The following is a 72,089-nucleotide window of genomic DNA, read 5'->3' as shown; positions in this document are numbered from 1 at the left end:
TGATCACCCTCAACTGGACATATTGAGTTAAGTTTCAAGGCTGCATTTGTATATATTTTGTGTGTTTTTTACAAATGTCAGTGTGATTTTGGTGAGGTTTTGTTACTTCTGGAAGTTTACCTGAGCTCTCTTTCCCATATGTCCCCAAACTATTAAAGCACTGACTGTCTAATTGAGTGCAAACCTTATCTGACTACATTGAGAAGTTAAAAGTAGTACTATGATGCTAGTTCTGACCTCTACGTGCAGAGACAAGTCTGCACTAATTAAGTTAAGTACTGGACCATGAAGAACTCATATCACTGTTGGACAAGAGTTGAAATGTTTGACATTGCTGCAGTAAACCGTACTGAGTCAGTTTTCACTTAATGTGAGACAACTGATACACGGCATTCCAACCTCTGAAAATCTGCATTCTCCCTCCAATTTTTCTCTCATTTTGTTATTTCAGACTGCAGCTCAAGGCTGACAGAGCACATTTAGCTAGAGATCTGCCAGCAGAGGGATATTGTAGCTTTCTTCAGATTTGCCAGGCTCTTCTAACAGATTGGTTTTTCACGGGATCTCAAATTGAAATCGGGGGGAAAATGAATAGTGGCTTGTTTGCTGCGGTGATGAAATGCTAAACAAAGACGATTGATGTGCTATGATAGATAGGAAAGTGTTGAGAATGGTTCAACTTCAGTATCAGGAGAAACCAGCCCGGCTGCTCTGTGATGCCTATTTTTAAAGTCTTCCAAAGGGACATGAGAGGTCATGTGACTTTCGTTTGATGCTATAGGCTACCTCTGTGATGCATTCATTAGCTACACTTAAAATGTGCATGAATTCAGTGGCGCTGTGTGCCCCATATGAACTACACTCCCCTCAGTCTGTCCGTCAGTGATGCTTCCCATCTGTTATACTGTCTTTGCCTTTGGCCTCTATGTGTGCTGTGTGTTTGAGGTTGCCCCTGTCTGTCTGTCTGTCTGTCTGTCTGTCTGTCTGTGGTCTGTCTGTCAGCCCTGACTTTCACTGTCTGTCTCACAACAGTCATCCAAGCTATACAACCGCTCAGCCAGTGGAAGAACGCTGGGCATGGTGCCAGCCAGCCGGGGCGCCAGTTGGGCAGTCCATCAGTAGCATTAAAGACATGTTATCCACCCGAGTGTATCTGCCTGGCTTACAGCCCTGATCCCCTGTCCGAGCCCCCCCATGCTGCCCCTCGACTCTCTCAGAGGCCCTGGGTAAAGTGCACGGTCCCCTTCTTGCTTTATCAGCATGGCACCCAGGCATCCAGCCTGCTGCTTTAGGTCTCTTAAAACACGTACACAAATAAATGAGGAGGGTGCTGGAAATAACCACTTTCTCATCTCCAGCCAAGCTGCCCTGCTGGTCAGGTCATTGTCTTTAAAGGGACAGCGGACCAGAGAAAGCAGACTTCCACTTGTTTTTTTCTGAAAGAATACAAAGTCAGCAGAGTTCATTTAGGCCTCTTGCAATACAAAATAGATGAAAGGTTTCACAGAAGCTTAAAAGGACTGTTTGTTTCCTGTTATACTTAGCCAGATAATGGACTTGGTGCTTTTTTAAACACAGCTAAAAATACTGCTGTTGCTCTTTTGATTCTGAATATGCCGGATTCGCGCTGTGTCTTGTCCTCATTCTATCTGCTTTAATATAACGGTCACAGATTTTTGGAGCTACTGTCATTTATGCCGTTGAACTGTTTGAAGCTTCACTCAGAGGTCAGTGCTGAGGCACAGAGTAGCAGGCGGTAACATTGGGCACACACACACGTTTTTAGCCCTTTAGCAGTTCCACATTACAGCGATATTCACTCTAAATTGCCATTTTGTTCTCATTCCATTTTTCAGTGCGCCTTTGCCATTAGCCTTTGAATCGTTTTGTATGTCTGTGTGTGTGTGTGTGTGTGTGTCTCTCTCTCTCTGAGTCTTTAATTTTGCAGCCACTTGTGTCATTTTCAGCCGACACTGAGGCTATTTGATAGTAGAGTTAGTGTAACATATTACAAGGAATGACATTTGGAGTATGTGTTGCCTATGCAAAGGCCTTTGCCGATTAAGGTGTTCTGATATAGAGAAATAAATAAGGGAGAGTCAGAGACTCCCTGCTGATTTCACCACTGCCATGTGACACTGAGGAAAATGGGTGCATGGCTGGTTTTCAATTTCAATCAATGTGGGCATAATTTTCACAGTGTTGTCCTGAACCTGACCCAAAAGTCGTCTCCATATGGCAGAAATGACACCAAAAAAAGAGCTACGTTTAGGACACAGGCTTAGAGTCCAGAGCAGACAGGCGGGGTATCAGTAACATCTGACCAACCACTCAAAGTGACTGGTACACTAACATGCAAATGCAAGAAAGAGAGACAGACAGGCTGACCGCAGCTGTGGGAGCTCAGTGAGGACGTCTAGAGGACAGGTATGGATTTAGTGGGTCTGAAAGACACACACACACACACACACACACACACACACACACACACACACTCGAGGCTGAAGAGGTAGCGTAGAGGCAGAAGATGTGACAGGGTGGTGCTGCAGGTGTTGCCATGACACAACCTCAGGCCAGTGTTTGTAATGTTGGGTCGCTTACACAGCAACATGGTGGCAGCTTCTCACATATTATTCTTATTGCATCAAGATATTATTTCTTTGATTGGAATTTGAGAAACTACTGACACATGAATTGTAAAACCTATTGGAAACCATAAGGTAGTGCACTTATCATCGTATACTGTAAGATATGGAAAGGTTTTTTTTTGTCTTGGCAACAGACGTGTTTTGAATTATTTGAGCTAGTTTGAAAAGAATGACGATAAACTCACAGTTGTGTCTTTAACCTCTGGATGCTGTGTCGCACCAAAATGAAATTAGCTCTGATTTGCCGAAGAATACAGTGCAGAATACTGAAAAACTAAACGAGGGGCTATAATGGAAAACAATAGTTCTTTCTTAAGTTGAAGTTTGTCATCACAATTCAAACACCACACGTTTGCTTTTCTCATTTTTTTGCCGACTCTGTGAGCCTCGTGTATACAATCTACTTTGTAACCCTCTCCAGCTCCTTCCATAACGTACATGAACTGAATCCTTGATAATAGAGCTGACTGCCTGATCCTCAGCACCTGTAGAAAGAAGAGCTGACCCTGTTTTAAAGTGCTGAAGAGTATCTCTGGTGTCATTATGGGTGGAAGCTGAACAGGCTTTGATGAAAAAGTGGCTGAAGATCTTTTGAACCTGCTGAGAATGGATTGCGCCAAAAGCAGCAGGTGAATGGTGAGCTGGAGCTCTGTACAGCAGATCAAGTACTTCTATAGAGCTGAAAGGAGTTTTAATTCAAGAAGCCGTGGTCATCATTTCTGCCTGCCTAGAGGATCCAAAACCGCTCTCCCTTCCTCTCTAGGGTCTGCCCGTTCTTATCATATCTGTCCATTTTTTCTTTAGAAAAAATTTAAAATTTCCTTCCATACCACTTGAGTTGAGTGGCTGAGTTTGTGGATATTAAAAAATGGGTTGGGATACGTCAAAATTGTGGGTTTTATATGTGGTCTCTTCTTTGGGTGCTCTAACTGGAAATGTTTCTGTTCTCAGCAGCAATCGTGGAAAACTGCTGAAGACTGAGGGGATGCACAAAAGGTAAGGCATTTACCTTCACCATATTGAAAGGCTGTATTTCTCTCTGTTTGATTTTTTTAAAATCTCAATCTCTGTTGCCTTTTGATGTGGATGTGACACTTGAGTCCACTTTGACAGTTTGTACATGATCCGCCAACATGTAGGCGGTCAACCTTCGAAGTACAGTATTCATTGATTTTGAATACTGGCTCATACAGACATGTGAAAATCAATGGTTTTCTTACTTCAATTGAACCACCCACACACCTTTCCAATTAGAGGTTGGTTTCACCAAGATATGTAATAATGTTCGCTCTTCGACTGGTGTAATGTGAGGTAGTTTGAGCCTAGAACGTTAGCTCTTCTATAACAGCTTACATCTAAACCAAGAGAAACAGGCAAACCCGCTGACAACTGACATTCTGTAGCACCTGTCGACACGTGACAAAAAAGGGGAAAACAGCCCAAACTGTGGTTCAATCTGAATTTTTTAATATGTTATTACCACATTTACATAGTAAAATATTCTTGTAAACGTGAAATTCTTCCACAAGGCACACATTTTCAGATCTGGAGCTCATTCAGCAATGTTTTTAGTCATGATTGACCAAAACTTAGAAGGAGATTCATCCTAGTCCAAGATGTTCCAGAACTAGAAAGCTTGGCGCAGTAGGTGAACTTCTATCAGATCTTTGCCCAAGAGCTTTCGTTGCCGTTGGTGTGAAACGCCTAAGGCTAGAATTTCTCTGCTCTGAAGAGGTAGAAAATAATCGAGATACGAACAAAGTGCGCTGATGCCACATGACCTGGCTGGTGTGTGATTGTGTGTGTAAGTGCATGTGTGGCCCAAAGGTGATGTCCATTACAGTGATATCTCACCTCGTGCCAAAGGCAGTCCCTGAGAGAAAGCACTGAAGCAGTGTTCAGGCAGACATTAAGAGCCCATCGCCTCTCGGGGAACAATAAAGATCCAGCATTAGTCCCATTTAAAACATTAAACCCCCGTGCAGAGGTCAGATTGAGGCAAGAATTAGAGAACTGGGAGACAGAAGAGGGAAAGAAGATGAGCAAATTAAAAACGTAAGTACTTTACTGTAAAATACATTTGGAATGCAGTTCAAGTTTGTACGTTTCTACCTGAATACTTCCTGTTCACGTGTCAAGTTGCATTAGTAGCTTTTAAGCTGCGAGTCTTTGTAACTTCTGAAAGAGGAAATAATACATTCTCCCTCTTACAAGCCTTTGCTTAATTTAGTCTGCACTCATCGGTTTAGTTTTTTAGTCCAAGCGATCTAAATTAGCTTATTTTGACTCGTGTTGACCAGTGTTAGTGAACTTTAGGTGAACCTTACTGTATAATGGACATTCCTGAGTCATTCCAATGTCTTTATGACTCTTCTCCCCTTGAGCTACTTTTACAGTAGGTTTTAATATTTAGTACTGCCCCATGATTCCCACCTAATCAAATGTTACAGTTTCACTTTCCAGTTCCAAAAGGATTTCAGGCCAGTTGTGGAAAACACGCGATAAACTTTTATCGGTGCTCGAGCACAGGCTTTTTTAAATATATCTTCACTTTACTGTGTGTCTGTCAGTCCTGTGGTGGACAGGCGACCTGTGCAGGATGTACCCCACATCTCGTTAAGTGTCGGCTGGGATCAGCTCTAGCTGCCCGCAACCCTCTCAAGGATACACGGGTATAGCTAATGGATCGGTGGATAAGTATGCTATGTTATGCATCTGCAAAACACCCCAGTCTTTTTGTATATGTTCTTCAAATCCATGCATTTGGCAACAGAACTAACTTCTCAATCAAGCTTTTGGTGACTTGGAAATGATGAAAGAGGACTTCTGGACCACAGTGTCAAAGGCAACTATGCCAACACAACTTTATAGTGTCCTCTAAGACCATTACTGGACCTCCAGCATTGGTAGTGAATCATTGAAAGTAGTGACTATTTTACAAATTAGTTCAATATTATGGGCAAAGTATGTTCCTTCAAGATCACATCTGATAACTCGCAGAGGCAGATTGGGTCAGAGGGCGAATCCTGTGTTAAGGGTTTAGCTTGTTCCAGTTTTTGAGACATTCTGTGTAATCACTCTAAAAGTTTTCTTTTGTCACTTTCCACGTACCAAGAGAGCTTCAAGGCTGTCCTTACAAGAAAACGAAAGCATTTATCATTTGTTCAAAGGTCTGTGTTTACCAGACGAGGACCTACAGTGGCCATGTGGATTATGACTCCTGTCTGTCAGGAACAAAGGCGAAGCAGTGTGACATTGTTATTGTGCTACAAACACCCCTGAGGGAGGAGGTTGCTGTGGATGGATAGGTCAAGAAAATGTGTGACACAGAGCGCCACCGTTAATCTCCCAATTCCACAAACAATATTGGTTTCTTTTGGCCATTACCACGATCATTTTTAACCTTAGCTAAATTGGTTTCTGCGCCTAAATCTAATCACATGTTAACCATGATGGTGGCAAATGAGACAATAGTCCTGTAAATTGTTATCGACAATATGCATTCCTAAAGGCTCACTTTGACCTCCATTGTTGCCTTGCTCATTTATTCAGGTCACTTTCAATAGTCTCCTTCAACAAGCGTTTTCATTTAATCAATATAATTCACATGTACGCCTTATCAACATTGTGTTAACCTTTACCATTATTCCTTTGACAGCCAATGGCTCTTAAGTGCTGTGCATTGAGTGGATAACTGTTCTTTCCATGCAGCACCATAATGTGCTCAGTAAGGCATGCGGGTATTTCTTCCTCCATCTTTTTCTTGCCAAACACCTCTCAGTGGTATTGTCTGTGCTGGAGTGCTGCAGAAGATTCGGGGGAAGAAATCATTGTTCTTCCTGACGAGACTAAAAGAGCTGGAGGAAGTCATAGACAGCACTGTTTCCCCTCCTCCTTCCTGTCTCTGCCTCCCCCCCTCACCCGTTATCATCTGTCTGGGAAATAAAGTGCATCACAATGCTCCCATATGGCCAAGATGCACCAGAGAACTCAAGTACTGTGCATGATAAATGATTCGCAGTTGGAGAACAAGCACAGCTGTAGAATGCTCTCCAGTGATGAATTGGGTTTCTATTATAAAGGGCTGATATTGACCTTTTATGAAAAAGTGTGCATCATCCAGTCAGCATCATCCACTTTTGATATGATAGGTGATTTATTGGTTACATATTTATTGGAGAATTGATTACTGTATCAGAATGATGCCTTGCATCTGTTTGTCTGTTCGATTGAATTGATGCATGATTTGACTAGATTCCTCTGGCTTACACCTACACTGGAGATCAGCACTGAGAGCCCACTTTGCTGACAACTCTGGTCAGCCAGCTGTATGTAGATGTAATACTGAAGCCAAAGCAGCTTGTGTACACGGGTTGGCTGCCCAGAGCTCTCATTTTACAGCTTGTTTGCCCATGAAGAAAATGGCAGGGCACAGCTACGGAAGAACAAGGGGTTTGTTTCATTAAGTAAAAACTGTCTATCCAATACTAATAAATTCTGTGGGTTTGAAAAGCTTTCAAAGGAACCTCTGCAGTCGTGTCAGCTAAGTTAAAGCTACTTTGCATGAATATACTGAAGTAGCAGTGGCGGCAGCTAAAATGGAATGTATTTCTCAAGGGCTTTTAGTGAAGGCAAAAAGGCAAACTACAGTTAATCGCAATGTGGGTTTTATTTTTGTGGCTCTAGCCAAGGGGTCTGTTGGTTAACATTGTGCTCCTAATAATAGTCTTAAAATCATCCAACCCCTTCTTGACAAGTACTTAGAGCACCCTTTTGCTTTTATGGCCTGCTGCAAACATGATGCATAGCCAGACATGACAGCGTTCCTGAGGAATCTGAGCCCGTTCCTCATGAACAGCAGCCTCCAGCTCTCTAATGGTCTTGGTTTTGTGTGCTGCAACCATCTTCATCAAATCCCATCAGAGATTTTCTTAAGATTTAAGTCAGGTGACTGTGACGGCCACTTTAGCCTCGGTGCCTCGGTGGACTTTGAGGTTTCCTTGGGACCACTGTCCTGTTGAAGGTCCAATGATGCTGAAGCTTCAGCTTCCTCAGGTGGCATGACGTTTTCTCCTATGATTTCCTGATACTTGGTTGAATCCATGTTGCCCTCCAAACGCTGCAGGTTTCCAGTGTCAGAAGAAGCAAAGCAGCCCCAGAGCATCACTGAGCCACCGCCATGCTTCATTGTAGGCAGGCTGTTCTTTTCAGCGTCTGCCTCATTCTTCCTCCTCCAGACATACCGCTGATCCACAGGCCTGAAAAGTTCCAGTTTTGTTTCATCGCTCCACAGAACAAAACTTCTTTATATGGTTATTTATATGGTTTTGAGAATATTGGAGCCGACTTGTCTTGTGCTCTTGGTTCAGTAGTGGTTAAAGTCCTGGAGTTCAGGCATGGAGGCCTTCAGCGTTTAGTTTTCAAGGTTTTTGGCCTCCTGCCTCCTCAGAAATCTGGTGGCAGCCGTTGATAGCTTCCTCTTTCCGCCACGTCCAGGTAGTGCAGCCAGTGTTCCTGTAGCTGTGGACTTGTGAACTATGCTTCCAACAGTATCTCTGGGAACATTCAGTGTCTTTGCTCTCTTTTTCAATCCTTTTCCTTGTTTGTGCAAAGCAAAGATCTCCTCTCTCAAGTTTTTGGACGATTCTCTTGACTCTTGACCCATATTTCTAACATGCAGCCAAACATCACTGCGAACACACCAGCCAGTCCTGGTATTTGATGTGTTCTGTCTCAAGCGCAACTGATGCAACTAATGAGGCCCTTGATCAGTTGCAACAGTTGGGCTTGAGACATCACCTGATTTGTAAATGAGTGCTCGTATGAGGGATTTTATTCAGGAGGCGTATAACTTTGAGACTGCAGTGGTCATTAAAAGTGGCATTTTGTGTTGAATTTTGGTTGTGTTGAGCTATATGAATTGTTCTTGTTTGAGTCGTTCATTGAACGCAACTGAAATTGTGAATAATTTTGAGTGCAACTGTACTTGGCTGAGTAATTGCTGAGAATGCAGCGACGTTGCTAAAAATGCCTCCACTGTGGTGAGAAACCTGATCAGTCAGAAGATCAGACAGGTTGTAAACAAGTCGACAGATTTGTCAAATTATCTAAACCTCCACATTTGGAGGTAAACTCAAAGTTGGTGCACTCATGATATCACTAATAATCCCTCATGCACAGAAAAACATTTAGTACTTTTAGGTGTGAAAAAAGGATTCAAACAATAAACTTTTTTTTGTCTTCCCGATAAATTTGACTTTTATGGATGTTTGTTACAACCTGTATCATCATCTGACAGCTCATGTTACTTTCCCCACTCACCTATTTTTAGCTTGATCTCAGAATAAATCTGTATCAAACAAGGCATTTCCTGGAATTATTTGGCATAAAATTCAAAATCAAATATGCATGCACTATCCAAACTGTTGCTGTAAGCCTTCAAAAACTAGATTTCTCAGGGAGTCTCTCCATCTTTGCAGAAGTCCCTACCGACATTGCTCTTCCTATTCTCCTCTCCTCTCCTGCCTCCTCCCCTCCTCTGCAGCCCTGCTGTACCTCACTTATGCCCTCCTCTTTCTGTCTCCCTCTCTCTCCATTTCTGCCCTCTCTTTCATTCATACCAGAAGGCATCGCTATCTCCCTTCCTTTTAGCTCCCTATATTCCTTTTTTCCATAAGTAATTCAGCCTCCCGCTCTGCCTACATCTGGAGCTGCTGCTGAGCCATCTTCTAAAATTCCTGGCATGTTTCTTCTCTGGGCCAGGCATCCTCTGGCTGGCTGTCTCCACTCACGATCCAGCAGCATAAATTACACTGTGTCCTCACACAACCTATGCACATAGTTATATCCGAGGACACGCACACACCATACACTGTGAACAAAAAGAGCAGTTTTGTTTCATGGTATGCCAGCTTGTACATATTGTTATTAAGGGCATGTTTGAGTAATACCAGCATTAATTCACATATTCAAACATCATAGACCTGCACTGGGCAGTGATGCCATCTTGCAGACCCTTAGCGCCTCAGGGGTTTCTCTACTATTCCCATGTATGAGTTCAGGAAATTATAATACAAGAAAAATACAAGGGTTAAAGGTTTTGGCAGACAAACAATGTATTTGACCAACAATAACAAAATGCTTTTCTATTGACCATAACCCTCTGAATCCTTGTCAGTAATGATTTAAACTTTAAAACAGCCTCACTACAGCAACACTCTGCTCTTTCCTTAGCCGTGCAGATGTGTACCATCTTTGCTTGTGTTTCTGCACAGGCCCGCTGCATGCAAAGTTCATTAGTAAGTAAGTAGCCATCCATGTGTTATTTATTTATTTTTCCCTTGTTTTATTCAGTGAAGGCCACCCTCTCGCTGTACTGACCGCCTCCAAGCACATCTTGTGGCTTTATGCCATTCAGATATAGAGGGACGGCTTTCTGGAAGTCTTGATATGCTGGGATACAGACTCTGAGATGTATCGCAGTTTGATTAAAGCAGAACTCATTTGTGTACGCCAAGGAGGCCGCTCACAGAGACTGTGGACAATTAATAATGCACCAATAACAGTGAAATTGTGATTTAACAACTTCAGTGATACTATCTTCATCCAGAGAGGTGTTTGTTGTGTGGAAGAAACATTCACCAAAAACCACGTGGGGGAATAATGTAATAACAATGCATAATGCTGGCTGTGTAGACTGTAACGCTGGAACAAAGAGGGAGAACATGGTTTTATTCTCTGTCCTTTTGGGATTAAAGCTCATCAGGCACCACGCAGGCTTGTTGAGCAGTACATCCTTGTGACATCCCCGGACATCCCCGCCCCTCTGGGCCTTCTTCAGGCTTCTGTCGCTCTTCATAAGAGGTGCATCATGAAGGCAGGTTTTTAAAGATGCATCACTCAAGTGAAAGTTAAAATGGACATCCGTTTTTTTTTTGCCTAACTTGAAATGATACAAACTGTCAATGCAATAAATTTTCTTCATCGTGCATTTTGGGCTCTGACTCCCAGCAGGAACACTTTGGTTTCTGTGACTGAGTAACTTTCTTGATATTTTTAGGCAAGTAACCTGAGCCGTAATTTGAAACAAATACCACTGACACAGACATAAAAAATGGACAAAATCAGAATCTTTTTTTATGAACTGTGATCTGATATTTCACCTTTCTTGGGAATAGTGTTTTTGTTGTCACCTTTACAGACATGTATTTCTCTTTCCCTAACCAGTACTACAGTTGTTATGTGTAGATATTTTTGAAAGTGAGAATAAAAAAAAGAATCCTCCAATACCAATGTTCTTGTCCGGCCACGGGGTAGATGTCATCAGCAGCCCTGTGTCCTAGAAATTACGTTCATATGCAATTTATCATTTGCATTAATATAATGAGGAAATGTCTTAACTTGTTGAAAACATTTTGATACTGACCATGTCGGCAAAATGTTCACTGTTAACGTATTTCATTTGTTTTTTGTATTTCACTTCAAACACCTTTTTTTTTTGTTTGTTTTCCGTCAACACACAGTGATTCTGGTGTGACAGTCCAGCACTTGTTGTGTTTCATTCTCTCAAAAAACGCACAGGCAGCAACTACGATTGTCAGAAAAACATTTAATAATTTAGTCATATACAAACAAGACAATGTCGCCATCAGACGGTGTGCTGATCATCGTTTACCCCTCCCCTGACGATGACAGACAACCTCAGCTTGTTTCCATCAGCTTTGGCTAGCATCTACTTCATTTTAAAGTAAGAGCCCTGAGAAGCCACGGAAAGAGGCAGGAATTGCCTGAAACATCCAGAGTCGTACCCACAGAACAGGGGTCACCATCTTGTGCAGTGGAAAGAGCTTCGAGGCATTCATCTTGATCATTCTGTGGGATGATTGAATGCAAGGATTGCCTCCTGTTCTGAAAGGCTGCTGCATACTTTATCCTGGCCTTGAAATAATCCTGATCTCTCCTTTCTGACAGTCAGTCCTTCTCTTTCTGCTTCTCTCTCTCGGCCAATGAATCCCTTGCTGCCGGCTCTCTAGAATTGTTGCCAGTAGTGCAAATGTCACATTATACTCTGATGAATGCAACACCACTGATTGTTGGTTATATGTTTCTAATGTTACTAATGTGAGCTCCATTTAAACTGCTCTTATAATCTGGGTTTAACAGCAAATCAGCAGGTTTTCCGTCTCATTCTGGGCGCAGACTCTAACGCAATACACAAATCTCATCTTAAAACATAAGCTCGAACAAAGGCATTGATTTTCTCTCTTGTATTCGTCTCACAACTCTGCAGCAGCAACAGCAGCAGCACCCAGACAGTGTCTGACAAATGCATGATGGGTATTGGTATGGTGTGCGCGGAGTGGGGGGTGGGGAGTGGCAGGAAAATCGACTGACAGGGTAACGAATGGCAGGCAGCCAGGTTGTCAGCTCACAGCGGCTGTCCTTCATGGGGGACTGGTAAATGAAAAGGACGGGAGAGGGAAAGACAGAGCGAGCGAAGGAGGGAAAGAGGGCACGGTTACTGCAAGTCATTTCGAAACCTGCAAAAAGGAGATTTGCAAATGAAGCAGGTCAGATATCGAGCTTCAGTTATACCTGATGGCTTTTATCTTTTGGCCGGGTTTTCGTTTGAGGCTGCCAATGATAACCTCACTGCTGCTACAAAGAACCTTTCAACTAATAGCATTGAACAAACTTCTGACATTCAACAATGTTTACATTGTCAGTATAAGAGCTTTGTTAAAATATAGTGCAGCATAGAATGAACAAAATTTTGGTTTATAGCTTTCTTTTCCCAATCAGCTGCTTTCCACCAGAGGTGGGGTCCTACATGAAGACCCCCATTCCAGCATTTTCAGGATGTTTGGCATAAGAAGCGTATGGTTTTATTTTATTTTTCAAAGCCGCTGTCATTTAAATCTGATAAAGTCACGCCCACGTCGGCCTGATATAGTACGTTAGCAAGTTAAATAAAACGTTTAGTTGAATGAATAAAAACTGAATAATCTGAACTTTGATTGTTGCTCATTAAGTCACAAACGTGTCCGTTTATGGAGAAATGTTTTAACTGAGCAATATCTGATTACTGGACAAGACAATCAATCTTTTTTCTCCCAAATGTGCTTCATGTATTTTACACTTTCTGTTTGTCTTTTGACGGCACCTCATACTATTTCTGTTTGTTTGTGTTTCATTGAAACTTTTAATGGATTATATTATTTATTCTACAATGGTCTGGATGGATAGTTGATTCTGATTGGCTGGGCCAAAGGGATTTATGAGCTGAGCGGACTAGAAATATCTCCCGTTGCCAAGTTCTATCCGAGGTTCGTCCTGTTTACTGGAGGAGTGAACAGCGTTTTCATTGCATAAGAATCTTACAGGACTGTTCCAGGTATTAGTCAAACCCTCAGGTGTTACCAGAGAAACTGCCTTGTCATGGCTTGTGAAAAACTTAAGATTTTGGTTGCAAAACACATTAAAATATCAATCAACTGTCTTATGTTTCCCCAAGATAACGTCCTTCAAGGTGTCCATAATCAGGAAATGATGAACGATGTGGAGACAATTTTAAAAACATAATAAACATAATTTAAAACATTCATGCAGACATGCATGTCATCCGATCAACATGTTGTCCAAGTAAACTACGATAAGTCCTAAACCACCTGCTGTGGTCAAAACAGAAAGTCCCCGTCCGTCTGTGTCAAACCTGCTGGACAAATGGAAAAATAAGATCATTACGTCTTTATATTGTTAATTAATGGGGCCTAATAACATTCAGTTTACGGTCAGTTCCAAAAGGGGAACATGACTGCACTGATAGTGATTACTTTTACCTTCTGACCTTTTTAACTGCACTTTACAAAAGGATCCATTTACTTTCATGGTAGCATACAGTAACTGCTTTCCACTCCACTCAATTGGAGCTGTTCACCTACTGTAGCACAGCAAGGCCTTTTGCTGAATGAGCAATCAAGATGCTTCATAAAGTCTAATTAAAGAGTCTGTGTTGGCACACTGAGACCAAGTTAGTAACAACATGGTGATTGCCTCTGCTGTTAATGCGAGAACAATTAGCATACACTTGTGGCTCACTGTAAGAATACTGTACATGCAGGATATGAAGGACATTGGACACGGCTGAGCCAGGTAATTACCACTGTTATGTCATTGGCTTAAAAGCCTAACCACCAGCACTGTTTAGGAATTGTAACCATTATTGCAGCCAGGTATGTGTGTATGATATGTTAGTAGCCTGTATACGTGGATTGGTCAGTACCATGGGTGTGGTTACAGGTACATGTACATACGGTGAAGGTGGGTGTGGTCACAGATGAAAATGAATTGAAAGTTTGACCAGAAGAGGTCAGTGAATCAATGCTTTTAATTAAGGGCCCCATATTCTGAACCATTTAAGTCCATGCCTGTATGTAGAGCAGAGTTTACATGGGTTAATGTTCAAGAAACACATTATTTTTGTGATACAGACATGGCTGCTGCAGCTGGTGTCAGCCTCTTTCTTTGCGCTCTGTTTTAGAGCAGGACAGTCTGTGTGCTTCGCTCTTGCCATCGACATCTTTGTGTTATCGGGAGCAGGTGTTGGTGAGGAAAAAACATCGAGGTGGATTCAAGAGGCTTTCAGTGGGCCAAAGACCACAATAATAATAGGCTAAAGATTAATTCCCGTATCTTTTCCAATCAGTTAAACCATAAGCATTGCTACTAAAACGTTTCTGTGTGAGTGACAATTAGATGACAACAAATCAGATAATATAGGAATAAACTTTTTGCACGACATGTGACAGACTCCCATCATCATTATTTGGAAAGTGGAGCCCGTGTTGGTTGTAAGTGTGGAGGTGGATGGAGCCCAGCTGCTACAGGAGGGCAGAGGCAGGGCAGTGGCAGTGACCTGCAGCGATGTCACTGCAGCATCCATTTCATACTGGAACGTGCACTATGTTACGCCACATTCAGGATCGCAAATGAATTGAATGAATTCCTTTGCCTCACGGACTACTTCAAGCTGCAATTGCTTCCAAAGTCAATTTAAAGTCCTCCTGTCTGATTGGACGGTGGTGAAAAATCTGCCTGGAATTTGATTGGTTATGTGCAGCTGTGTGCCTCAAAAGCAGTTCTGCATGACTCTGCTCACAGGCAGATTTGGCCGCAGGGCTGTGGGTTTTTCTAGCCAATCACAGTTTAAAAAACCACAACAAAAGCCTAAAAAACATCTGTTGTTGGGAGCCATTAGTTTGCAATTCAGATACTACACGGTGTTAATCCTGGAATGTAACTGAGTGTCTGATTAGAAAAGTTGTAGCTACTCTTTTCTAACAGCATTTTTATCAGCAAAAGGATGCAGCTTTTATCGGCATAAAGTGACAGTTTATTTTTTGGTGTATGTCGTTATATTATGTTGCCTCCTAATTAAATATCAAGCATTAACCAGTTAGTGCTGTCCATCTATGGTAGGCTGCAATAAAAACCTGTCAAGATTTTTTGACATTGTGTTGTAACGTTGAACAGGTGGGATGTTTCACTGTGTCCTGAGGTGCTACTGACACAGCAGAGTGTTTGTGTAGCATCACGGTGAAAAGTCTTTCACACTTTTTCCTCTGACTGGGTTCATATTCTGAGGGAAATCCAGATGGAGAGTCTGCCCGACACGTCAGTATTAAAATTGAATTTGTCTGTCCTGTCCTAATCAGGTTGTAACCTGAGCTTTATTAGATGTTACATCAGGAATAATTGCTGATAAGTTTAATGCTCCTTGACTGTAATGTAAAGATCTCTCTCCTCCTCCTGAGTTGATTTGGTCGTCCCGATTCATGCAAACGCAGGTGAAATTATGTTTTATTCTGGTGATTTACACAGATGACCCTTGTTCTAAGCTCTTTAGCTGAGACTCACTGTTTCCAGCTTCAGCTTCATGCAGATGCATCCATCTAAAACAGCAACATCTACGTGTTATAATGTCCCGCTGCTAAATGTTAATCCTCACGTGTCAACCAATCAGAATCAAATAAATAATAATAAAAATAAAAAACCTGAAAATGTGTTATGCACAGAAATGATCAGCTGTATCTGGCCTCAACCTCAGCTGTTTAACATTTTTCTTTTGTGACTTTGTGTTACTAGAAAAAGGAATAAGTGGAGTTTATCCACATTGTTACTCTAAGTCACAGTTCAATGCTGCTGTCAGCGTTATTATTTCTGTTTTATTTATTTTCTATTTTCTTTGTATGTTGTTTTCTTTCTTTGAAGGCCGTTGTGGAAGAGTTCAAATTGAGCTATCCAGTTTATGTTATGAAAGCCTCGATCCCTGTTTTAAGAGCTGAACCAACAGGGAGCTCACTGTGTCCTACCTCCCCATGCAGTGTTGCAAATATCTGAATTTTTTTGCAGCCAAACCTCTGTAAGCCCCACAGCTCTTTTATATTCACAATAATCGAAGACACTGTAATTTGCAAACATCTTTTCATTTATTTTTCCAAAGCTATAAAAAGAGCTCCCACAGGCCGGAGCTGTTGATGCCACCTGACAGGCTGAGCCGAGTACCAGTGGTGAGGGCTCACTTCAATAGGAGCTTTTATTTTTACTGTAAATTTACTTCTTTCAAGAATTAAAGCAACTTTCAAACATTCCAACCCTGTTCACAGCACAGATTAATGTTCTGCAATATAATCACATGCATCTCTGTGCAGAAATGTCACTGACTCCACACATGCCCCATAAAATATTTTAGATTGTGTTTTAATAATTAGTATATACTTATTGTTCTTATCGTGCACTTTGGAGCACTGCTTCAGAAGGTGTTATCTGAGCTTCTCTCCAGCTCTCTGCCCTGCACAGCAGGCTTTGATTTTGCTCCTTTGCTCTCACTGAGCTTATCGGCAACTGGCACAAACTGAGCCATTGCTGCGGCGCTGTCCAATCAGCTGCAAACACACACTCTCCACTTCCTAGTCTTTATCGACCCATGCCATCTGATTGGACTGAGAGGAGCACAAATGCCCCCGTCCTCTCATCCACGCTTTGTCGTCCTTTTCTGAAATGGCTGACACGTTTAGGTTTATTATTCGTATCTTATCATGTGTTGATTTCTTCACATTCCCTGAGTGGCAGAGGAAACTAGATAAAACTTAAATGATCCCCCCCTGGAGAGATGGGGTCATTTTAGCAGGAAAATAAAAAGGGATGCAACAAAGAAAATAAAGAACATGCAGGAGTAAGTGAAATTAGTGAATTGAAAGTTTAAAAATCAGAGAAATAGGGCCAATATCATCACAGGGACGTGTCCCTCAGACAGCAGACAGTGGCGGTAATGGCACTCGGCTTTCAGCAGCAGCACCAGCTGTGCCCGATCCAAATGGGCACCGACAGCGATTCAGGCCAAGCAGGGTCAGATGAGGACACAAACACTGTGGGGGTGGGGGTGGGGGTGGGGGTGGGGGGGGGTGGAGATGACGGGGCGGGCAGAGAGAGATGGTGAGAGGAGAAAGAAAGATGAGGAAGGCAAAAGCGATTGTGAGGAAGGGGAGAGGGAGGGAGGGAGGGAGGAGGACAGGGGAGAGCGTTTGGTATGACGAAGGAAACAAAAGGACAGTAAGAAAGGCAAACAAAAGGCTGGCACTGGGTTAGACCCATGGACCTTTCTGCTAATACATGAGGCCAGGACTGAATGTGTGGTGACCACAGATGTCATGAAATCACCGTCACCTCCAGTACATATGTATCACCTTATATCTGACTGTGAATAAACCTGTTTTGAAGTTGCTGTTGAAGTGCCCGCTGAGTTACCTGGAATTCCAGTAACAGAAGCCTGTTTTTCTACAAAGCCCTTTTTTTTCATGTAGCAAAAGCAGCCACTGCTCTCCGATGTTAAATGTTGTCCAAATAAGAAGAGTTGTGCAAGAACAGTGGCTGCTGTAAATAAAGCAGCCAATGATCCCTTGAAATTACACCCACAATGGACGATTCTGCACCTCATAATTTGTGTCCAATGTCAATGTTAAGTGCCAATTCAGGAAATACTGTCAACTGAATGTAGCGATCTGAAGAGCAAGGGTGTAGAGGATGGGGTGGTGGATAGACATGTGGCGTCTCTCACCGTAATGCAGGAAAAAGGGGTGTGTGTGTGTGTGTGTGTGTTTAATGTTTGCCTTTTTATTGTTTGTAACAAGTGTTTGTTGCCTATTTCTAACCACACTAGAGCCTTAAACAAATGTTTTAGTTCCCTAACTGTGGCCATACTTCCATACTGTAGTGTGTTTGCCACAACCACAATCCTGCCCTAACCTAAACCATACTGTGGTTTCAAGATATATTAGAAAGCAAGAGTTGAATGAAAAAATGTTGGTAACGTGATGTAAAGAAAACAACAATGAACATGATCATGACCTTTCCACAGTCGCCCCTTTTTTTTGTCTGGTAATAGGGTTAATAAAATAATCTAAAAAATACCTGAACATGTCTGATTCAGGAGTTCATAAGTGAAGAAAAGGATGAAGCTAATCAGACATTGGGTGCCCAACCTTTCTGAGTCTTTGCCAACCGTTATTTTGAAAGATTTTTAGGTTTTTTTTCCCCCAAGCCTATCAACAAAAGCGTCATTATTGGACTATTCTACCAAAACATGGACTTTGTTTAGTGAAAATTGTGGCTTTCTACAACATCTTTGCATGGCTGAGGTTACAGATTAAAATAAGGCTACGTACAGACCGTGGTTACAATAAATGAAAAGATGAACGTTAATTACAAGCTTTGCAACTCTGCGTCAAACTCACTACACTCTACAGCCACCACACCCTTACATCCTGCCTCACTACATGTACATACAACTGAATATCGGCATAGGGCATAGACTGCGAGGTGCACAACTGGCCAAAGTGAATGTTACTCTGAGAGATACTGGGCTGTTTTCTCCACCTGGCTAAGAATAGTTTGGTAACGATAACACGTAGCAAATTAATGCCAACCACAATACATTTTTTGGCCAAGAAAGTGGTCAACTTCCAAGGAACTGATTATAAAGTCCATGTGGGTGGGAGGGAGGTGGAAGTTCCCTCGTAATCATGTCTCAATAAAGTAAAACTCATCTCTTATTAATTGCATCTTGGATGACTCTTTATCTTCCAGGAGGACTGACTCATTCCAGTTTCTATCGGTACTTCCCATCATGTCTGCCTGCAGCTCTGAATTCAATCCTCTTAGCTTTGTCTTTTCCCAGCACAACAGAAAGATTCCCAAGACCAGAGCCAAACGAGATCACAGATAAACATTAAAACCCTTATGAGGAAAACACTGTCAGAGGAGACACTGCCAGTCCAAGCCAACAGATGCTGATTAGTGGCCTTTGCAGAAGGGTCTTTTCTCTTCTAGGAGTCGATTGCCAAAGAATAAATTAGTGACCGTGCAATAAATTAGTGACTGTGCAGTACAAGAATGTTAAGGAGCTTGGCATCCCAACGAAGATTAGGAAAACAATTGATAAGTTCATTCTGTGGTGATCCTCAGCAGGTGCTACTCTGCCTTTATGACTTACTTCTGTGATCCTCCTTTAATAAATATTTGAGTGATCCAACTGCTTGTAGGATCCTGACAACGTTTGAAGCTCCGGTTTTTGGATTTTCCAATCTTTTCAACTCCTGCTCTGAGAATTTGATTGTCTAAAGCTGCTCTCTTCATCTCAAGGACTCCTTCAGTCCTCATACATATAGGCCTCCAGAATTAATTGTATTCAAGCTGAAACATTCAATGCATTCTGCAAGTCAAATGTGGTGAATAAAATTGTAGTGTGTATCGTAATTTTCTAAGGAGGCCACATTTTCTTTACCAGCCTTGTCTAAACTTAGCAGAATAACTCACAGGTCTTTTGTGGCTGCGTCACGTTTCCAGTCCGTTGAGGCTACTGCAGAGGAGAGACGGGGCTCTTTGCTTCATGTATGGTGTGGGATTATTTGTTTTTTATTGCTGTGTTTTTTGGAGGAGGACACAAAAGCTGACGATTACCATTGCTGTTCTGGGTCATGCAAAAAAAAAAAATCAAAAATCAAGCTGTTGCAGCTGTGTCGGAAATATCTTGGAGTCGTGAATGTCATAATGTCTTTGTTTGACCAATTACACATGAGAAAAATGAAGTAAATTAGCGGTTTGGGGTGGATGAGAAAAATGAACAACCAAACAAGATCCAGATGCAGAAATATATACCGCTAAAGCCGATTGTCTAATTATCGGGATATGAGACTTCCTGAGAGGTTTTGTTCCCCCGATAAATGGGATTTGGGAAGGTGCTGCTGGTCTACTTGGGGGTCCGCGACATGAAAATGTTTGATACTCTCAAATCTAAAACTTCAAAAAAACAACCGAGGCGGAGTGGAGCTCTACTCTCCAATGGACAGCCGGTATTGGCGGTGCCGCCATTTTATGTCAAATGGACTCTGGGGAAGATTAGGAGATACTTTTGTCAGACAGGCCGTGGCTGAATAGAGGGAAAGAAAGGGGAAATTTAGAGAGTTTGAGAAAGAAAGAGGCAGAGCAAATGAAACTGGACGATGAAGAGCCACGGGGAGACCGAGTGAAAGAAAGGGGGCTGTAGAGGGAGGGAGAGGTAAGCGATAGAGAGAAGGCCAAATGTGTCTGGGAAAGTTTTTTGGAGCTGAGGTGCATTGTGGGAGAGCAGACAGTGTGTCTGGGGGGTCTGAGGTGTGGATTAATGCCAGCGATTGGAGGAGGGCTGCCGCAGTTGTGCGTGAGCAGAATATCAGACGGAGGGAGAAGAGAGAGAAGAGAGGAGAGAAGATGGAAAGGGTACAGACACTGAATTTTGGAAAGGGGTGATATTCTACGCCTGAAGACACTAAAGACAAGCCGCTCAGGCTGCATGAAAGAAAGTGCCAGTAAACTTCAACAAAAATGTAAAACAGCACACTTATAGAGTCCTCATTTGCATGGAGTTTAGTTTATAAGGAGCTGTTTGAATTAGAAGTTGCACAAGGATTAATCCTGGAGTCTTAAAGTGGTGGGACAACACTCATTCTATAATGTCTCAGCCACAGACAGCCTGCACAGGGCTGCCACAGTCCGGCCAAGCAGCCATGGTTACAGTCCAAGACAGTAAAATTCAAGTCTGGGTTTATCATGTGCACTTGAGGCAGAACCCATAATCCATGATCTATGAAATGGCACCATGCAACTTTCATTTCTGTATGAGAAGCAATTTGAACAGATTACAAGGACTGCAGCAAACACATCTTATGAAGCCCGACCGAGGCTAAAGGCTTGACACAGTAAAATTTCATTACAGCAAGATTATTGTGGATCTACTTTGAGTTTAAAGCATTTATTTGTTTTTTATTCCCCGAAGGAAACTTTATGCTAGTTATCTGTGTGCTAGTGGTGGTACTGGAGTCAGTCTGTGGATTCCAGTGAGGGTGGGACAAGAGATCATAAGAGCAGAAAAAACAGATGCGTTTCGCCTTTCACCCTCATCCTGTGTCCAGGACAAGCCAGTCAGTAGCTTTCCTGGTTTGGTTTACGTATATCTATGCTGTTTTGTAGATGAATTACTCAGACACTTTGACAATAAGAGGCAGCAGTTTGCAAAGATTTTGTGACGACTCACCTTCAGTGGAAAAACCACAGAAGCATTTAGCGTGTCAGCTAGCACAGTTCCACGTTTTTTTAATTTCCAAAAATGAAAAAGCAACTGGTGACAAACATCATGTTAAACATCACTGACAAATGATTTCAGTGTATATCTAAAAGTTGGTCTCATTATTTACCTCCTCACCACCTTTACTGTTTTTAGCTCCTTATAGTCGGCTCCAGAGCCTCGCTTCCATGAGCATCCTCTGGCTAAGACATTTTGATGTTGATTCGTTTGACTTCTATGGACCTTTTCTTTAAAAAATCAGCCCCCAGGTTCCTCCCAAAAACCCCAGGATTTTTTGCCAGGGGACCAAAGCCAAGATGGCCGCTGGTGCCATCTTGAAAAGTTAACTTTTGAACCGGAGCACCTCGAGTCATGCACATCAAAGTATCTACTTGTGAGTTTATATACTCTGAGACGAAGACAGCTCAAACCTTGGGAAGACATATCACTGGTCTATGGAACCTGGATAGCAGCTTTAAATGTTGCTACTGCAAATTTAGCATTAAAAAAAAGTGTAATTGAAAAATAAAACACAGACACAGAAAATGTTTTACTTTGGTTTTGTCTTTTCTACATTGTGATGTGTTTTTTTCACATCACTTCTTTTCCAGTTACAGTTTTACCATGGCAGCTGTTTTCGGTTTCAACTTTCAGTCACCGTTTTGGCGTGGAGGGAAGGAGAGAACGTCACTGTCCCATGTTTCTGCAGTTTGTCTTTGTCAGTACTTGCTATATAATCTATGTTACTGTTCGCTAAAGAGGTGGCGTGAGGAAAGTAAGGGTGTGAAGGTGCACATGTTGACTGACAGATGTTGCCTGTCGTCCCTGTCCCATCTTCTCCTGCTACTCACTGTTGAGGGTTTTTGTTTCCTTTCCCAAAACGTAAAACTTGCTGTTGCAGCTGACACCTTTGTGGTTACACCTTCAAAAACTGTGGTAGTTACCGCTGAACAAACAAAGGATTTATCTTTTCAAAAACTGACCCTTAGTAATTGCAGTGGAATAATGATACATGAGCGGCATGAACTGGGGCTGCTTTGCAAACATAATGAGAATATTTGGCAAAATTATGGATCCCACGATAGCAGAAGTGCTGCGATTGGCCCGTGTGGAAGTTTGGGTTTTGGCGTGAGGGTAAAAAGGTCATGTTCAGTTAAAGCTTGAGACGGCTGAGTTTAAATAGAAAGTTGAATATGATACATGGTTGTGGTTTGGTAACCGTTTGGTGTGGTTAAAATTTGGCTAAGAATGCCGGCTGGTCTTTGGTCTCTGTCCATAACTCCAACAGGATCCATAACTGCGCAGATGAGCAGATAGAGTTTTATTTTAGGACGATCTATTCCTAACTCTTAAATGCTCCGAATTCCTATAACATGATGTCAGCATGCAGCGTGCCCCTGTTTACCAAACCAGCCAGTCCGTGAAGCCTCGTACCAAAGAATACCAAAGAGATGAGGGAGGTAAAGAGCTAATTTTAGTGAGTCCAGCTTTTTGTGGACGCTACAGCTCATTCCCTGCTGCAAGGAGTCAACTCTTATTACTATTATTATCATTGTTATTACCATTATTATTAGAAGCTTGAATTACAATTTAATTTGGGGAAACTTGCTGCACTTCGGTGGAGTTTGTGTGTCTTCGCTGCTGAAGCTTAAATTGAAGCTGTCTCTCTGTGTCTGCGTGCTGTATTGATTCACTTGGCACCCACTTATGTCCTATAATGGAACAGAGCTCATGTGCTGTCACTAGCATTTGGAGAGCCGCACGACCCTACCTATTAATTCCGAGACTAAAAACACGACAAACAAGTCCAGCATTTCTGGTTTGCTGAATGTCGGCCACTCTCACGGTCCTATTACTGGAGCTGGATGTTATCAAAAGATATCAGTGACAGAGGACGTTTTTCGCAGTATTATGATACAGTCAAATCTGGAGCTGCTCCCGAGCTGTGAAAGGCAGGCATATGGAGAAATGGTCTGTATCTGTGCCTCGGTAAACCAGAGCCAAGTCCCGAAATGACTCCTTCTTTTCTATTCGCAGCTGAGGCTAACTAAAGATTGGTATTTGTTTTTGGTGCATGGAAGCTTTCCAAGAAATGTGTGTGTGCGCGTGCGCCGGTGTGTATTTCTGTAAATGCACTTTTGTTAGTGCATCCATGAGTGTGTACGTGCAAGCCAGTCAGTCTGCTTCTGGCTGTGTGGGACGCTCTGGGAGACGAGCACACAAGTGTGTGTGTCCAAGTGTTTATGTGTCGGAGTAGTGGGGCGTTTTGGGAAGAGAAGGACTGAGTGCGTAGTAGCTATACCTCGACTGCACTGTCCCTCTTGCATTTTTGGGGAGGGGGTAGCAGAGGAGGAAGAAGAAGAAGAAGAAGAGGAGGAAGAAGGAGCGTGTAGGGAGGAGGAGGGGGAGAAAAGGGAGAAGAGAAGAAGGGAAGGGGAGAGGTTCAGGGGTGACAGGAGGATGGCTTCATGGCTGAATTTTCCCTGCGCTGAATTTCCACACTCCCCTTTCTCTTCTCTGTTTTGCCTTATTCAGCTGAGCGAGTGAGGGAGTCAAACAGACAAGGAGAGTTTGCAGTTTCAAGACTGAAAAAGAGAGAAAAATCAAGCTAATTTTCTCCGGGGTTTTTTTGTTGTTTTTTTTTTAAGGCTGGGATTTTGGCTGTCTTGCAAACAGATGTTGCTTGTCATTTGCTTGTAGTGCAGGAAAGCAGCTCGTAGCTTGCAGGGGTTTTACAGGCTGACAGATTACCTTTCGCTTATTTATAGTTATTACTACTATTGCGTGGTAAACCGAAATTGTAAAAACACCAAAAAACGAGTCTGTTTTTCTGTTATCGTTTACTTTTTTCCCCTCCTTCTCTTCCCCCACCAGTTTCTCTCGCTCTTTCCTTTGCTTTTTTCTTTTGTCTCACTCTCTCCCACCCTCTCCTTGAGCTCCCTTTCGGGGTGGTTTTGTTACTGTAGTTGCATGTTTGAGCTGGGTTTTTTTTTGATGGGCCACAGTGGACATGACTGCCTATACCTTCTGCCAAGCACCGTAGGCCCTGCAGAGTAGAGAAAAGAAACATTTGGAAACTAAACATAAAGGCAAATCGGTAAGTCATCATGCTACCAATGTGCTCCGAGCTTTCTACACCTCTTTTCTTCGCTTTGTGGCTCTTAATAATCAACAGCGTGGTTGCTTTTTGTGTCCTGTGCTGGTGCTTTTCTCTGATGTTTGCTGTACATTAGCTGCGGTGAAAGGGGCCTAAACTGAACGCTACCTGTTGGCTAGCCGAGGCTATCTGTTTACACTGCGTGATATTATGAAGTGCTAACGACATACCACTTCCTCACCTCTCACTTCTTCACCTCTGTTGAACCACCCTCCTCCCGCCCCCCCCCCCTCCCTCCCTTCCTCTGCACACACATTACCTCTGTTGCTGGGTAGATTTGGGTGAGCAGAACCAGCAGCGCCGCTGGGTTTGCCTGTGCAGTGCCGAACAATGCAGGTGGTGGCCTTTAGCTGGTCTTAGTTTTGTTGCTGCTGTCTGAGTCGTCCTCACACACACACAAACGTACACACATGCTGGTGCAGCGGCGGCGGCAGCGGCGTTGGCCGGCGGGGTGCTGTGGACCCCGCTGACCTCTTTGTTCGGCCAATCTCAAGGTGTCTTTCAGCTCGCTGGCAAAGACCCACTAACATACTTTAAGCAACTTGGCAACAGCTTCAAAGTCAGATGTCTCATTTAAATTCAGGCGGAGGGAAGGAGAAAGAGAACTTCAGATGGAGTCTGAAAGTTGAAATTGGACCACACAATTTTCAGAGTTTTATTCTGTCGCTCGTGCTGCAGAGCAACAACTCTGTTCACATCAGACAGGAATGTTCTGAAACACTGTCCACATTTGAACTCTTTGGGCTTTTTAATATTTCAGCGTGGCTTGGTGCCTTTTTCCCTCAGTGAAAAGCTGTCGAGTAAAGTGAGTGACTGGAGAATAGTTTTGAAATCACAACATTTGTGAAACTGCTGTATCATCCTTTTAAAGGCTTCACCACGACAGTCCTGTGACGTGTCTTGTCAGATTATTATTATTATTATTTTTATTTGGTCATTATTTAAATCAGTCGATTTTTATGTTTGTGAAAATGTGCAAATGTAGTTCTGTGTAGAAGTCCTGTTATAATGTTGGGGATTCGTGTTATGGTTCTTCACACACTCTTCACACTTTATTAATTGAAGCAAACCTTAAATATGAGTTAAGGGTTTTTTTTTTTTTTTTTTACTCGAAAACAACACGAAAATCAGCTCAATCTCAACGGCATCTAACACCAAACAAGCCACGTAGGATCTCTTCATTATCTGCAGATAATTCACATTATTCTTGCAGTATTTACTGTACAGTCAGGCGTCTTAATGTCATCACAGTGTCCTGCTAAATATCCACAGGTATTAATGAAGCTAAACTCCTACACAGTGTTTTATGAGAGCAATTTCGCTGTAATTTATTTTGAACATTTTATATTACTCACGTCCCATTTGAGCTCAGCCACATGCCTCTTAAAATGCCACTTGAATTTTTCCGCCTATCACTCACTGAAACGGCTCTGGTAGTGAGGAAACAGACCGATACAAGTGTTGGCATAATATTAAACTATGAGCAAATAATGAAGTACAGAATGAAGCTCTATATGATGCAGTGCATTGTGGGATCAGGTTGAGTTGAATTACTGGAGTTGAAAAAGTTTCGTGGACAGCGTGTGATACATGGGTAAAGGTGGTGTTTTCGAATGAATGACCATAAAATGTGAATAACATTTTATAATTGCATGAAAATCCCCTTTTTCTCTTTTTCTAAAGTTTTTAGATATCAAATGGCAACGCTTGGTCACCTGTAATTTGTTTTATTCCAGGCACACAGCACTTTACCTTCTCTTTCCTTTGACATCTCAAATCTTAGGTATCGGAGACATCATCATTTTTGTTGAATATTAGGCTAAATATTTGCATCTAATTTTCAGCAATAAGTGGTGTTAATGTTTGTGTATTAAGCTTTAAATCGGTACAATCTCTCTCTTTTTGTTAACACTTTCAGTATAAAAAGCTGCACTGATTAAAGAGGCCTCTGGCTCATCATGTTGATGGATGTATGAAGTCATGTGCTCACGGCCTCGAACCCGTAGATCCGAACTTGTGTTAACTGACACCACAAGCTTGTATCTACAGGTCTGTGTCTGTGCAGCTCCAACGACCTGAACAGCATCAGCAAAATCCAGCGGGAGCTCCTCAGCAGCTCTAACCAACTTTATTAACCATTTCCCCGTCACAGACAGCAGCAGTGCTGCTCTATTCTGATCAAGGAGATAGTCACGGCCAAAACACTCCTCTGTCCTGGAACGCATCTGCGGTTAATCTTTTTAAGTTTGGCCTCCTCATTCCAAACCTGAATCCTTTGTAACACCTCTTCTCTTCTTTTAAAAACATACCTCAGACCTGTGTAAAATTATTTCAAACAAATTTGAATTTATCTGTCTGGGAAAAGTTATGTTTGGGGTCTTCCAGGAGTCCTTGACATTTTCCACGCCGCTTAGTTTGTCCCCTCCAAAAGTGGCATCGCGGGGTTAAGAGAAGGCAAACGAGGAGGAAAAGGAAAAAAGTAATTAGAGCGACGATTAGAACTTCTTTCTGTGAATTTCAAACGTTGGTAGAAAACTGACGAGGAGGCCGAGCTGTTTCAGTCAGTAGTCAATTAGTTGCAGCTTGGCCTTTCTAGTGTTAATGAAGTAGACATTGGCCCAATTAGAAAATGCATACAAATGACAGCTGTAATGCTTGTTTTCTCACAAACTGCCATTAGCTCCCACATGTTAACAGTTTGAAATGAGCAACTGCGATCCGCTTCTTTAAGGAGCAAATCTGATCAACGTTTGGAGGGAGGTTGGGGTTCGCTTGTGTGTTTTGGGGTCAGTGACGTAAAGAGTTTGGAGAAGCTTTAGAGCGAGACATGTTTATCTGCTCTGTGGATGGAGACTGTAGCTAAGATAGAAAAGTTGCACTACTGGAGCAGCTCTTATATGTTATAATCCCTTCAAACTCCAAAGGACATCATGAACAAAGTGCATGAAGTTTAACGTTTTTTCCGACCATGAGCGGCGCCCTTTTCTGCTTCACATGTTTGCACTGTCCCTCTGTGAGCCATGAAGCCCTGGTGTCCAGGTCTGCTTGCTCCCAGGTTGAGGTAGTAGGTTGTATAGTTGAGAATTACACCCTGGGAGATAACTGTACAACCTCCTAGCTTTCCCTGAGGTACGCATGGCGCTCTGCACAGCTGGATCAATACAGTCCAATGTTATTACTGTAGCAGTCACACCAAAACCAGAAAACAACACAAAACAAAAGAACAAAAAGGGGGCAGCCTGCTTAAGCGAGATACTGTACGCTTCACATGGTCAATAACAATCCCGACTGTTTGCCGATGGAGCAGGAGGGAAGAACAAGCTCTAGTTTCCACTTGTGGGTCTGTGTGTCAGTCCGTGATGTGTGTGTGTGTGTGTGTGTGTGTGTTACGTGCTGATCCCTGGTGTATTTGAGGACTGATGCTGACATTTAAGTGTCGACATATGAAAAGTGTTGATTGTGACTTTTTTTACATGACAAGATATTTTTAAAAAAGATGCTTTCAGTGTTTTGCTCAGATTTTAGTCAAAGTTTAGTCAGAGCTTTTTATTATTATTACAGCTGCAGCTAATGTTGTAAATTGTTTGGTCCATCCAATGCCAAAAAATAGAAGAATGCCATCGCAGTTTCCCAAAGCCCAGACGGACGTCTTTAGCCTAAAATCCAAAGGCATTTCATTTCCTCACATAGAGAAGCTGCAATATTAATATTTGAGGATCTGGAACTGAAGTTTTTTGGTATATTTGCTTGAGCATTGACACAAACAATTAATTTATCTTTGCCAATACCTTTTGTGACAGTTACCTTATTCTTTCAACTCTAATGAGTCCATAAACATGATTATGATTGAATTATTATGATGTAGTGACTATTTAGTAGAAGTGGACAACCTAATTGGCTGATTAGTACTAAGAGGCAAAAATCAACATACCTCTCTGTACTTTTGTGTGTGTGTGTGTGTGTGTGTGTGTGTGTGTGTGTGTCAGCAGAGCAGTACACTCTGCCTTGGTTGATTAGAAGTCAGGTGTGTTGGTGTGTGTGCAGCATGCAGGTGGAGATCACTGTTGCAGAGCTGATCAGACTGACGTGCGAGAGCTTTTAACTGCGCTGTGTGTTTGAAACATCAGTTCATTTCCTTTGCGAGGTGACATTTTATTGTTGGCTCGACGGTAACCTCATTAATGCTGATGGTTGTGTGGAAGAAGTCCAGCTGCTTCAGACTCGTTGTTTGTGTGATGACAGATAGGGGTTGTAAAGGATATCAGACACAAAAGGAAAAAGAGTTTGAGATTTGAACAGGAGCCTCAGACAGCAGCCTCCCAGTCCCAGTCATTTACAGGCTGTAAAATCAGTTGTCACTGGGAACAATTATTGTCATAATATTTCCAATCAGCAGACGCAGACTGCATGGAAACTGCTGCTGTCAAAATATGCGACATATGAAATATTGTGACACTCGGGGAGGAATAGGTAATCTACAGAAAATGAACAGTTACAACACACAGAAAATTCTTCTGAGAGTTCACCATGGGTTTTAAATCAGAATTAATTGATTCACTGCTGAAATCCTTTATCAATTGATTTTGCTTGTTCAAAGTGAATCTCTACTCACGTCAAACTTTTGAATGAAATAAAAACCAGTTTTATTTGAACTGAAGTCAGTCACAGCAACTACTCATGTTCAGTCCCTCCCCTCTGCTCGTCTCATACCAGCTGACATTTTACTGAGGAGGACCCTTTCTTTTTCTTCTTCTCCCTTCATTAGAAGACATGTACTATGTAGACACCTCATTTTGCTGTAAATCTCCTGGCAGATGTGTGAAGCTGGCCTGCCTCTGCTGGATTTCCAGTCTCTAACACTCCCAGTGCAGCAGCAGCAGCATGTGTGTATCAGCCCTCACATGGTATATACTGGCAGTATACTGAGGCCTGTCACTTTCCTGCCTCGCTGTCTCCCAGGACATGCACATATGTGTGTGTGCGTGTCTTTATGTGTGTGTGTGTGTGTGTCTACAGTTGAGGTAATAGGTAGAGGAGCAAAAGACTGCCCCCTGTTGGTTACCTCTGTGAAGTGTCCAGCTGTTGGAGGCTCAGTTTTGGTGACTTGGCAAATGATGGAAAATATAAAACAAGTGAATTTAGAGCATGTGCTGTGCGGCCATCTTTTATGCATGTGTGGGTTTTTTTGTAGTGTATGCGCATGCATGTGTGGCACGATGTATTGATCCGAACCAGAGCAGAAAGTGAAGGCATCCACCTTTTTAGGGGTTTAAGCCTTCGTTTCCAACCTTGTGTGTGTGTGTGTGTGTGTGTGTGTGTGTGTGTGTGTATGTGTGACACACTTCACTTGATCTTGTAGATTTTGCCATTTCACTGTCTTAACTTCAAGAAATGTCAGCAGTCACCACTGCTTATATGCATTTATTTAGTGATATTATTGCATGTTGGGCTTTCCCTGAACTTACTGCACCATGAAATCTCTTTTTGATGCATATTATTTCTTATTTCAAGATCAGCCGTTTGAATTTCAGCTCTAATTTTGACTAAAACTGAGTGTTGATAGTGTTAATATTGTCCTAAAAAAGAAAAAAAACTCTGAATATTAAATAAAGCTTTAAACACGACTGCTAATAAATAACATTGTAGAAGAAATCCAGTCATGATCAATGTCCACTTTGATATACTCCAATCATCTTCTTCCTGAACCTTTACGGCCATCATCACCGTTGCCATAGAGATGACCCCCCCATGACCTGTGCGACGCCTGTCCCCATCGTACCATCAATCAGATGTGACAGCTGTCAATCAATCACTCTGACCAATAGCGCTGCTGCTTCAGCCATCACTGAGTGTGTGCTGTGTGTCACCCTGGCCTGCTGAGTGTACACACACACACACACACACACACACACACACACACACACACACAGCATCCACACTGTACTGTATGTTTGTTTTCTACCTCTCAGGCTCTGCAGGCCCCGTGTTGTGTGCTTATTTGCAATCCTGCTGCAGTTTTCTTGGATGCGTGGGCTAGCGTGACAGATCTGGGTCTCTCTTGATGTAGTACTTGGCTAGCTGGGGCTGATTCCTCGCCATTAGCAGCACATAACGAATACTTGAAGAGAGTGAAATGGGATCGGTAAATCAATGGCAGTGAACTGTCATTTACCTGGATGCAAAGTTTAGCATTCATGTGAATGGAGCTTGAACTAAAAATGAATAGACTTAAAACTATGTTCCATAGACATGAAAACCCTCTTCTTAGTTTGTCTTGTACATTTTTACATGTGTGCATGTGTGTGTGCACACGTGCCTTAGTATGCAACGTGTGTGTGTGTGTGTGTGTGTGTGTGTGTGTGTGTGTGTGTGTGTGTGCAGGCGTGTGTGAGCCTTTGTCTGCCTGCTGCGGGCGCTCACCGTCAAAGCATGCTAATATTAGCGCCTCGCCAAAGACTGGCTCTATCTGGACACAAAGCAGGTGATAAATGAGGATAGCGGCACTGTGTGTGTGTGTGTGTGTGTCAAGAGGGAGATTTTAAAATTGGTAGCGTCAGTGTTTTTTGCAGGGGTGGGTGGGGGGGGTGGGGTGCTATAGATCCAGATGCACAGTTTTCTTCAGCAACTGCAGCTGTATAGAGATAGAAAAACGGCACAATGCGCCGTCTGCCAGACAGCAGTCAAAGAGGATTGGAGATTAGCCGGGGTGCAGACACAGTCGGTCGATCAGTCAGTCAGGGAGGGAGGGAGCAGAAGAAAAGCAAGAGGGCAGTGTGGTCCCGGGATTTTTCTTTTTTTCCCCCCCTTCTCAGTCTCTGGGCCCTGTCGCTGATTTGAGCCTACAGTCGGTTGTACGTCGCCGCTCTCCCTTCTCTGCTCCATCTGTCCCTCCCCCCATCATCTCTCCTCTTTCTCTCCTTCCTCCCTCCCTCTCTCTCTCTCTCTCTCACTCTCTCTCTCTTTCTCTCTCTCCATACCAAAGCCTGGGGGAGCCAGTGGAGATTAAATGTAGCCTCTATAAGCCAAAGCACATCATGTAGCAATGTTTCTATGGTCCCTTCTCTCTCACACTCTTTCTCTCTCTCTCTCTCTCTGTCCGTCTCTCCTTCCTTTTCTGAAGGGACGGTATGAATGATGTCGGCTCTTGTGAGACAAAAGAATAAGAGAAAAGAAAGAACAAAGAAAGAGTGCAAGGACTGGAAAAGTGGATTTTTGTTTTTGCATGCATTCAGAAGAGAACAGAGGATTTGTTTCATTGGTGGAAACGGACAACGGCAAGGTGGAAAAACAACGAAAGGAGGACTACTTTCTCTCTACCTCCCTCCCTGCCTCCTCCCCCCTCCTCACCTCTCTCTCTCTCTCTCTCTCTCTCGCTCTCTCTCTCGTCTGATACAGAGGAAAAGTGGGCCTCTGGCTGTAAGCGATTACAGCTGTGAGGCAAATTAATGGATGATATTTCTCTCCCCCCATTTTCTTTTTTTTTTTTTCTTCAAAAAATGCTTTTCCTCCTGCCGATCAGCATGTCAAGGAAAAAAGAGCCAGAGGGTGTAAAAGAAAGAGTAAAAGAGAGATTGAGAGAAAGAGGTGGAGTACTAATATTGGGGAGAAGGAGAGAGGGGGGGAGGAGGGGGGAGTTATGTTTTTTTCCAGTCTTCCCTCCTTTCCAGCTCTGCATGTGATTGAAAGAGAGAGAAAACAATGCGAGGGAAAAGGGCGAGGAAGAGAGAAAGCAGAGCGAGACAAGAGATCAGCAGGCGCATTCGTTTTGTCCTTTAACTTGGATTTGTGTGTGTGTGTGGGGGGGTGTGAGAGAGAGAGAGAGCAAGAGTGTGTGTGTGTGTGTGTGTGTGTGTGTTAAGCTCTGTGTGTGTGTGTGTGCATCGTTTCCCCCACCAACCTGCCTCGGACCTGCAGGTCTGGATAAAAAAGTAAGTAGAGGTTCGAGTGCGAGGAAAAGAAAATGAGTGTGTCACTGTTGTGTGTATTCCATGCATGAATGTGTGTGTAGGTGTGTGTGTGTGTGTGTAGGTGTGTGTGTGTGCGCGCGCCGCCCTCCACCCCCCACCCCCACTCTCTCCCTTCGGTGAGGCAGCATACTGGTATGCTTCACTGGCACTGTGGCCCTGGCTGCAAGCACTGATTCTGTGGCTCGATGCTCACTCTTTTATTTTACCTTTCTCTCTCTGTGTCTGTCTCTGTCTCTCTCTCTCTCTCTCTCTCTCTCTCTCTTTCTCACTATCTGTCCATGTCTCTCACTCACATGCTCACTATCTCACTCTCACTTTCCTTTGCTGTCTACCTGTTCTGTCTAACCTTTAAGTATCACTTCCTTTCGGCGTTTCATTTTCTGGGAAGAGGGATCGTCTCGCCGACTCTCTCTCTCTCTCCCTCTCTCCCCCTCTGTCCCTCTCTCTCTCTCTCTCTCTCTCTCTCGACTCTCCTCCCAGACTGCTCACTCTCGCTCTCCGTGTGTGTGTGTGTATGTGTGTGAAAGAGAGCAAAGAGATAGAGGGAGAGAGAGCTTGCACATGGTTCATTCCGGCTCGGTCCTACCACCCATCCTCACGCCTCTCTTTCTTGTCTCCGTCCGTCGCTCTGTTCCTGTTTATTTCACCTGACTACGAGCGGCTCGCCGGACGAGCGGACCTCTTCCTCCCCTTGCTTTTTTTGTGAAAAAACCCCGTCTTCTCTTCTCTTCTGCTCTTCTGAACATTTCTGGAATCTTGTTGGCGTGCTGTAAGTTTAAATCTGAGCTTTCTCTTTCTCTCTCTGTCTCTTTTTTCTTCCCCTCCTGAGCAGGAAGCGAGCTAGAGGAACAACGAGCAAGGGGCATCCTGGATCCGAAGGGGAGGGTGAGTCGATACCAACGAATACTCTTCCTCTCCACTTCCCTCTCTGCTCCCCATCTGTTTCCTAAGCTTTAGACCACCATGGTGGCATCAAGGAGTCGTAGAGCTTTGTTATCTGGCTCGTCTTTTCTCCGTGCAACCTCTCTGGAGGATTCAGGGACTGCGCTGAATGGGGATTTGCGGCAGTAATGATTGAGCATGTATTGAATGAATTTATGAATAGTGACAGACGTGACTGTTGGATGAGCATGCGAGGCATCATGTCATAAGGGCTGTTTGACGCTGTGCGGTCCCAGCCTTAGATTTCGACGCTGTAATCAATGCATCCAGACAGGGCTTTTGTCTTCTTCGTCCGCAGCAATGATTTACAATCAAAGGCTGATTTTGAATCTCCCCGAGACGACAGGAGATCTTTATGCATACTGTACAGCAGCAGGCTCCATACCTGATGGCAGGACGCGTTTTTCAAAGTGCTGTATTGTTCAGCTGAGGTGGGGGAGGGGGCAAGGGAGAGGGAGAAAGAGAGAGTTGGGGGGAGGCTGGCCAATGTTGTGTCTGGCCGAGGCTTGCACTTGTTGTATGTTCACAAATGCATACGGGGACAGTGGAGGTTGCGACAAGCATGCTCAATTAATGCATGTAATTTAGGAGTGTGTGTGTTTGATGCGTAGCTGCATGTCAATAAGCGGCAGAGCTCGCTCTGTACACAAGAGATGCTCAGACGCTCTGAGTCCTCATTTGACTGAAAGGTGAATTCAGTATGTGGAAGCATTCTTGTTCAGGACCGTGTAGGATTTATTTTATTAAGTTAAAATCCTGAACCCTGAGGGCCAGAAGTAGCTGTGTGAGGAGGTAGAGGAGCCCATGCGAAGATGTATCTCTCTCCGTCCCTGAGACCCTAACTTGTGACGTTGTGCTTTCATGTCCACGGGTTAGGCTCTCGGGAGCTGAGAGGGATGCACGGCCAGCACTGTCTCCCGCACGCCCCTGCCTCGAACAATGTCGACCAGAGGGAGAAGGCCATGGCGCAGTGAGCTAAGGCGTTCACCGCACACTCGCCGTGTCACACCTACCGCTTTGGCTCACACCCTTGCTGTATGTTGCATGTCACACAAGCTTATCTGTTTTCTGTCTGCTGCACCACAGCATATGATGAAATGTGGATCGGGTAGAGACTGAAGATGGACTGGTAAACCGTGGAGAGGTAGTGGCATGCATACCGTTTTAACGGTCATGTGACAAAGTCGAGGCCGGATGAGCTTAGACGTCTCAATGGATGACAGGAAGTTATCATTCTGAACAACAGAGGCCTGATTGTGTTGGTATTGGCCATCGGCACGAGGGCTACACTAACTATTTGCCTTTGATATTTGCCTACATTTAATTGCCAAATATCAGCCGGTCAGTACTGTGAATCTCTAATGTGATGCCACTTCTGTGCTCGCATATCAAGCACTTATTGTGGTGTCATGCTAATGTAGCATTTTGATTGAATTCCACACAATTGATGCTGTTTACTCCGTTTTGCAGTGGATAGTTTAAACCTTACATGGTCTAAACGCTGTTTTAAACGACATCCACTCCCAGAGGGATAGCGTTCTCTGTCAAATACTGAATATTTGCAGGTTTAAGGATATGAGCTAATTACTTAGCAATCCACTAGCATAATAATCAGCACAGGTAACTTTAAATCCAGCTTAGGTGGAATGCTAATTGGATACCAACGCCTGTTGGCATCCGGAGCCACAAGCTGACTTAAACTAACAGGCGTTGCTGGTGGTGCTGGGAAAGAAGTAGCCAAACGGCTAGTTAGCATCTGTAGCTTGTACGCGATAATGCTAATGCTGCTGTGATAGCATTAACCTCTTGGTACTCCAGTAGATACCATTAAGTAAAGAAGCATCTGTCAGTGTGATAGCACTGTGTTTCTCCAGCAGGCCTGGCCATGCGTGTGTGTGTGTGTGTGTGTGTGTGTGTGTGTGTGTGTGTTTACCTTTCTGACTTGAGAGCAGCACAGCGTAATGTTAAGAGCGTGACCATGACAGCTCTTTACATTATGTGCTTGACCTCAGTGAACCCTCGGCGATGCTAAAGCTCACTCACTCATGCTGACACGAATGTAAAGGTGGCAGAACACACTGACGGTGCGGCCAGTAACGTTCTCTGATGATAATCTGCAGCGCCTTTAGCCGCTAGACAACGACAACGACGCCAACCCTGATTCACACGTGAAGTACTTCTGAAAATGCAACTGTTGGTGTCGTTGTCGATAGCAACAAGGATCCCGCTCGCTGACTTTGAGTAACAATTCGGTCGGTCGTAGTAGCAAAGTAGCACATGGCGGCGCGCGCGTCCATTTTCGTTTCAGCCACGAGGTCGTTTCCTCTTCCCGCTGCTTGTTGAAGTATGAGCTGACCATGTTGTCCTCCCTCACACCCTGTTGGTTGCTCCCATGAAGCCATCGCTCCCCTGGGATCCATTTGGAGCTTATTTTTTTAACAGCAGATCTTTGACAGTATGATTCATTGATATGTGACTTAGGCACGTCGCATCACATCTTTTTTCTGTCTTCCCTCCATCTTCTATTTCTACCACTGTTTTCTGGGTTTAATGGGGCGTAGGGTGAATATTGATGATGGCCCTTCTTCATGGACGCTTCCTCTCCATTAGATAGATGCTAAGTTCTCAGGTTTTAGGGAGTGGAACCTGTGCTGGGTGCTAGACATTAGTTGTGCTACAAGGTCCTGCAGAGACGCATCGGATCTTTTTTTGGTCTGGAATCTTCTACAAAGTGTTATCTCATTTTTCCCCCAGTAAGATTTGCATACGTTATTTGTACGTGCTTGATTTTAAAGCATTTCTGCCCTTGAATGCAACACAGACTAAGGCTCAAATCATTGTGGCCCTGAAGCTTAATATATTCTATTTGCGTCTATTTCACATCACATGACACTTTGCTTTTACTCTTGACCTTGAAAACTACATTTACATTTCCCCTCCTTCAGTGCCATTTATTCAGCTGAACAGCTGGACATGACGCGTTGCAAAAGATGCACGGTTCTGTCTCAGTGTATCAACCGTGACCGTGTGGATTCCCGGAGAAGCTTCCGTCCTGTTGTTAACGAACTAATATGGATTATAACTTGAACCCCCTCTGTGCTGCTAATCTGCTGCTTTAGCAATTCTCTTATGCAATGCCTCTGTCGGCCCCGTCACTCTCTTCCTACCATCTCAGTGGCCCCAAATCATTTTTTATTCGTTCAGCTCGGTGAACAAACACTAACCTGGAGCAGTGAGTGTCTAGTCGGTAAGCTGGAACGGGGCTGCAGGCTTGCTCTCCATTGTGTAGCTGCTCCGTACCCTGTCTGTACACTGTGTCCCCATGGCTGAGGCAGACATGGAGGAAAGACAGTCGGAGCGACTGGTGGGCATGCACCCGCCTCAGTAAGCTGCTTCGTCGCCCCAATGTAGATTGAATTTTTACAAAAGGGATGTGGGGGCGATCAGTGTCGTCTTCTCCCGACATGATGCTGATGATGCGGTTGTGGGAACCCTGTAGGCTCAATTCTGATCTGAGCCGTCCGTTCAGATGGATTTGCTGAAAACGTGGGTAAAAATGATCATCCTGTTCTGTGATTGAGTGGGAACCTTTCACCCAGCAGCCTCAGGTGTGTCCGTCAGTTAAACCTCTAATGATGCTTGTCCTACTGAGACCCTGTACCAGCCAGCTTCAGTTTTAATCCTCTACAGCGGTCTAAATGCAGCTTCTGCGGCTCCAAATATCAACTATTCCTGAATCACTTGATTACAAATGCAGCCAGCAGCCAGCTGTTGATTGATGTAATCTCTATTAAGTTGGCCCTTTTGTCAAGGAGGACTGCGAAAGGTGCAGCAGACCCCCTGTGGACGACTTAAAGGGGAGTTTAGTGTGCAGCAGCTCAGGTGCATGTGTTGAGGTTATGCTGAATGGGTTGCTGCAGGGTTACGCCCAAAGCACCTCAGGAAATTGTTTTGAAGAATCGTTGTGGTTGGATAGAAATAAAAGTTTAATTATTGATCAGAGAGATTGATCGGCACATTGAGAAAAAGCGGCGAACAAGGCGGCAGGCGGCTGGCAGCGAGCCCAGACGTCTCTGTGGCAGCAGGGGTGCTTTCTCTCCGTGTTCAGTTTACAGTCACCATTCTGCAGCTTTTTTCTGCCACTCCCTTCGACACACAGCCTCAGCTCAGCTGCAGGGAGAAGCACACTCATCAATAATCAGAGCTGGTCAGTGTGTGTGTGTGTGTGTGTGAGTGTGTATGCTTCCTACAGTATCTGTCAGCATGTCTGTAATGTCTGCTTGTGTGTGTGTGTGTGTGTGTGTGTGTGTGTGTTTAGCAGTTCCTCCCTCTGCAGAGGGGTTCACTACCCCTTCCTCTCAGCCCATCGGTGAAACAAGATGGCGTCACAGCTCCACGTGGGCCCTCCCACGCTGGCTAATGCCCACTACCTATGGCACCAGAAAGCCTCGGAGGTCATTTTTGGAATTGCTCCACACCTGGGGCGTATTTATTCACCACATAGCTGAAATTGCTGAGGCGCTTCTCAGTACTGTAGCTTGGCCGACTTTAAGAGATTTAGGATTTGGGGCAGATCCAGTGCTTTCATTGTTTTTCTTGTTGTTGTTTTTTTTACTCAGTCTGTGTGTCAGCTGCCAAACTGTATGCTGTTTTGTCTGCAATCTGGACGATTTTGAATGTGCTGGCTGGGCGGACGAGTACGTTTTCAGTTTGATTTGTCTGTATATATGTCTCTCTCTCTCTCTCTCTCTCTCTCTCTTTCTCTTTCTCTTTCTGTCTCTGTCGCTGTGTGTGTCCTCCCTGACTCGGGCTAAAGCCAGTTTAAAAGAGCTTGGGGATTGTGCGCAGCCACATCACACCAGCAGATTAACCAGACTACACTCTAACCTCATTAATCTGAGAGAGACTAATGTCACCAACAATGTGTCAGCAGTCACACACACACACACACACACACACACACACACACATACGAACACGTGCATTCAAAACTGTCCCCTTTGTCTCTGCCTAATAGAAACCCAGGTACTGATGATGACTGGAGGCCTCTTCAGCGTCACTGCCATCCTGCACCAGGTCATGTTGGATTTAAAGACATGCTGGAAATCCCCTGACGAATCAACATTTAACACTTTGCTGCCACGTCAACCAGAGAGCTGCAAACGTTGTTTTTTGGGGGGTTTTTTTTTTAGGAGCTTGAGTTTGAAGGAAAAGAGCTTAATGTCGGCTGTGGTTATCGTTTTGGATCATTTTCTGCCTGTACAGCCTTAATACCAGGAAGCTGTGCAGATGTGATCAGCTATTGTGTGTCTGCACACAATAGAGAGATTTGATTAGGGGATTTCAAGTTGGTTTTTCTTTCTTTATATAACCGAGCTGGCAGGCTGAAGGACTACATCTGTAGTCTATTTGATGGTGATGACGGGGACATCACATCACGCAGCAGCTCAATCAGGACGAGACAAAATGGTAACAAAGCTCACAGAAACTCTATCTGAGTTCTTTGTGAAAACATTTAGATGCCTGCTGTCTGTTTGCAGGGGCCATAGTCTTTCTGCTAATAATATGGAAACTACTCTTTAGTTACAATTTTTATGTGTGAATCTTTCTGCAACTAGTAGGTGATCAATCAGTCGGTCGATTGAAGAAAATCAATTGGCAATTACTAAGGTTTCCAGCTTCTCAAATGTGCGGATTTAATGATTTTCTCAGTCACACATGATAGTAAATGGAAAATATTTGGGTTTGAACCATCTCATAGTGGACGATTTTCACTTCACTCTGACATTTTAGTGAAAAAATGATTCATTCATCCAGTACAGGTTGATTTTTTTTTTTTTTTTATTGCATCCTTGTCTCCTCCTGTTCACGCTGATTTTTCTCATCTCTCACTGTGTTTCAATTACTGTGTTTCAATGTGTTGCAAACTGTAAATGTTTTTCAAGTCCAAATAAATCTCCATTCGCTTTATTTTTGCTTTTGTGTGGTCGTCCAGTTGTGACTTGCTTTCTTCCAATTTAGATCTCAACTGTGAGGAATATATGAAGTGCATCTCTATGCTATAAATGTGTAGAACAGTAACATTCATGTTATATGCTTCAGGTGCAGCACAGGATTTGGAGGAAGTGAATGTTTTTACTCCACAGTTCAATTCTACTCTGTATTGACAGATGTTGATTTTAAGCATCATGATCACTAGAGATTATATTTTCCAACAACATGACGTATGATAATATCGCTTTTTCCCCTTGTAATAAATATAGCATTGATGTGAGAGCGGTACAGTAAGGCCAGTGTTCTTCTTCAGAGGCCTGGTATTGAAATAGAGATGTCTTACAGTTGTGTCTAAATAAAGCCTTGATGCTGTCACTTCACATGATTGTCAATTCTTTCAACTGCCGTGCTTATTAATAGCAGCTCTGAATGAGTAGTGGAATTTGGCATGTCTTATATTTTATCTTTGGAGCTATTTTTATACCTTTTTTAAAGTCTTGAATCTGTTATTTCTTTGGCGTGATTTTTGTTTTTGCAGAGCTGCCAAAACAAATTACAACATCCTCTCTGCTGACCACAAAGACATCGGACAGTAAATAGACCCAAATAAAGACATTTATAAAGACAGCTGACTAGCAAGTTCTCAGGAGTCAATATGCTTACAGGAATTAGTCCATATCATCTGAACTTCAGTGTATTTATTTATTTGTGTGTCGTTATTTGACACAATAACACATAATTAATTAATGTTTGTCGTGGTAATTATACCTGCATAAATATGGTAAATATATCATTAGTAATGCAAATGTTCGTATTATTTGAAATATGCAAAAATGAATTGATGTTTCATGTGTCAATAAAGCCAACCATCAGCTCTCATTGAATTTTCATGTGTTCACAGCCATTTCAGCAGGAGGAGAGAGACGCAGGCCTCGCTGGGTCCTCTGTGGCGTGCAGCACATTCTGAAAACGGCTGTTAAAGAGCTTTGATTTTCTCTCTCTCACAGCCTGTTAGACCAGGTCAGGACATGTCGAGGAATGGTCCATGAACAGGAGACACATCCGACAGCCACGCTGAAGCCGGCTTCAGCTGCCCATACACAGGCATACACACATCTTTGTGTCTTGACCGGGATATAGCTGCTCTGCTGCTAATAAAATATTTATTACCAATGTTGGAATGTGCTGAAATTCTTCACATTTTTTTATTTCTATTTTATTTAGCCTTTATTTAACCCGCCAATGCACTAAGAACAAATTCTCATGTAGCCCACAGTGGAAGGCCTGATGAAAGGTAAGGCCTCTTGAGGGAGGGGGGTGGGAGCTTATGAGAAATATCAAAAATTAGTAAGACAGCAGCACACATCCAAACTTTCCAAAATTTCCAACATGCACATTACTTCCATTACTTGTACACAATCACAGCAACAAGTAATGCTAACATTCTGTCATGCATAGCATAGTAGGTTTGGTGGTGTTTGAAATGCTAGACATAACCAGGTATTAATTTTTTCCAACATGCTAAGGTTTATGCTAACACTTTAGCATATATGTTATGCTGTGTAATAGCAGGCTCCATGCTAGCTATGTTAGCATCTTTTCATAATAGTTTGAGCGATGCTAACATGCACTGTGCTCACTGACATTGATGGCAGCAGTGTTGCATGCTATGAGTGCAAAGTAATGTTAGGCTCCATGCTGACATAATAAACCATGCTTGGTGTATTACAAGCCACCATTTTTGTATACATGCTTAAAATATGCTGACATATTAGCAGTCATACTAAGTCTGTTTAGCTCACGTTTTACCACATGATATGCTGCGCTGTACTGAATGGCATGCTGACACTTCAGTAGGTCCTGAACTATCATGCTAACATTGTAGCATGCTGACTGAGTCTCCATTAAGAGTAAAAGTCACACTTTTTCTCGTTCCATAATGCTGCAGACTATCAGTCCATTGCATTCATTGCTCAAGTTGCTCGGCAGTGAAGCGGAAGTGAAGCTGCCTCCACTTCCTCAGTGATTCACCCCGTTTCCAAGAATCACTTTTAGCATCCCAAGAGTTTGTGCCTGGACTTGTTGGAGTCAGGTTTGGTTTCATTTGCATACAGCAAGAGGGTTAGTTAGTTACTGCGACAAAGTGAGGTTTCCTAACTGTGGAAAATGTGATAGCTCTTGCTTTTTCTAAGATTGATCTTTTTATTGATTATGGAAATTCATTATTGTAGAGAGAAGCCCTGCAATGCAAAGAGCTGATGTTGACTGTATGTTTTTGCTCAGCTGAAAGGTTTTCTCATATTCTTCCATCACAGCTTTTGTCTACACACCACCATGCCATCTACGTTTGGCCTGGAGCTGCACCACACCTCCAGCCCTCCCAAGTGAAACTCACACTGAGTCTGGTGTATTTCTTCTGTATTAGATTCACTGGATTTAGACAAAATGAATACAGAATGTTTCAGTCCTTGTTACGCTACATTTAAATCTGTAAAAGAAAAATAAAATTGTATGTTTCACAAATGCCAGTGTGGTAATTTCATAATATCAGACAGATACAAATTCTTAAATTAAGGACTTTTTCTTTTTCTACATTATTTTTTCATCAGTATGCAATTAAGAGCTCAATGCACTTAGAAGCTTGAGTTCAAATACATTTGTAAAATGTAAATACTGAATATGTTCTGTGTTGTTGGGTGCTTTTTGAAATTATTTTTAGTTTTTTAATACAGTATGAGAAATAGATGGCTTTCTAGTAGCCCACTGTATTTTCATTTTGTATGCAAGAAACATACAGAAACCTCTAGTTATGAGCCAGGAATAATTTATTATATGTCAAAATGGGAATATTTTAAGAATCAGTGAAAAAACTTAAATGATTTTGGATTTTATTCACAAACAATTACCAGACAAATTTGTCAATGAATATAGAAAATTGGGAATAAAGAATAAAGGAGATTTATCAATTATCAATATCAGTAATTCAAATGCATTCATTTAAATAATATTCTGGACACAAAAAGGTAAAAAGATGATAAGCAGTAGTACCTAAATTCATACTGAGGGCTCAGACCGTGCCCATTCATTATGTTCTAACTTAAACTCAGTCTTGGCAGTTTGTCACTTTGTTTCAACACTTTGATTTCCCAGCTCTCTCACTTTAACATGACTTCATTAGCAGTTATCTTGTGAGTTGCCTCAGTGTGTGGGCACCATGGAGCCCTCTCATTACAGCAAACAAAGAGCTCAGTGGAGATCTATCCTTATTTACAGACTTTAATAGGACGCACTGGTGCACGCTTTTGAAATTAGTTGTGATTCCACTTTGTCTAACTGGGAGTATTTCCCTTTTTTCTCAAATATAAGAGTCGTGAGGTTTCACACCAAAACCTACAAAAACAGAAAAACAACTAATTGAGTGTATTTCCAGTGGTTAGAATTGTTATTTATCTGACAGAGATAATTGGGATTATTGTAACACGTAATAAAAAAAGCTTTCTATATGAACAAATGTGTAAAGAAAATGTCAGCCATGATTGTTGGATCAAGATGTAGAGGCAGAGAGGCCATACCGACAGCACAAAGCTGAATCTCTATCTCATTTGACATGATTTTTTTCACTCATTCGCTGTCTCTCGCTCTCTCTATCCCTCCATCTCTCACTCGCTCTGCTGTAAATCCATGCTGAGATTTGGCTCGCACACACTGGAGCTCTCTGCAGCCGAAAGTAGGCCAAAAGCCATTTGAGGACAGGGCTCAGAGAGAGAAAGAGAGAGAGAGAGAGCGAGGCAAGGAGGCGGGTGAGAAAAAAATGATAGATGGCATGAAGAGGGATATGATTTTCTATCATTTGGACCTTCAGATCTTATTTATCATTTCACTTGTGGTCATTTTCCAGCTGCTCCTCAAAGATTACACAGCACATTTAAAGGTCTTTGTTTGCTGCTATTGATGCGCTTTTTTGGGCCGATACTATATTATATTACATATAATATAATATATTACAATATTTTTTACCTTTGTGACATTTTAATGCACATTTAGACGGTGATATGAAATATGTAAACTCTGCGCTCAAAGCAATACTGATGAAATTCCTTGAGATCGTTCGGGTCCAGAATATCAACCTTGAAGCTGTTGAGCAAAAGTGGAGGGATTTTAATTCTTAACAAAAATAAATATATTAATAAACTTGAGTATTTGTGTGACATCTGATCAAAAGCAGTGAAAAATGAAGTTCTGCAAGCTGTGCATGCATGCAGGGAGGGAGCTCCTTTACATTTAAAACACAGTTAATGTTGTTCAAATGACAAATAGGAAAAACAGTTGTAGTTGTAAGAGATTAAATTGCTCCAGCCCAGCCTACAGGCTTTACTGTGGTAGTAACGTTTTCATCTGTCTTTACTGCATTTCTGTGCCTTTTTTTTTTTTTTTAAATATTGAAAAACAACTTTTGGTGTTTTTCTTTTTACATATGCTTTTTTTTGAAGCATCCTAAAACCCACTGCTGTTGTTCCGTCTTTGTGAGGACATTGTTCCTAAATGTTGTTTGTTCTTTTGTTATTGTCGATGCTTGGCCACATTTCTTGGTCTTACCTCTCAGGGCTACATTCTCAAGCTTCACTTCACATGTAATTATTTGTGTTCGTGTCTAAAGTTCTGTCCGTCCATTTCTCCTTTTTTTTTCTTCTCCTTATGAATGCTTAGCATTTGTCATCGTCTCATCGGCTCAAGGCTACATTCTCAAATATTTCTTTGCATATTTTACCTCCATGATGTTTCTCAGAGAAGAATTAGTGGTCACTGTTTTCAGTCCATCCTACTAAAGGTAAGAGACTCATCTCCACACTCATCCAGCTGTCAGTTCATACACACAGCATCTTTTAACGGAATAATTAAAGGGGCACATTTTATACTTAATGTTGAGTTTGAATACATTTTATTAACTCAAGAGTCACTTGGAGTTCCAACCATCTGATTTTCCTAAAATGCACTCATCATGGTTGCTGGGATTTTGTTTTGGTGTTCACAAATGCTTTCCAATATTAATTAGATTAGATTACATTAATTACATTTAAATTCTAACACATTATTTTACAAGAGACGTGACTACAAACAGTTCATAGTTTCACAATTGAATTTTATTGACTTTGATTAATACTGAAGACATTGTGGTTTCCACTTCATCTGCCTTAAACTCTGTATACTTAGGTTTGATTTCCAGTTCTTAATTATTAATAAATATTGAACTAAATTGTATAACACACTACAACATCTAACAATGTTGTTTTACTTGTACACTTTTCAGATTTGGCTTAAACTCTGTTTCCTGACGAATGAGAAATATTGTAATGTCCTATAATTCAGTTCTTCATGGAGGAGCATGAGTTTTAGAACGGAGGTCATTATTATAGTGTACATCATGTCATCTTTGTTATATGAATCTGTTGACACAATAATCTGTTACTGTTTCCCCACTGTTTCCCATAAAGTTAGAATAATTGTTCAATACCCCCAATTTAGTTAAAGCCTGAATCCACAGTCTGCAAAGGTTCATTGTGGTTTAAAAGTTTCACTGTGATATGTTTGGAAGAGTTTGATCAATAAAGTTGAGAAGATATACACTTTATTTATCAAGAATAAATCACATTGTCACAATTATTTCATGAGAAGAGGTGAAAAACATTTTATGGGCAACAGTATATATTCCTGAAACTGTTAATAGTGAAACATTCATTGACCTGTTTAGCATTATGTCCCTTTAATGTAATATTAATATATGTGTTCTATATTCTACAAACTGTTCTGTGTGAAAACTCCAGATCTGGATGGGACCTTCCTGGATAAATAAAGGATGAACTAAAATAAATAAAATTACCAAAGTATGTTTAGGGGGAAATCTAATGACACAAGATTTCACTTTTGTAATTGTGTTAAAACACCACGTATCAAAAATACTGAACATCTGCAAAGCGTCCATTGCCGACATATTTAATGTTTCCATTTATTATTTTACTGGACATATATGCAAACTGCTGACTGATACTTCTCTTCAGTATCCAGTCATGACAATTAAAGCGTGATAATATTGTCTTTAGGCATCTGGAAGTTCTCAGCTGAGGCCGGCGGACTGCTGGGGTCACGGTAAGTACAGCATGTCAAAGGTTAGGCAGCTAAACCACTAGGTTAGGGTTAAACAAAGGTTATACATCATGGTTAAATAACAAATGCTGGGAAGGGTTTTCATGTGAACCAAAGACATGGACTTGATATGTTAAACTCAAGCAGTTACTTTCATATGATGTGAAAAATGTCGCACCACTTCCTGCATTAGTACTGAATGTGAAAGATGACCAGCAAGAGAAAGAGACAAATGAAGGATTGTGGAGAGGTGAGTGGTAGCAGCACGCTTCACACTAAATATGTAATTCATGAAATTGCTAAGCTACAACAAAATGTCAGTGCCATTTATATTGTTTCAGTATTTTTCATTTTCAGCCATCCCATTTATTTGTGAAAAGTGTCGTATTAACTTCTCAGTCACAGCAGCTCTGAAGGAGGAGGGACCATGTTGCATGTCCAGAATTTCCAGAAAAGGATAATCTATTCAAAACCTGCAGTATTCTGGCATAATTGTATATATACACCCACATACCTTGTTTTAGACTTTGATTTATTATTTATTTATCTTTATCTTGTGTGTATATATATATATGTTTCTATTCTTATTGTTTCACTTTGTGTGTTTTTTTATATTTATTTCTATTTTATTTGTTTCAGTCTGGAACAGGCACTAAGAAAATTCACAGCACATTATACTGTGTATAACTGTGTATATGACAAATGAAGAATCTTGAATCTTGAATCTTGAAAAAGGAAAGACAAAAACAACAATCATATTATGTAGTTTACTTCTTACATTGTTAGTCTTATACATTATCATGTGTCTCCATTAAAGCCTTTGTGTATTTATTCATTAATTCAAACCAAATATGAAATTAGATGCGCACACAAACACTACAGTATAGAGGACAAACATCTCCAACATGTCTGGTGTCACACACACATATCTGGGCTCGGTCATCAGTCATGCAAAGCCATCTTTAGGTTGAGAAACTAAATTATAAAAACATCTTTTAATGTGCAGTTCATGTCTTATTTGGCTTTTTTTTTGTTTGAGTCAATTTGATTTAAAGATTTTCAAAGATACACTGTTGCCCGTTGCTTTAACAAAATTGGGGGTACTGAACAATTATTCCAGCTTTATGGGAAACAGTGTGTGACTGAGTCCTGGCATGTTATCTATCATATCACAGGATGACTTCTGTCAAATATTGACAAATATCAGCAGTCATACCAGACATGTGTGGATGCCTGCTCACACCAGCATCTTAAACAGTGAAATTAACTCACATTTTTTTTTTGTATCAAGTTCAACCTTGGTGAAGTTTGAGGTGCAGCTGTTAACCAATAGCAAGCCATCTTGACATTCTTCAAGGAACTTGTCCAAATTGGAAGAATTGCAGTTTATCATCTCTGTTGCACCTTCCATTGTCATTTCAACCATCTGTTGTCAATATTTGTATAGCCCTAATAATTTATCAAATGAACACAATGTAGAAAAACTATGTGACAGTGTCAAAGGGCTTTCAGCTCACTGTTATTAGTGCGCTTTGATGCATAAAAGCTCCAGAAACCCTCTGTTGTCTACCTGCTCAGGCCCAAACAGAACAGACACAGTCACAGATGAGCTGTCGAACACGGCGGAGCATTGAGCAGCTGAAGAGCCACACATTCCCCTCAGGAGCTGGTGGAGACCAAAATGAGGCTAACAGAGCTAACTGAGGTGCCTGGGGCTTTAGCGTGAGTCTTGTCGAACATATTTTTCCAATACATAAAAGAATGTACTTGTGAAATACACAGGTCGGGGTGTGGAGGACTTTTCTAAAGATTTAGTCCACGCCAATCCTGGGAGGTGGACTCATCAGGTTCTGTTAGGACCCTGCTGTAGATGTTTAAGGTCAATGGGGACTACTGCATATACTGTTGGGAGGTTTCATTTGCAGCAATGCATCATGGTCCAGCTAATCCAAGTTTTATAAACTCATTTAGTCTCTCAGCCCATAAAGGAAGATTTTATTCTTTAGGTTATTAGAAAAAAACAATTAAAAATCACCAAACTTGGAGCTTTACAGTTTTGTCTGGACAGAGAGGATAAGAAGTTCATTAATGTGAAAAGTAACTAATGCTGTCAGACAGTAAAGAGTACAACAAGAGTAAATATTCAAGGAAAGTACTGTACTGTACTGTAAGTGCAGTAGTGGAGTCCATGTATTCTACTTAGCTGCAGTTTTCAGGTACTTGTACTTTACTTGAGTAAGTCCATGTTATGCTGTGTAAACTACATTTCAGAGGGAAGTGTTGCATTCATTTGAACACTTTAGTTCTCTTTGTAGATTTAGATAAATAATTCTTTCATCTTTTACTTGTACAGTAAAGTGCTGCTACTTTTCCTTTTCTCTTTACTCTTCTACCACTGTTCGACAAACATACTCTGTAACAGACGTCCACAGCTGCTCTCTGCACATGGAACACCTGAGAGGAGGCTTCCCACCAAGACTCCTTTCACCTTCTCTCCCCCTCTCTGTCTCTCGCTCTCTGCCTCCCCCTCTCTCTGTCACTCTCTTCCTCTCTCTCTCTCTGTGTCTCTCTCTCCCTCTCTGTCTCCCCATCTCTCTCTCTCTCTGTCTCTCCCTCTCTGTCTCTCTCACCCTGTCTCTGTCTCTCTGTCCCCCTCTCTCTCTCTCTCTCTCTCTGCCTCACCCTCCCTCTGTCTCTCTCTCTCTCTCTCTCTCTGTCTCCCCCCCTGTGTTTCTCCCTCTCCCCCCTCTGGCTCCCAGTAGTTGCAGGGGCTCTTCTGGACCTTATATACAGCTTTCGTTTCAGCCAGCTCCCGCTGTAATGAAACTGTAATGATGCCCATTCACCGCTGCCAGAACAAACTCATTGACCTCGAGGTGGTGCATGGCATGAAGGCCCCGTCCCTCCAGCGCTGAGCGGGGCTCCGGAGAGGGCCACCTGGAGCTCTGGCCGGGCCGGCCTCCTAACGCTGTCAGGAGCCGGCCGAGGGGAGGAGCGGAGGGAGATAGAGAGACACAGGACGGGAGTGGAGAGAGGAAAACAAGAGAGAGATATTTCCATCTCAACCTAAATACCACCCACCTCTTCATATCTTATTTCTCGTCCACCGCCCCCACCCATCCTCTTTTTCGTTTCTTCACAGCTCGGCGTGTCTTTTTCCTTTACCAAACATACAGTGAGCTGAAAACACACACACACACACACACACACACACACACACACACTGAGTCTCTATACGTATGCATGCATGTGTGCATGTATACGTTTATGTTGCTCATGGTGAACTGTGTGTGCAGTGGGAGCACTTAAGAGAGGGGGTGATATTTTCCACGTACTCTACATGGGTAGGACTATCCATTTCAAATTGGAATAGCTGCTTCCTGTTCCATAATCATTTCCACCTTGGTCACAGCGACTGTTTCTCTGTGCTACTGTATGCAGACGCTCACTCAGTCAGGCTGTTTATACATTGTACAGTAAACCGCTCTATATGGGGAAATTCCACTCATTCCTAAAGCAGTCGGAGAGTAGGGCTTGGATCTCAGTTCTTCTTTCTCTGCCACTTTTGTCTTTCCGCTCTGATGTGCTCTTAATGTCGTGTTACAACTGTTGGTGAATCAGCAGCCGTTTTGATGAACCTGGCATTAGGTACGGTTCATATGGTTCTGATGTTCATGTTGCTGATGTGCAGTAATATCTAATCTGTTATTAGATTCACTGACATTAAATCCTTTCTTTGTGTTTCGTGTTCATGTAAATTCACTTTAAAAGATAATAATGCAGGATACCACACTTTACTTGTCACTTTGAGTAATAAGGTGTGTCAGGTGTTTTATTTCCACAAAAAATGTTCATTTATGATTTTATTGAAATAAAAATAAATCTCTGTTGTTAGTTTCCTGTCCTGTAAGTGTGTGTATGTGTCCACTGGAGGCTTCACATCACATCCCACTCGTTTCATACTGGACTATAAAGAATCATGACAAAGACTTCCCCTTCAGCAGATGGACGTGAGAACAAACTGTGAACACACGTCGTTCTGCAGAGCGAGGCTCAAACATCACACCTTGCTTTGAGTTCTCGTTAACTGTTGCTTCTTGTGTCTCCGAGGCACGTGCAGCTACAGTAGGTTGGTTTTATTTCATTTTTAAGGGAGAAACTTAAGTCAAGCTCCACTCGCTCGCTTTCTCTTGGGATTTTGAGCCCAGACGTGTGGTCATGTGATCACATTTGGTTGTATGTGTGTGACGAGATCGTAACCTTTGTCTCTGTTCAAAGACTGACATCCATCTTTATCTATAAAAAGTACTAAAAGCCAGAATATCTCAGCTACCACTTTTTAGTGTGTCTCTTATGGAAGTGCAATGCTAACTTGCTGGAGAGCCCCTTTAGATACGTGTACCTCACCTGAGTACTTCTATCTGTCAGAAGTTGTACTCCATTGCATTTGAGAGTGAAATATGACTTTTAGAGCACTAAAGGAGCTATAGGAAATAGTACCTTAACTCCTCTGCACGTATTTTACAGCTGTGGACAGCAGTTACCTTACAGATTAAGATTTAATTTGCAAAACAGTGAATTCATGTTAAAGAATATTGTAATGACAGAACCCTCCCAACAGTGTATAAAAGCAAGCTTAACCTTGAAAAATGTTTTTCTGATGATATTAATGTGAAGTTTGCATTCACGCTGCAGTTTTTCACCCTGACATCCATCCATCCATCCATCCATCCACTGTCTATACCGCTCATCCTTCAGGGTGGTGGGGGGGCTGGAGCCAGTCCCAGCTGACTTTGGGGAAGAGATGGGGTCCCCCCTCTCACCCAAACCACACTCACACCTTCGGGCAACTGAGAGTCACCAGTTAACCTGCATGTTTTTGGACTGTGGGAGGACGCCGGCGTCACGCTGACATGGAAAATAAAAAAGCAGAATCTCAGTAATGTTTAAAGACACTGAGGAACAGTGTTGGTTCTGTGTGAGCGCCGGCCTGCGTCAGCCGAGTCCTGGTGTCGTCATGTGACAGGAGGAGAGGCGGCTATTTGTTGGGTTTTACCTCACTTCATTTGACTCTCTGCTCCCAAAGGTAAACAGGAGCCTGACCTCTCTGTGCGTCCTCTCTCTAACTCTCTCTCTCTTCCTCGCTCGCCGAAGTCAGATCCCTTCATAATAAATGACAGTTGAGGATAATAGCCTGCTGTTGCCATAGAAACCAGAAAGCAGATCTTTGCACTACTCTGTTTTCTCTCCCTCTTTCTGTCTCTCTCTGCTGTAAAATGACAGTCGAATCTGAACTCCGTGGCCTCCCCACCACCTCCCTCCCCTCCCCTCTCTCTCTCTCTCTCGCTCTCCTTTCTCACCCTTTCTCAGCTCTCTTCTCCTCCCTCTGTGATCCTGCTTTTTTCCCCTTCTTACACCCTCCTCCCCCATTTTTTTTATCTCTCACTCTTCGTCTCTCCCCTTCCTTTCCCTCCTCTCTCTGTACTACCTCAGCCCCCACGCTGCTTCTCCTCAAAGCTTAATCTCCGCTCGCTGAGCCGCAGAGTGCTACACATGCAGAAAGCAGGGTCACGTTGAGTTTATGCTTGTGTCTGCGTGTTGTTTGCCGCCGTCATGTCTGAGGAATGGGGCTGGGTGGAAATACAAGTGATTATATGACGAACGGAGAAAGGAAAAATGCCCCCCACTTCCCCCACTTCCCCCACTTCCCCCACCGTACACCCCCATTTCCCCAGCCCGCCCCCCAACCCTGCAGCTGCCAATGCTATTGTCATGTGGACGCTCGTTCTGCTGGTTCCTCCATCCAGAACAGCCTGATGGGGTCCATGTCACTTTTAAGTTTCAGGGGGAACTTTGAGTGTTCTTTCCAGCAGCACATAATGTATCATCAAAGCCGGGATTAAAAGGTTTTTTTTCCTCTCTTCCTCTTTTTTTCATGGAGGAGCGGCTTTGGCTGCAGGAAGATTTAAGCTTATTAGCTTAAAGAGCAGGGGAAGGGAGTTTTCAACTGATGTATAGCAGACTTCAAAGATGGTTTAATCTGTCAGTACACATGCCCTGTACAGGCTATTTATACTGGGAAGCCATGTTTCTTCCAAATGACTTCCTCTAGCTAACCCACTGTAGCTCTGGGTTTTCTGTTTGCCAGTGTGTCTACACAGCTGAGATGGCTCTTCCTGAGCATTAACACCGTTTCCCCTGGCTAACATGGAGACTTTTTAGCTGCTATGAATGATGAAAGTACAATGTGTTTGATGTGCTCAGTTATTTTGTAAGATGTGTCGTATCTTTTCAGTTTATTTCATAATTGGCACTGATGTCTGGTGGTGCAAGTGGGAAGTTCAAAGGCATAAGAGGGTATTGAAGCAGCTGCTTTTGCAGACCCAGTAAAGTTTTACCTCTTTTTCTACTCTAATTCTTGTTTTCTATATTTCAATTTTAAGTGCGAGCTCAGCTCTGGTCTGGTTTCATAAGATCTACATGGTTGAACAAAAGCTCTGCTTTATCCTATCACATCATTAACGCGAGCGGTGTTTTCACTTCCCGTAGTTTTTCCTGATCACCACAAAGAGCAGATGTCAGCGTGAGTGATAGCCATCATTATGGATTAGAAATGCACTTACAGTCAATCCCTGTAAATACACTGCCCTGATTCATCTGTGCTTAGCAGGAGACCTTTAATGATCACTTTTCATCATAGATTATAGAGTTTTACTCTGGATTAGTGAGAAGATCTAGGTGCACAGTTGATTTCAGTGTTCATCTGCCTTTGCAAAACTGTGTGGTTAAGGTTTGACTTCTGCTAATTAAAACAACAGAAGACAATGATAGTTAAGAAGGAATTTGTCCTTACAGGCTGTTCCTCTGCTCGTTTTACAGGCACTTTATTTTGTATAGCGCCGCTTCGACTACTCAAAGCGCTTTTACATTACATCCTCAATCATTCATTCATTTCACTCACTGAAGCTGCTTCAGGTGTAAGTCGGGGTTCAGTGTCTTGCCCAAGGACACTTCGAAATGCTGACTCATGAGAGCCGGGGATCAAACCAGCAACCTTTCGACTGAGGGACGACCCACTCCACCTCTGATCCACAGCCGCCCCTAGAGCTAACCTCGTGTTTGCAACGGCTGTTTTCTTGTGCTTATATGACTGTGGCGTTTAACAGAGTCGTTTATTTGTTAGACTGACAAACTGTGAGGCTGTCAGTCAGTGTGCAGAATGGATGAGGAGCCCGGCGACAGTCTGTCTTCTAATCGCTAACTAAAGTTACGTCCATGACAGAGGTATTTCACTTACTATCAGCTTCTATTGTTAGTTTCTCCAGTGTTGCAGACTCTGCCTTTAAAGAAGGTGTCATTTCATTATGAAAGGTCTTTATGCCAATTTACACAGTTTGCCATGATTCAAAGATAGAAGCAGAAATCAGGACTGTCTGGTTTTCTGTCTCTCTTTCTTTCTTTCAGCCAAAAAACTAAATAACACTCATGGCATATGTATGAACTACCATCAGTATTAATGTTCTCAATGTCCTGTCTTGTGCTCTAAGTTATTGGCATAATTATTATTATTATTATTATTCTTAGTTATTGGCATGTTCTCAGTATCAGACCGTAATAATCAGAGTTCTTAAACTTGACCAGAAAATTGTTAATCAAGTTGTAGTTGCTGTAAGCAGATTTTGAAAAACAAATGAAGTACATGGTCGATGAAGTCGTTGAAGGTCGATGATTTTTCAGGAAAAACAATCCTAATTCTGATGGCAGTATGTATGTGCTGTTTCGAACTAGCAGTACAGTAGCCTGGGATCACCGCAGGATCCCCAGGAGAGCTACAGGAGGAGGCAGAGAAGAGTGCATGACACCCACCCCACAATGAGGCAGCTCGTTTGAATGAATAGCATAAGTGACGGAAGTTTTAAGTACGTCAGAGACTAACTTATCATGTCAAAGGAAAAATTTAAGGCTATTAAAGCATCTCACCAAGCCTCTGTCGTCCTATTGTATCAGCTCACGCTGGGTGATGGATAATATACAGCACCTGTGTGTCAGCAGTTGAATTAGAAACCCTGAACGTGGCCTGAAAGAGAAGGAATTTATTTCTGCTGTAAAATCTCTATAAGAACATTATGGAAAACATCGAGAAGACTTTCCTCAGACAATGTTCCTGAGTCCTGTGCTCTATTCTTGAATCGCTGCTGCAGCTCACATGAATTGTACTTATTTAACATGAAGTGTGACATTGTGATTTCATGCGTCTGAAAATCTGTGTGTCACGTGTCTATGAGGAGCTGTTAAATAATAGAATAGAATCTCATCTTCATCTGCCCTGCTCTCTCTCTCTCTCTCTCTCTCTCTCTCACACACACACACACAGGCAGGTTTGTTTCCCAACACTATAGTATGATCCCTTATCTTTTACTCTCTGATTACCCTTACATCTGCCTCATTCATCCACAGGTACCACACCTCCCATCTCTGCTGCTGACTCATAGCTCTGTCCAGCACTCGTGCTAACACTGCAGCATGCAGCATGTGAAGTAATCATTAGGGCCAAACGTTAGCAAGACAATGATCTAATTATCCAATGAAAGCTGGAAGTGGGCCAGAGGAATGTTGAGTATGGGTGAAATCCTATGTAGAGGCCAAAGGAGGGAACTTAGGGACTGTACAAAACTTACAGGGGAGTGGGGGTGTCTGAATCTAAAATTTAATCTAAGATTTCTAAACAACCAGGACCCTCCCCAGCCTTATTCACATGCTCTATGACCACGTACTCTGCCTCATGACGCTTTATGTCTACGCTTCAATGCATGTAGCAAAATGAATTACCTAAAATATTCAGCGCTGAGTATCCACGACCGCCATCACCCCTCCACCTCCACCAGGACCACAGACCCAACTCTGCTTGGTCTGTCTGTCTGTCTGCCTGTCTGTCTGTCTGTCTGTCTGCATCAGCCCTGTGACAGGCTCCAGCTCCACTGGGACTCTGCACAGGATGAGCAGTATAGAAACGATGATGAGCTTCGATCAGCAGCATCAAATCAAACCTAAATCATGTTTAAACCAGTCATCGTAGTTTTTCCAGCAGGTGTCGGCTCAATGTCTCGGCCTTCTTGTTCTAACATCGTATCAACTTTTCTTGTTAAAGAAGAAGAAGATAAGAAGCAACGTTTGTTTTATTGAGAGTTTGTGATATAACAAGATAAAGTGATATGTTATCACAACAGTGAGGGATTTTGTATCTGCCAACAAAGACAACTTTTTCCATTATAATAATATCTTGTCATGACACAAAGGGTTTCTTGATAAAGGTTTCTTGTTGTAACAAGAACTCAGCCAAATGTTGTTTCTTTTTATAATTACATTGATATGCTGCTGTAACTCGGCACCTCTGTGACTGCCGGCTGATTTAAAAGGAGACCTGTTGAGTTTTCTTCCAAGATTCGGTGTTACTCACCAAAACTCATTGCTTGTATCCTCAAGGTCTTACTACTGTGCTGAATGCATTATATCACACGTTATATTATGTAATATTTAGCTGCAAATCTTTCCATTGTTCTTCTTCTTCCATGTCTTTGCTGTCTTTTTATAATAAAGCTCACAACACAATTATGACATAAAAATCAACCACAGATGATAAAATGTTTCAGCAGACCTTTCAGCAAAAATGCCTTCGTGCCCCTCCTCGTTCTCTACCCCCATCCTTTAGGGTCTACACAAGATATCAAAGATAAATAAGAGCCTCAGTGAACACAAGAAGAAAAATATGCAGAGACGTGTTTAGATGCTCTTTTTTAACTAGATATCATCTCCGAGGCACTCGTGTGAGCTTTAAGCTAATGGTTGGGCTACTTACAGTAATTAATCACAATGACAAAACAGCTTGTGAGCCATTAGTCACTGCCCCACTTTTGTCAAGAAATCAATTGAATATAAGCAGGTCTGACAGATGTTTGTAGCTCAGGCATTAGTTAACTGATATTTTTGCACCAAATGTGTAAAACCATTCACTCTCACAGTCGACCTCAATTCGATTGAGGTCGAGTGTGAGAGTAAATGGTTGACAGACGACCAGTCCATCCATCCGTCCATCCATCCATCCATCCATTATCTACACCGTTTATCCTTCAAATTACAAACTACTTTTAATTAAATACCATATCATACCATTATTTTCTATTTTATTTTGATATATTTGATGAGCAACCCTTTGTATTCTGTAACTTTCTTTATGTTTTATGCCCATATCTGGATACAGGATTAGTTGTTTTCTTATCCAAAGCAGATTTGAAGAAGAAATCATCCAAAGTCTTGTGACGTAGAAACAGTCAAATCTAAACATGAACAAGCGCTGATGTGTACGTTGACCTGCAGCAGAAGAACGCTTAAGTGCCAGCACGAGTTTCCGGACTGAACTTTCTAGATTTGTTATCTCGGTTGGAAATCACATTAGCCTTTAAATCCAATATGGCGTATGCTCCATATCTGTGGTCCACATCTCTTTTCCCTGAAAACCAGTGGGAGGACTCTAACAAGCAGAGGTGCCACACAGTGACTGAGGTATGCAGTAAGTTAAGCATATGGTGACACAGAAGGTGTGAGGCCAGATTTAGCTCCTCTTCACATCTGATGCTCAGTTGCTCTGGTGGGGGTTAGGAGTGTGGAAAGAGCTCCGCCAGTGCATTTGTTTAACAGAAAGTATAAGACATAGAGCCCTGGGTTCAAAAGAGGAAAAAAGATGGTGATCATCTTTATGATATGACAAAAAAAACCTCCCCATGAGGGTTGTGGTTAATGAACACAAGGGCAGACAGACAAGAAATGATGCAGAAAGGAGGTGAGAAGAGGCAGACAACGAGGAAACAGCCCCTCAGTGCAGTGAGATGATGCTAATCAAGGGCAGCGCTGCAGCTTCAGCCCAAAGTTTCCCTCAACTCATTGTGGTCTGGCGAGTCGGCCGAGCAATCGATGAGCGTCTTCATCACCCGGACATCAGCCCGAGCACTTCAGACATCCAAGTGATCGAGCTGAGCATTAGTCGCACTCTCACACTGTCATGTTCGTCACCTTGTCGAGCCACTGCAGGAGTCAAGAAGTCTGTCAGAGGCGTTGACTTCAGTTATGATCTGTTCACTTCTCTAACTTTCCTGAATTGACAATCCAAACTTCACGTCCACGTCACGCTGCGATTGGCCAACTGTGCGGAGGTAAAGAAGAAGGCAGATTTTGAACTCTCTAACTCTCTGTTTTCATTCTTAACATGACTACTTCTCTCACTTTTTAGGTGAACAGCCCAGAGCAATATCTTCCAGGAGAGGCTGTCTGAAAATGTGTGCTGCTCTTCCCATATTTAAATGACACCTCCCCATGACAGCACATTCACGCTGCCTTTAAGTGTTGTCAGAGCAACTCTAAACACCTTTGATTTCCTCTGTGGTCGGACAGCGCTTCTTACAAACTCATTCTGAACAGGCATAACCCGACCCTTAGAGGCTAAGCAACTACCTTAAACCTACATTATTTATTTTTAGGATTATTTTCAGGAGTTCCAAGGACAAAAATATCAGTCAGACAGTTTATGTGCAACTGTGTCGAGTAGAGCATGTAGAGCGTGGACAGGACAGCAGGGAGTGGGTGGTGACCGCCATCACCATTTGTACACTGTAGATATGATTTGGGGCATTTTGCCTTTATTTGACAGATTTTTCAGTTTGGTTAAGTGGTATTCCACAGGTATGACAAAAGAGCCTCTGAGGTCTGTCTGTCTGTCTGTCAATGACAACCTATTACTACCAGCATAACTGCAACAAAGATGAACAAAGATAAGGTTGTAGTTGGAGGGTTGGGTTTGGAGGAAGTGAAGTCTTTTTTAGGGTTAGTCTGACTGCAGTATTTTAGCATCATGTTTTACTTTATTACAATAAACTTTATGAATTGAGAGGAAGTAGAGTCATAAAAAGGTTGTAAAAGAGCTGTTCTAGTGTGTGTGTGTGTGTGTGTGTGTGTGTGTGTGTGTGTGTGTGTGTGTTCCCATCCTGTGTATTTGTCCCATTTCCACTCTGAGACAGAGGTTCAGTATTCAAAGTCTTGGAAATAACTCTCCATTAAAGTACAGTGATGGAGGGAGACTATACACTAGTTGTACATTATCTTCAACATCACAAAAGATGGGTGATGGAAATAGGGGAATCTGTGTGTGTGTGTGTGTGTGTGTGTGTGTGTGTGTGTGTGTGTGTGTGTGTGTGTGTGTGTGTGTGTGTACAGAGCGAGGCTGGGAATGCTGTGTGTGGCAATTGGCCTCCTTTGATCTCGCCCTCTCCCTTGTCCCATTTCAAAAGAATCCCCTAAGAAGAAAGTGTGTGTGCTGGAGGGGAAGGAAAAAAGGTAGGGGGAGGAAGAAGAAGAGGAGGAGGAGGAGGAGGGAGGGAGGGGTGGAGGGTAAGGACCACTGAAGTGTGAAGAGTGTGCAACTTTCTCCCACTGTCTTTCATTGCTCTCTCACTCAAAGAATGCTATTATGTCTGTGGAAAGTGGGAGAACGAGCAGGCATTTGCTCTCTCTCTCTCTCTCTCTCTCTCTCCCTCCTCAGTTTCTTAATATAGGAAGCAGGTTCCCACAGGCTGAACAATACGTTAGCCAAGCGGAGCAGCATTGTCTGAGGGGAGGATTTGGTAGAACTGAAACTATACGACCATACAGGAGCTGCTTATGGCTGCAGGGGACATAGGAGCTCTATAGTACAGAAGGCTGATATGGCTCCCACAAGGCCCAAACCACCTCTGCGTGCCGAAGCTGACAACGTGCAAACAAAAGTTCAAAATATACAAGAAATGTGTTTAAAAGTCAGAGTTTTGTTTTGTCATTATGGATCACAGAAACTGTCCATTGTATCTTTCCAGAAAGGCGAGTTCAGAGAGGAAGTAGAGACGTTTTGTCTGTTTATTTGACCCCAAACGGCCAACAAACCAGCTGTAACTGTGCGGCTGTTAGCTAGTTAGCAGCTGCCTGTGGCCATGTGTTTGTGTTCAGCTCGGCCTCGGATTGAACACAGAATCGGCCGAAACCCCAGTACTGCCTGTTATTTCCCTCCAGTCTCCATCTTTTCTGAAATATGAATATGATTAAGATTCATAAAACTGCTGGATATGCACACGTGTGTTCACATTTTTTTGACTTTTACTTGACAGTGTCAAGGGGGGTCGTTTTTTTTAATCTTTTTTAATAGAAATGCTTTTTCTCAGTCAATGTCTATTTATATAGACCCAACTCATAACAGTAGCAAGAAAAACTCCTCTTTAACAGGAAGAATCCTGAAGACAACATGCTCTTTTCTCATCAGCAAATATCCTCCTGATACATGAGTAAACTGCTCAATCACAGTAACCCTGTTCATCATATGTGTTGGCCAGTCATGTTTATGTACAACACTGTGTCTAATCTGCAGCTGCCACTCAGCTACCTGTGAGCCTCCAGAGGCAAGAAGCACCGAGTATTGATTTTACCTCACAGTTTCAGTGCTGGTTTCAAATAACGGTATCAATGGAATACGAACATAAACAATACAGTTCTGAAGGTTCATGAAGGTTCATGAAGGATCTCAACTACTCAAAGAATTTGTGAAAGTGTTTTGAAAAGCTCCAGAAGGTTTTGCCCTTCTCTGCATCAGCCGTTGTCAAACTGTGTGCCGTTTAATTTTGTCCCTTTTCAGCTATAACAGCTAGTTTCTTCCTCTGATGGCTACATTTGTAATGAAATACATATTCAATCACAATTTTAAAGAAAAACAATGGAGATGTTGTAAAATGCTGCACACCTCTATCACCTGTATTTTACATGAACTAAATCAGAACAAGCTGACTAGCGCGTGCATGGCAGAAGACGTAGACTGCTGATAGCACATCAGTATCACTTTACAAACTTTGACTCCCTCCCTCCATTTCTGCATCGGAGAACATCACACTGAAACGAAAGCATTTTGCAAAACAAGAGCGTTGCTGCAAAGAAAGATTATTTATTCAACCGGAATGCTACATAACTTATAATCATTGGCCTTATCCCTCAGCTCACTCTTCACACACTCTGCAGTACTACAGTTTTATACTTGCTACAGTGATATTATATCATGACAGTAGGGCATTTAAGTAGAAGCATGCACTGGTAATTTTATTCATCTTAAACAATTTATTTGAAGAAAATCTAACAACAGTGGTAGGTATACCACAACAAAACATGTTCAGTGTCTCAATAAATTGGGACGTGGCCAAAGGACGTCCACTCCTCTCCTTTCTGTGATTCTTCCAGTCTCTGTATCACTGTTCCAACCTCCTGATGACACTCTGTGACCCTCTAAGCTCAGTGAACACCTCCGTCTGAGGACTTCCTGTTTGAAGCCTCCAGTGTTGAGGTGCTGCTGATCAACTGTTAGGTGTCGTCTTGGTCTCATGATGTCAGAATGTGAACAGCAGGATGAGGAGGACTGTTTAAATACCAATTCTACCTGAAGCAGGAAATGTATTGGTGGATTCATGGATCAAACCTGTTGTGAATGTTGCTGTTAACACTGAACACTGAACAGTTGGACATGTGCATTCAAAAGTTTAGAGAAGGTCACATTAAGTTCACCTGGAAAGGTTAGAATGCATTTTAGGTTCATCCTGAAATTTCACCTGAAAGCTGAATATCCCTAACTTTTTGTGAGTAGTGTAAAAGAGCTGCATGTCGTGTGACGTGTCTCAGCGTGGGACCTCCTGAGGACCTCCTGAGGACCTCCTGAGGACCTCCTGAGGACCTCCTGAGGACCTCCTGAGGACCTTACATTCATTCAGGTATTTGCATGCGAGGTCTCTTTCGAAGGCCGGCTGAACCAGCTGTGCCTTGTGAATGTGGACAGTGACAGTGGTCAGCGAGGACGGTCCTCAGTACCGAGAACGACTTTTCACACGTTGCAGCGGGAGCAGATGGTCTCATAGCAGCCACTACACTTGATTTGTATCATTTAGTGGTGCTTTGGGAGGAGCTTTTGTGCGGTCCATCTCTGTTCTGCCTATTTGAGATCTGCAATCTAGCCTTTATATTTAATTCAGTAGAGTATATTCTATATTGTACTCAATAACTTAGTAAAAACAATGAGTGTGCCTTGGGACAAAAAAGTTGGTCTGCACCATTCTTCCATACTATACAGGACTAGTGTGCATTCCCCAGTGCCCACAGCTCAGGTTCAACAGTCACACAGAACCAAAGTATAGAATAAGATCAAGTTGACAAATAGTAGATAATAGTTTCTCTGTGAACATGGTGCTGCAGAGACCGCTGCCAACATCGTGTTTCAATCGACAGTGTGCACAGAAATGTTTAATATTCTGACCACTTCACTGAGATTACTTAGAATAAGTGCACATGTGCGTATGTCAGTGAATCAGAGTCATTTTTAACCGACAGTGTCATGCCCATCATGCAGCGCCACAGCTTAAGGAAGTATGTTTGTATGGAGCCAGAATGATCCAGAAGTGGCACCTTAAAGTTAAAGTGGTCCCAGGCTGAACAAGGCTCGGAGCTGATCATATTATTAATGTTTCAAACTAAACTATCAGAGTCAGCATTTCGTTTCTCCGATTGGTGGAACAGTCGGCAGCTTGTCAGCCTTTTACAATGAAATAAAAAAAGAGTTGACAGGCTGGATGGAGCCCGTCTCTCCACCGGTTTATTCCAAAAGATATGACTTATCAAACGTATTCGTCTGATGTGTAGAAAACTAGAGCATGTCATTTACCAATAGATCCTGACCCTGACAGTGTGATTAACAGTCATTAATGATGAATGAAGGTACCACTGTTCCTGCCGCTGTGTGAGGACCACAGGTGTTTAATAAAGGAATTATTCTAATTATCTGTCACGCTCACCTTGATCACAGTATTCAAGTGTTCACATTCATTGTGAAATGTTTAGTATCTTTGAGAAGCTGGTTGGACTTTAAAATGAACCCTGTATCTGTGTTAGTATTCTGTGTGAATGTTTCTGTTGTTACAGCGCAGAGATTCTCCACATGTGATCTGAAACTACAGTAAGAACACAACGACAGACTTCAGCAGGAGGAGGAGGAGGAGGAGGAGGACATGTTGGTGTGTTTGAGAGCAGCTACATGACCTCTGTGGTACACCAAGCTCCTTACAAACACCTGGGTGGAAGACAGGCAGCTTTCAGCTCTCTCTCTCTCTCTCTCTCTCTCACACACACACTCTCTCTCTCTCCCTCTCCCTCTCCGTCTCCCTCTCTCTCTCTCTCTCTCTCTCTCTCTCTCACACACACTCTCCGTCTCCCTCTCTCTCTCTCTCTCTCACACACTCTCTCTCTCTCTCCCTCTCCCTCTCTCTCTCACACACTCTCTCCCTCTCTCTCTTGCACACTCTCTCTCTCTCCCTCTCTCTCTCTCTCTCACACACTCTCTCCCTATCCCACTCTCTCCCTCTCCCTCTCCCTCTCTCCCTCCCTCCCTCTCTCTCTCTCTCCCTCCCTCCCTCCCTCTCTCTCTCTAGCTCTCTCTTATTTTCACACTCTGTCTCACAACAGCCAGATCAGAGGTGATGCAGGGTCAGTCAGTAATAAGCTGGCGGCTGATACATATAGAGGAACAGTGGAGGAGGAAATTACAGATGCTATCAGCCAAGTTCAAGAACATGCTTTTTTTCTCCTCCCCCTCCCTCTCTCTCTCCCTGTCTCTCTCCCTCTATCTCTTCCCTTCCTGTGATAATTTCTCTCTGCTCTTTCTTCTTCTACGGGCTGCTGCACTAACAGCAGTCAGCAAGGTATGCAACTCTCCATTCACAGCAGCCAGCAAGGGGTCCCTCACTTCAAATCAGCCCCGCTGACTTGAACGTCCCCCACTCCTACAGCCCCGCCAACCCCCCGCCTCCACCTCAAACACCACCCACCCCACACAGTGGATGAGCAGGACTTTAAACTTGTGTGTGGGTGCACAGCTCTGTAACGCCTCTGTCCTGCCATCACTGACCAGTTTAGACCGTAACAAGTAACACATAAAAACAATCACCAAGACCAGTTTTCGGAGATTTTCTCTCATCTGATGATACTTAATGTGTTCAAGTCATCGTTCCAACTTCTACGTAAAGGTTTTGCTTTTCAGTTTGTTAGTTTAGTTAGTTAGTTTGTTTAACTTAGAGTCTTCAATGCGCCGAGAGCCTTGTGAAATATCCAATAAGTATATATTTTTGGAATTTTGCTCTAATATAGTAAGCTCCAACAGAGACCTTGTGTAGTTCCTCCTTTCTAAAGATTTTTTTCATGTTCTTTATATTCTACCTACACTTTCTCAGTAGAAATGCGATAGAAATACTGCAACAGTCCACTTGAAATGAAGTACAGTCCTGCTGGTGAATGCATGAGCCAGTACAGGTGCTCACTTGAGTGCACCTGCACACAACAGAGGCACTGCTTCTGTGTGTTTTATTTCTGTTTTTTAAAAGTTTTTTGATTCAGCGTGTGACCTGTATGTTCTCTACATTTTTTCTTTTTCTTTTAATCCCCTCCATCATTCTTCATTTATCTTTTACGTCTTTCAAGAACTGTGCAAGAAATCCAATGTTCACCTCCACGTGGGAGAATTCCAGTCTTCTCCAGTCCACTTGAACTTGAACGGTGCAGCAGTCTACTTTTGAAAGAGGCCTGTTTTTTTTAAATTGATATTAATTTAAAATTATTTGATTATGTTTCATGTGGGCAAACCCTATAGTTTAATTTCAAGTGAAGTACATTTTAAGTGACAAAATGTCCTCACTTGATGCTCGTCTTCTTTGCAGGCACATTTGGTCCTCTTACTTTAGGTAGGACACACACACACACACACACACACACACACACACACACACACACACACACACACACACACACACACACACACACACACACATCTTTCTCTTTCATGCACTTCTCTCTGTCCTCCTCACTTGGAGTTTTTTTTTTTTTTCTTTTTTCAGTGGGGGAGTGGCACTCCTGTGGCCCAGCAGCTGCATTTGGGCTTCCTCACCGGTTCTCAAGGGGCAAATAAAACCCTATTATATCTTTGAGGGAGGGCCGCATTCAGGCTGTCATGCAGACGCTCAGATGAAACGCAGCGCAGTCACACAATCACAGACTGCTACAGTATGAATGAACAGCGTCCGTTAGAAATCGCGCCCTCTCAACCAGGTGGCTCCCAAAGGTTTTTACAGACGGGCGACTCTACAAATCTCCAGACTAACAGGATCAACGCTGATATGTGGAATAACTAAATCTTGCTACTGAGATTTTATCTGAAACTCAGGGTTGTTCATGTGCAAAGTTGAGGCATCAAGCTAATTACCTCCCGTCTGCTTGTTCACCATCCTTGCTGAGGCATGACAAGTTTTCCTTTAAGAATTAGTTTGAATTTCTCCTGGTTAATGACTAATGGCCATATTACGCTGTGTGACACTGTAATTATTCATGGGGGAAATGTTTGACTGTCTATAATGCAGACTTTATCTGCCATTAGAGAAGCTGTTCCTTCTTTTATTCTTTCTCATGGTAGTAAACAGCAGAGCAGAAGTGTTCCTATTCATTTTAGAACATTATTAAAATCTATTGAGCAGTTAATTGATTTGAATGATTCCTCAGAACTCACAGCTATCAATAATAGCTGCTTTTCATGCTCTTTTACCAAGGGCACATCACACTTTCACTTCAATTAGTGACAAAATCTGGCATAACTGTATATTCCAATGTGGACCTAGCAATGTGACATTTATGTTTGTCACTGCACAGACACAGAGTAATGATCAGTAGCACAGTGATTAACCATAATGTCTTGTTCAACGGTGATTTGTTTAAGATAAGTTTAAGATAAACTTTATTGATCCCACAGTGGGGAAAGTTCCCTGTTATAGCAGCTCAAGAGACAGACATGAAGCAAACAATTAAAGAAAGAGAAATTAAATAAACATAATATATACAGAAACATGATGAACACAGTAACACAATAATTATAAAGAAACATTATGTGGATTGCACAGTTGTCCATGGATTGGTTGCACTGGTACTGGTTGCAAAGGTGTTTATGAAACTGCACATAGACCACCATATAGTAGTACTAATGGTAATAAAGTGCATCAGTCATACTACGCTGTGAGTGGTGACTGCAGCTGATGCAGCAGGTTATAATATACAGTCATATCATCCAGTCTGACTGCAGTGGGAATGAAAGAGCTGCGGAAGCGCTCCTTCTTACACTTAGGGTGTATGAGTCTTGTCAGCCAGATCCTTTGTGTTCGTTTGTGCATGGACAAGCATTTATTTTGTATTTTGTCACTTATTCTGGAGGACTGAACAACACATTCACTTGCTCTACATTTTCTCTATATGGTACTTATGGGCCAGAACACTGACTTGTCATAGATACAGAACATATATATAACATATGATGTCAACAAATCCAAATATGTGGTTGATATGTGCTCCAACAGATGTGGTTAAAATAATATTTTCACATATTTGTGTGTAGGATGCAAATGAACACACCAATGGGATCACGATTTGATGTGAAGGTGATCTTTAGTACAGTCGTCACTATAACCAACGGAGCCCCACCACACATTTTTACAAGCTTAATGCTGAAAGTGCATTAAAGCTGGATAGCAAGTGAGTAGAGAAGTTGAAATGGAGTGCTAAGAGTAATGAATAATGGTTGAAATGTCCAGTTTCTGCACAAATACAAAGAAGTAAGGTGCCTCCGTGACTCGTTGCTGATTTAAAAGCATCGTCACATCAGCTATATTATGAAATTAATTTTGCTGTGTCTCTAATTGGCTGTATAAAATATCACCAGCATGGGTGTGATGCCTCTAAGTGTGTACTTACAGAGCATGGTGTCATCTCACACTAAAAATAAAATGAACACTGCAGAGAACATTAAAACACATTTGGAGCATAACAGGTTAGTGTTGATGAAGGCACACTTGAGCTCCTCTGACAGAGCTGGGAGGGACGAAAAGGTCGGGAACCTCTGACAGGACGAAAAAAGATAAAAGTTCAACCTGCAAACCAAGCCAGACTGAAGACATTCAAGCTGCTAAAGTAGACTTATAGTTGACTGTGTGGTGGATAAAGAACTATGATGCCATATAGTAAAGATAGAACTGACCTTAAAAGGATATACAATGAAGAAATGTGCCTCTGAGCATTGTCCACTATACAATAAATATGATGGATGTGTCTTTTATTTACTCTGAATCAGGGAGATGTTTCCCTAATTTGATTAACTAAAGCATCTTATTTAAATTCTCAGAATCATCATTGTCAGCTGTGTTTCCCTGCGTCTCCTGTCAGCCCTCAGTCTGTAGATCTTTCCTCTAACTTTGTGCCAGAGTTGTGTTGATAACAGTTTGAGCAGAGAGTCTCTGCCCGCCTACGTACAAGCCGGTCCCTGCGGCAGACGACTGCAGCTGGCTGCCACATGACATGCTGCAGACGCCTGCGCTCGGTTGCAGACACTGTTTGTTTTTCTTACAGAGAGGTGCCGGGGTTGTTTAATGCATGGATGAGCCACGCTGCCTGATACAATCACTGTGTGCATGTGCATGTGTGTGTGTGTGTGTGTGAGATGTTATGCCATGAGCAGGGCAATTCCACCACAACCAAACCATAAAAGGCCTCATATTACAGACTATTTATATCCAATTGCGTGGAACTACATAAACAGTCTTTGCCGTAGGTGTTTTGTGCCTTTTTTTTTTTTTTATCTCGCCTGCCCGACTAAATGTGCCTTTTCAACCCGCCCACAAGGAGATAAGTACAATCACAGGGCACTTATCAGTCACTACAGACACTGAGGAAACCCACAGGGACTTTATCCAAACAGCCACTTGTCTACCACACTACACTACATCTGTTACTGTGGGGATTTTCACATTGTTTCATACCGACAAACACATGATGATAATGTTGATACGGTTTATTACCACCATTAACATAACAAAGGGGGATTTTAGAGAGAAATTATTGACCAAACTCCCTTTAAAAGACCACTTTAAGGTTGGTTTTACCTCATCATTGGAGTAGTTCCAATGATATTAGCTAATGAAGTATTTTGCACATACATTGGAGTGAAATAAAAACCTATTAAAGCTAATAGGCTTTGCTTGCAGCAGTAGTGGAATGTAAACCAAGCATGTGTACTCACATAGTGGTAATTTGATAATGTAACAGAAATAGTGAAAAAGCAGAGAGCCACTCATTTGAGAACTCATTATATCATTATCGAAATATACTGCAGAATTATACTAGAGTTATACTGTGCAATTATTTTAAGATACAATATAGTTAGAACAATTTAGTTAAAGCCTGAATCCACAGTCTGCAAAGGTTCATTGTGGTTTAAAAGTTTCACTGTGATATGTTTGGAAGAGTTTGATCAATAAAGTTGAGAAGATATAAACTTTATTTATCAAGAATAAATCACATTGTCACAATCATTTCATGAGAAGAGGTAAAAAACATTTGATTCCAACTTTATGGGCAACAGTGTATATATATATGTGTGTGTGTCTGTGTGTATGTATGTATATATGTATGTATACATATATATATACACACACACACACACACACACACACACACACACACACACACACATATACATATATACATACATATATATACATATATTTCAATATAAGAAACATTACTATTGCCAGAACCAAGCACAAAATATTGGTGCGTCACTGAGCCTCACAGGCAGGTTTCAGTAAACGGCTTTTAATCACCAGCCTTGTGTGTTCACATGAAGACTGAGCAGTCTGCCTAGCAACAGGCTCTCACAGTACAGCCTACCTGTAGCTCCAACCAGTTTTGGCATGTGTGTGTTCCTGCCCTGTGGGAAATTAACTCATGTGAGTATAGAGTGGGAGGTGTGTGAGTGTGTGTGTAATATGTGAGTAAACAATTCATTATGTCGTCCCCCGTGATGAATATCATCGGGGGGAGGATGTGACTGCTTCTCCAAGCCTGAACCAAAGAATTACTGAGCTACCTTTTCGTGTAATGTACGCACACTTTCACTGTGTCATTTCATTTGTTCAGAATTTATTTTAAAAATTGATTGTGTGTTTGATTTTTCCATCTCCTTGATAGACAAACCCGGTGGCTGAATAGAAATCATGCTGCTGAGTCAGCTGATTTCACTTCATCCAATCAATCAATCAATCAACAGTCCAAACTTTACCCCCAGAAACAGCTGTGACACAACAACTGCAACAATGACAGAGCATCAGAGTTGATCAGAAATCCTTTAGAGTCAAGTTAAAGCATGGAGGGTGGAAACGTATATGAATAACGCAGCTAATCAAGTTATTTCTCAGCAGACGTACCGTCCTTGTAGCAGTGATATTCCCTACAACATGTTTTCTCCAGCAGCAGCCACTGTATCGCTCTCACACTCCTCATTCTATCTAAATTTATCAATTAAATTACATTTCACTGAATTATTCATTCTGACATTGTGTCCAGGTTAGTTGGTGTCTGTTTGGGAGGGAGCTGTCCAGAAGCTGCTCTCATGGTTTAACTTCTCCTGCTGCACAGACGAGCTGCTTCATAACTCCACAATCACATTTACTTTACTACCACTGACTTTATATAGACACATTTTACAGCAAACTTTGTGATTAACTTATCAGTAATGTGAAAGCTGGTTCTCAAAGTGCCAAAACCACTTAAAATAATTACCCACAGCTCTTGACGTCTTTCATCTTATTGTCTCAGCCGTCCAGATGCAGCAGGCAGCTGTGTTCACTACCTGTCCAGCACCAAACAGCAAACAGACAAAGCAGCTGGAGAACACTGGGGAGCATTTAGCAGCTAAAGCACCGGCTCTTTTTGTGAGGACTTTGTGAAAACCCAAAACGGTGCTAAAAGGAGAGTGAGCTTTGGACTTGGATGCATGAGGTGGACACTAACGCCAGTCTGAATGAATGCTAATGTTGCTGCTGGATGTGAAAAATAGGCGACTTTGCTGACAAGTTAGTGATAATGACTTTATTTGGTGAAATGACAGGGCCACCAAACTACTGCTTCAAGCATTCCAGTAGATTTTCACTACAGATAAAAAAAATAAAAGGTGTGTCATAGTCTTTTTTAGACAAACGTTATATAAATCCAGACTGCGACAATCAAAGAAAAGCTGTGTGACGTCCTCGAGGAAATGTTTAGACTGGTTGCACACAGTGGAGGCTACAGTGTGAAGAATGTGCTGTTTCCTATAACGTTGGAATAATTGTTCAATCCCCCCAATTTAGTTAAAGCCTGAAGACACAGTCTGCAAAGGTTCATTGTGGTTTAAGTTTCATTATGATATGTTTGGAAGAGTTTGATCAATAAACTTGAGAAGACATAAACTTTATTCATCAAGAATAAATCACATTTTTCTTTCTCTTTGTTTGTTTGTTTCCTTTCTTTCCTACTTTTGATATTGTCACTGTCATTTAGGGTATTTGGGGTGTGTGATGTGTTGTGTTATTACACTAAAATAAAAATGGGTCACATGTACTGTACAAAAGATGTATGTGATGCAGAAAAAAAGAATGAATCACACTGTCACAATCATTTCATGAGAAGAACATTTTATTCCAACTTTATGGGCAACAGTGTGGTAGTAGTTCAGTCAGCAGGCTGTTCTCATTATGGAGTCCAAAGCAAGTGTTGTATTTCTTTTCTTTTTTTCCATAAAAAAGTGCTCTTTTGTCCTTTAAAACCAATCAAAGTGAGCTCTCAGCAGGTATAGAATAGCTTGAAGTCTCTCTAATGGACAGAAGACTGGCTGAGATGGCAAATGGTCTTCTGGCACAATACTATTACTGTACAAAAACATAACATCTCCGTCTTTTTAATTAAAGCTCTTTCAAAGTTGCTAATGCAGCTTAATACATTATGTTTAATCATTCAGCTTATTTTAATCAATCATACAGCTCAGTGAAGTTAAATTGATGCTCAATTATGATTTTGTGTTGTGTAGCTGCCCAGACGCTCAGTAATAGTGTCTGCTAGCACCCAGCCCCCCCTCAGCCCCCCACCAACTGCGTCTCTCCTCGCCTTGGCCCCTTAATAACTACGAAAAAAAACACCCTTTTCTTCATTTGCACCATTCATACACTTCCTCCTTCTAATTTCACCTCTCTTTTTTCTGTCTCTCCCTCTGCTGCCCTCTCCCTCTCTCTCCTTTATTCCTTTATTTGCGCTCACCTCCCCACCTCTCATCCCATTTCTCCCTCTGTACGCCTCCACCCTCTTCACTCGGCTGCCATGCTGAGCCGAGCCGCCGCTATCTTCTTTTGCATGAAGGCTCACTGATATTTTCTTAAGTGAAGTGGCCTTACACCGTGCAGATTAGTGAGCCTGGGTCGGACTTTGGAGTTGCCAGGGAAAACTAAATCCCTGTGAAGTCCCAAAGGAGCATCGAGTCGAGCATCACTGCACACGGCAACAGTTTCTCACACACGGCCCTCTCATCTGTCCATGGTGCCACAGCAAACGGTTAACCACAAGGCAAAAGAAAGGAATGAAGCAAAGCTTGCTAATTGATTAATCATTTAAGTCTTTAATCAAGCAAAGACACCATTTACTGGTTCCAGCTTCTCAGATGGGAAGATTTGCTGCTTTTCTCTGTAAATATAGTTGGGTCAGACGAAACAAACACTTTCAAGATGTCGTCTTGAGAAACTGTGAACTGACTTTTTTCAGAAATATCCAACAGATTAATTGACAATGATAATAACTTAGATGCAGCCTTGGGTTCATCTTTAAGTTAACAATAGTGCTGCACAAAAAAACCACCAGCGTAGGAAAAGGGTTCTTCTTCAGAGAATCCCTTACATAAAAGAGAAATAATTTAGCATTACACTTCGCATTTGTCTTCCTATCTAAGCCTACATTACCCACAATGCAATTTGACTGCTGACAGTTCGGTCAGGGATTCGGGTGTTTTTACGACAAGTGTTTACCGGTCCACAAGCATCCACACCTGTGTGAGAAGGGTTGATCAGTGACTGACAACACAGACTATATGAAGTCAATGAAAGGCAGGTGACAACATGTGGCGACGCTCTCAGCCACAGCTCACAGTCTTCATCAGAGGTTTGCTCAGTAATGATGGCGAGTGGAGAAGAGGTTTTGGTAAACAAAGTGTTAGTAAGTAAATGAATAAAAACATATAAAACATATAAATTCATATTACAGCTGTGTAACATTACATTGTCAGTCATTAATCATCTGTTTCTATACAGATGTTTCATAGATTATTGATAAATACATACAAAATAATGAACACTTTAGCACTTTTGCAGGGTGTTATCATGCGTTATAAACCATTTATTAACAGTTTGTATATTGATTATGAATGTTAAGAGGAGTTAAAATAATTGTACCCCCATGATCAATCAAATTTAGTCTTTTCATGCTTGATTTGGTTTGAAGAATAAAATGTAAAAGAGAGAATTAATGAATAATGCCGCTTTTCTTTGATTCCAGTGTTTCATATGAATACATGCTCTTAAATATTTTGTGAAATCTGATTAAAAAGGAAATATTTCACTAAAAAGGAAAACAATGAAAACTCAGAGATCATTACCATCACACATAAAACAGCACACACTGTGCAGGATGCATAAAAACACACACGCACACACACACACACACGAGCCAGGGGAGAGCTTAGTGGAGTGAATATAGCCAGTTGTGCCAGCCAGCAGTACTTTAGGAATGATTATGTTATCTATTTAGACAGATCTCCGGGGGGAAATATTTGAAGCCATAAAACTGCCAGTTCTCTGTTCTCCCCGCCTTTGTGTGTTTGTGTCTATGTGTGTGTGTGTGTGTGTGTGTGTGTGTGTGTGTCTGGGCGAGTTGGGTGACATTGCTGAGCGCAATGAGCCGATGGCATCTGAAGGCTATTAGCATGGGGAGAATACATTCCGGAACTGGCCGGCCAATACAAACACTCGGCTCGCCATAATGAGGCGTGACTAGACTGCTCTGTTACCATGGAGACTCTTAACAAGTCAGTGTCGCTCTCCCACTTTCTCTCTCTCACTCTTATTTCTCACTTTTAAACACCCTTTTGGGTGAATCTCATTTGCAGGCTGGATCAAACACTGTGCTTTAGTAGTAAAATGTTGATGAAGGGCGGCTGTATCTTTTCTTGTTTTCTTCTTGAGGAATTAATTATGCTGAAGAACAGCATGATGATATTTTGCATTGTTATGATGTCTTTACATTTATTCATGTTAAAGTAGGTCTGTGTAACTTTTAAAAGAAAAAAAAACCATTTCTTCATGAATTCTTCATCTTACAAAATGAAAATGTGGAATTCGTGAACAATAAAATGCAGCATCGCTTTTACTTAAGACTGAAGTGTCCGACCATCAGTTCCTTCTTCGGATTTAAGAGATGTTTTGTGGTAGGACCAGAATTGGCCACTGGGACAAATCGAAAGCAGAAGCGTCTCACTGCATCGTATCCATCTCTGTTGACACACTTTGGTCCAAAATATAACAAGCCATCTGGCT

The 72,089-nt window shown here is 42.2% G+C and overlaps 1 long non-coding RNA gene across 2 annotated transcripts; it reads left to right on the top strand.

Annotated features, from left to right (window-relative positions):
* The first annotated feature begins 24,150 nt into the window (after positions 1–24,150).
* LOC139200432 (uncharacterized) lies at positions 24,151–39,746 on the top strand. 2 transcript variants are annotated; one of them, XR_011584173.1, is made up of 4 exons: positions 24,151–24,403; positions 33,263–33,315; positions 34,249–34,342; positions 38,390–39,746. It is a non-coding gene; the product is annotated as an uncharacterized lncRNA (long non-coding RNA). The 2 variants fall into 2 exon arrangements; XR_011584172.1 differs by lacking the exon at positions 24,151–24,403 and having other exon boundaries at positions 33,029–33,315.
* The last annotated feature ends 32,343 nt before the right edge of the window (positions 39,747–72,089 follow it).

Source organism: Pempheris klunzingeri, chromosome 4, assembly GCF_042242105.1.
Source record: "Pempheris klunzingeri isolate RE-2024b chromosome 4, fPemKlu1.hap1, whole genome shotgun sequence".
Classification (NCBI taxonomy): Eukaryota; Metazoa; Chordata; class Actinopteri; order Acropomatiformes; family Pempheridae; genus Pempheris; species Pempheris klunzingeri.
The sequence above is the reverse complement of the archived record's forward strand: the minus strand, read 5'-3'. Positions and strand labels throughout refer to the sequence as shown.